The 72,089-nt window shown below is 34.7% G+C and overlaps 5 protein-coding genes across 10 annotated transcripts; 4 read left to right on the forward strand and 1 right to left on the reverse strand.

Moving 5' to 3' along the window:
- Window positions 1-11,612: 11,612 nt before the first annotated feature.
- Window positions 11,613-19,367, forward strand: LOC140891849 (protein PIGMENT DEFECTIVE 338, chloroplastic). 2 transcript variants are annotated; one of them, XR_012152623.1, is made up of 9 exons: window positions 11,613-12,612; window positions 16,008-16,082; window positions 16,222-16,293; window positions 16,681-16,761; window positions 17,122-17,219; window positions 18,174-18,299; window positions 18,638-18,686; window positions 18,795-19,146; window positions 19,221-19,367. XR_012152623.1 is itself a non-coding variant. In XM_073300516.1 (8 exons), exons 1-8 carry the CDS (start codon window positions 11,770-11,772, stop codon window positions 18,972-18,974), a joined length of 1,524 nt encoding a protein of 507 aa, XP_073156617.1. In that variant the 5' UTR covers window positions 11,613-11,769; the 3' UTR covers window positions 18,975-19,367. The 2 variants fall into 2 exon arrangements, 1 of the variants encoding a protein (XP_073156617.1); XM_073300516.1 differs by having other exon boundaries at window positions 18,795-19,367.
- Window positions 19,368-26,584: 7,217 nt separating this feature from the next.
- Window positions 26,585-30,694, forward strand: LOC140865156 (uncharacterized). Its single transcript, XM_073269694.1, has 4 exons — window positions 26,585-26,593; window positions 27,060-27,136; window positions 27,236-30,210; window positions 30,309-30,694. Exons 1-4 carry the CDS (start codon window positions 26,585-26,587, stop codon window positions 30,692-30,694), a joined length of 3,447 nt encoding a protein of 1,148 aa, XP_073125795.1.
- Window positions 30,695-32,560: 1,866 nt separating this feature from the next.
- LOC140875833 (probable F-box protein At3g61730) lies at window positions 32,561-35,607 on the forward strand. The gene is made up of 8 exons (XM_073279635.1): window positions 32,561-32,652; window positions 33,444-33,643; window positions 33,711-33,755; window positions 34,085-34,249; window positions 34,350-34,397; window positions 34,717-34,887; window positions 35,129-35,236; window positions 35,525-35,607. Exons 1-8 carry the CDS (start codon window positions 32,561-32,563, stop codon window positions 35,605-35,607), a joined length of 912 nt encoding a protein of 303 aa, XP_073135736.1.
- Window positions 35,608-43,713: 8,106 nt separating this feature from the next.
- Window positions 43,714-45,946, reverse strand: LOC140875319 (uncharacterized). Of its 2 annotated transcripts, XM_073278981.1 has the most exons (4): window positions 45,479-45,946; window positions 44,964-45,128; window positions 44,128-44,272; window positions 43,714-44,004 (listed from the first exon to the last, which is right to left on the reverse strand). In XM_073278981.1, exons 1-3 carry the CDS (start codon window positions 45,776-45,778, stop codon window positions 44,174-44,176), a joined length of 564 nt encoding a protein of 187 aa, XP_073135082.1. In that variant the 5' UTR covers window positions 45,779-45,946; the 3' UTR covers window positions 43,714-44,004; window positions 44,128-44,173. The 2 variants fall into 2 exon arrangements, with proteins under 2 accessions (XP_073135082.1, XP_073135081.1); XM_073278980.1 differs by having other exon boundaries at window positions 43,718-44,272.
- Window positions 45,947-58,705: 12,759 nt separating this feature from the next.
- Window positions 58,706-63,330, forward strand: LOC140889892 (uncharacterized protein At1g76660). Of its 4 annotated transcripts, none has more exons than XM_073297640.1 (4): window positions 58,706-58,931; window positions 59,893-60,080; window positions 61,081-62,257; window positions 62,851-63,330. In XM_073297640.1, the coding sequence occupies exons 2-4, from the start codon at window positions 60,027-60,029 to the stop codon at window positions 63,084-63,086; spliced, it is 1,467 nt and encodes a 488-aa protein (XP_073153741.1). In that variant the 5' UTR covers window positions 58,706-58,931; window positions 59,893-60,026; the 3' UTR covers window positions 63,087-63,330. The 4 variants fall into 4 exon arrangements, with proteins under 4 accessions (XP_073153741.1, XP_073153736.1, XP_073153752.1 ...); XM_073297635.1 differs by having other exon boundaries at window positions 59,955-60,080; XM_073297651.1 differs by having other exon boundaries at window positions 58,706-58,915.
- Window positions 63,331-72,089: the final 8,759 nt, after the last annotated feature.

Here is a 72,089-nt window from a genome sequence, read left to right on the forward strand (position 1 = left end):
ACCGTTGACACATCATACCCGCAAGGGTGTTGATTTCGATTGGTCCTCCGAGTGTGAGGAGAATTTTTGTGAGCTTCGACGGTGGTTGATTTCTGCTCCGATGTTGGCATTACTGTCAAGATCTGGAGGGTATGTGGTTTACACAGATGCTTCTCTTCAGGGGTTAGGTTGTGTCCTGACTCAGAATGGGCATGTGATCGCGTATGCTTCTAGACAGTTGAAGCTGCACGAAGACAATTATCTAGTTCATGATTTGGAGTTGGCAGCCATTGTGTTTGCTTTGAAGATCTGTCGTCATTATCTGTATGGCGAGAAATTTGAGATCTTCACCGACCACAAGAGTCTCAAGTATTTGTTCACTCAGGCGGAGTTGAACATGAGACAGAGACGTTGGATGGATTTGCTTAAGGACTATGATTGCGAGATTAAGTACCATCCGGGAGCTGCTAATCTCACTGCTGATGCTTTGAGTCGCAAGGTGCGACTATCCGCACTTCAAACTTGTTCGATGTCTAGTGCGTTCGGTGATTGTTGTTCTTCAGGGTATACCTTCAAGCACAAGAAAGGTATGCAGAGTATCCAGATGTTTGCGATACTATCTGAGCCAAATTTGTATTCGCGAATTCGGGATGCTCAAATGTCTGATCCAAAGACCCAGCGTTTGGCTCGTCTAGCTAACGAGGTAGTACGTCTGGATTTCACTATCAGTCAGATGACTTTTTGTGTTTGTCTGGTAGGCTTGTGATTCCGGAGGATGTAGAGTTGCGAGAGGATATTTTGTCTCAGGCACATCGCACTAAGTTGAGTATTCATCCAGGGAGTAACAAGATGTACAAGGATCTACGTACTCGGTTTTGGTGGAAGGGAATGAAACGCAGTGTTTATCAGTTTGTTTTGAGATGTTTGGTGTGTCAGCAGGTCAAGGCAGAGCACCGATGACCTGGAGGTTTGCTTCACAGTCTGCCTATTCCTGAGTGGAAATGAGAGTTTATCACGATGGATTTTGTGACCCATTTGCCGGTATCCTCGAGGAATTGTGATGCTATCTGGGTTGTGGTGGACTGACTCACCAAGTCAGCGCATTTCATTGCCTATAGTCGAGAGTACTCTGTAGATCATATGGCGCGGTTGTACATTCAGGAGATCGTTCGACTTCATGGAGTGCCTGTGAGCATTGTCAGCGATCGAGACCCCAAATTTACTTCTAGGTTCTGGGGGAGTGTTCAGCGTGCGATGGGCACTACTCTCAGTTTGAGTACTGCCTATCATCCGGAGACAGATGGTCAGTCAGAGCGCACTATCCGTACTTTGGAAGATATGCTTCGAGCGTGCGTTATGGACTTTGGTTCAGCCTGGCAGATCATTTGCCATTGATTGAGTTCGCGTACAACAACAACTATCATACTAGCATTGGGATGGCTCCTTTTGAGGCGTTGTACGGACATTGTTGTCGCACTCCACTCTTTTGGAAGGAAGTGGGGGAGAGACAGGCTGAGGGACCGGAGTTAATCTAGCAGACAGCGAATGTTGTTGATCAGATCAAGAAACAGATTAAGACTGCACATGATCGTCAGGCCAGTTATGCTAATACTAAGCGTAGGCCTTTGCAGTTTGATGTTGGGGATAAAGTATTTCTGAGAGTGTCACTTTTCCGCAGAATTCTCATATTTGGCCTTAAAGGCAAGTTGTCTCCCAGATTTATCGGTCCGTTTGAGATCTTGGAGAGTATTAGCGATTTGGCTTATCGGCTAGCCTTGCCATCGTATCTGTCCAGTATTCACAACGTGTTCTATGTATCTCTGTTGCGACGGTATGTGGCAGATCCTTCTCATATTCTGCAGCAGTCTGAAGTTCAGGTGGATAAGGATTTGACTTATATTGAAAGACCTATTCGTATCCTGGATCATAAGGATAAGGTCTTGCGGAATAAAGTCATTCCTCTGGTTTTAGTTCAGTGGCAGCGTCGAGGCATTGAAGAAGATACTTGGGAGCTTGAGAGCAGGATGCGTTTAGAACATCCTGAGTTGTTTTGATTTCAGTTTCGAGTTGTATTCGGTTATGAACTCTGTAAATTCTGTATTCGAATAAAGATGTTTCAGCATGTTATTTTACATTCAGTACTTAAGATCTGATTTCGAGGACGAAATATCTTAAGTGGGGGAGAATGTAGTAGCCCGTAACCAATTAAAGAGATTAAGGAACTAATCGCATTTGGTAAACTCGAGTTCGGACGATCCGAAGTGGAGGATCGGAGGCTCCGAACTGGATCGGATGATCCGAAGGCAAGTTCGGACGCTCCGATCGTTCTGCCGACAGACGTCATGGATGATGTCATTGTGCTGACGTAAGCAATGACGTATTATTGGGTTCGGACGACCCGAAGTCAAGATCGGACGGTCCGATCGTGTTCGGACGCTCCGAAGCATGGTTTGGACGGCCCGAACTCCGTCTATAAATAGGAGGGCCGAGATTCACTTTCAGTCGCACCATTCACCTCTTCTCTCTCGATTCCTTAGTTTTCTAGCTCAGATCTAGGGAATTCTAGGCGTCCCGTGGGGAATCCGAAAGTGGCGTAGCGATCCAGGCGTCGCAGCGGAGCTATGGTCTAGTTTTGAGGCAACAACAACAAAGGGCTAACGACGGACGAAGGTATAGTTTTTGCTTCCTAAAAATATTTAGGAGTATGCAATAACTTAGTTAAGGCTTTTAGAGCACTTTAATGATGTTAGTATCATTTGGCATTGCAGTGCGGATTATAGGCGTAGACCTAGAGCTGCTAGAGCGCGCCTGGCATTTGAGGTACGAAAGTATTGTTCGAGATATCCTGACTGAGTATGCATGTATTATGTGACTGCACGATTTATATGCCATGATTTTATGCTGCATACATTTGCATCTTGAGCTATCTCTTTTGAGATGTCTGTTAGTAGGGTTTACCCTATCCTGTTAGTGAATGGACTTCCATCGATTTGGGTCCCGCGTATCCACTGGTATTTCGGCATGTGAGCCACCTCCTGAAGCGACGGCACAACGTGCTACATACCAGGGCCCGGTCTGTCTTTGTTATCTGATCCTTGACCTCGAGTTTATAGGGAGTTCACTTTGCATGTATGTATACTCATACTCTCGTGCTGAGCGTTTTATGCTCACGTCTGGTACTCTATGTTTTTGGACACCCTATTTCCATGGGGCAGGTTTGCGATTGGACGAGGCGGGTGGATCCAAGAGGGGCTAGACAGTGGTTGGCCAGCTGGAGCTTCGTCTAGGTTTATTCTTTTGTTTTGGGTTGATTCAGCTGTTCGATTTGGTTGTATAACTATTTGGGTATTTACAGATTCCTTTTATTGGGATTGTATATTGTTTATGGTTTCCGCAGTTTAATTTTGATTACTGTTTTATTAAGTTAATTGCATGCCTAAGTTATGTTTAGTAGGTGATCTCGGTCAGGGTCACTATAGTATTTTTGCGATCGTGTAGACGGGACTGTGGACGAACGAGATAGAAGTTTCCATCCAAAATTTTGTCTAGGATTTTTACGAATCTTAAATTATTATTTTGAGATTTTATTTTCAGAAAATGAAAATTTTAATGTGTATATATGTATAGAAGCTCAGTTTTCACTAAAATAGGCCATTTTATGAGCTTTTAAAATACTTTCAAAAGCCAATAATTATATATTACGAAAATTTGAGTTTTAAATTTGAATATTTAGTGGGCTTAAAAGTTTTAAACTTGATTTAATTATTTTTAAAGCCTAGTCCAATACACTATACAAATAAATAAGTTAATTTGGCTTTCATTCTTCTCCACCCATCTTCACGTCAACCTAGCCCTCAAATCAGATTTGCATCCCCCTCCCTCACACTCTCACACTCTCACACACTTTTCAAGTGAACTTTGAATAAATATTGAAGATTCGATGCCTCGTTCGTCCCAAACTACGATCTACGCGACGGTAACGTAAATTCGAGCGTATATAATGCAAAGACACGTCTTGAATCCATTATTGGCCACCATTTAAATCATATACACTGATTTTACTATGAATGATCTGTTAATGCATGTGTTTTTCAGATTTGAATGATATTATTCATGGTCCATGCATGTTATCACGTTTTTTATGCACTAGTAAACAGCACGTGCGATGCACATGGTGACACTTTGTTTATATAATATATATTTATTATTTTTTATAATTATTGAGATTTTCACGGCCTAATAATAAATATCATATAAACTTTAATTATTAATTATGAAAATCAACTGACATAATGCAATGATTTTTTTTTTTTACTTTTAGTCATGTTAATGGTGAATTTATATTTTTAATCTTGTAACTTAAATGTTTTCATTTTTAGTCATATTACGATGCATTTTCACTTTTAATCATGTCACTTGTAAAATTGTTTTTATTTTGATCATTTACTCGCATATTTTTTTTGGTTCTATTGTGGTATATATATGTTCATTTATAGTCATGTAACTTGTATATTATTTTTATTTTTTGTCATTTAACTTGTATTATATCCCTATATATTTTTATATGACCTTACTTATAGTGTAAATAAAATAAAAAATTTGTTATTTCACAATGATAAAACTTTACCATTTTATTCACACTTTTAGATAGGTAATATATTTAATTTATACTCCTACATTAATTTCGTAATTAAATATATGTTTTTAACTCTTAAATTTTAATATTATTATTTTTTTTAGTTTTATTATTTTCAAGATTTATATTCTTATATATTTTTAAATTCTAACATTTTATATTAATAAAGTAAGTTTTAGTTTTTTCTTTTATTTTTTCAAGATTTATTTATCTATTTGATTAAATGCAACTCAATGAAGCCACAAATTAAAATTTAGTTTATTCTTATATATTTTTATATTTCATAACTTTAAAAAAAATTGTGAAAAATTTAAAAAAATGGTTCTTTTCAAAAAAATAATAATTAAAAAATAAATTGTGTAATGGTGTTAAGGGATACATTAGTTGCAATTCAATGCATATCATAAATGTATAATGTATTTATGAATATTATTACTTTTTCCATATAATAGATAACTTTTTATATTAATTTCGTAATTTTTATTTTTTTATTTTGTTCTTTTCAAGATTTATTTTTCTATTTGATTAACTACAATTCAGTTAATCCACAAACTAAAATTTAGCTTATTCCTATATATTTTTATATTGCCTAAAATTACATAGTGAAAAATAAATAAAAACAAATTGTGAAAAATAAAAAAATAGTTCTTTTCAAAAAATAATAATTAAAAATAAATTATGTAATGTTATTAAGGTATTCATTCGTTGCAATTTAATGAATGTCATAAATATATTATGTATTTATGAATATTACTATTTACTTATAATATAATAGAAATATTCATTTAATTTTATACCCTAACTAAAATGTTGTTTTTATTTTTATAGATCCCTATATGTTTTTATATGACCTTACTTATAGTGTAAATAAAATGACAAGGTTGTTATTTCACAATCGTAAAATTTTACCCTTTTATTCACATTTTTAGATAGATACTAGATAATAGATAACTTTTAATATTATGATACTAAATTTTTTGTTTTAGTTTTGTTTTTTTCATAATTTATATTATATTTTTAATTTTTTTAATTCTACCTTTTTATATTAATTTCGTAAGTTTTATTTTTTTTTTCTTTTGTTCTTTTCAAGATTTATTTATCTATCCGATTAACTTCAATTCAGTTAAGCCACAAACTGAAATTTAGCTTATTCCTATATATTTTTATATTGCCTAACATTACTTAGTGTAAAATAAATAAAAACAAATTGTGAAAAATGAAAAAAATAGTTCTTTTCAAAAAATAATAATTAAAAAATAAATTATGTAATGTTATTAAGGTATGCATTAGTTGCAATTTAATGAATGTCATAAATATATAATGTATTTATGAATATTACTATTTACCTATAATATAATAGGAATATTTATTTACTTTTATACCCTAACTAAAATGTTGTTTTTACTTTTATATCCCTATATGTTTTTATATGACTTTACTTATAGTGTAAATAAAAAGGCAAAGTTGTTATTTTACAATTGTAAAACTTTACCTTTTTATTCACAATTTTAGATAGGTAATAAATAAATATGGCTCAAGTTGATGAGTTTTCTGACCATGGATTGATCGGGACTGCTGCACCTTGGGTTGAGGGTTGAGATAGGGTTCCTAGGGTCGTGGTTACTGGTTTGATGGTGGTTCAGGCTGTTTGGTCGCTGGTTTAGGCTGGAGTCACTATAGAAGCAAGATGAAGCACAAATTCAGCAGTTTTTGTAAAATGGCTAGTTCTTGGTCCACAGGGCGAGTTAGGGTCTGGTTTTGGTGGGGGTTAGAACCGCAAGAAAGTGGGAAATATAGGTCAGTTGGTGCTCTGGCCGGTGGTGGCCGGAGCTGGGCGGCCGAATGGCCTGAAGTTGGGATCACGTTCTGCGCGCGCGAGCAGTAGAGGGGCTCTGTTGTTTTGGTTCGTTCTCCTTCTACAGGGCTTGGTTTAAGGTCAAATTTGTTGGGTTAGAACCGCCTAGATGTTGGCTAAGTATGGGCGGTGTTTTTACGGCTAAAGGCGGCCAGAGCATGCGGCATGAACAGATTTGCTGCAACTGCTCAGGGCTGCGCACGAGTTGGGCTTAGGGAGAGAAAGGCTAGGGTTTTGTCTTGTGTTCAAGCAGGCCGAGCTCGGGTTTTTGGGTTCGGGTCGGGTTTAAAATATAATGAGGCAAGTTAGTTGGATCCCGGTTCAAGTTATATTAGTTGGGCTCGGTATTTTTATTTTAAATTTAATAAGAGTTTAAGTTAATAATTAATGGGTTTGTGTTTGATTAATTAATTAATTAAGTGGACCCATTAATTTGTAATGGGCCGAGTGATCCATGAGAATTATTGGGCCAAGTTGTATCTGGTTTAGTAATTTAAATGAGCTAATGTTTAAGTAAATGGGTCGGTTTAAGCGTTAATGGGCTAGTTAAGAATTATTAGATTAATGATTTAATTAATTTACATGGGTTTAATTAATATTTCAAGTGAGCCCATTAGTTTTCATGAGCCTGGGGTCCATGAGAATTATTGTGTCAATCTAGAAATGTATGAGTTAAGTATAAACGTTCAGCAACTCGAACAAGTCTTTGAAAAAATAAAATATTCGTAAATATATATTTAATTCGTGCATGCATTTTTATTAGATATATAAGTATGATTTTTAAGAAAATGAATAAAATATATATTTACGGGCAAATTTTCATGAAATCAAGAAATAATGAGAATTTTTAAGTTTCTGCATCATGTAAGAATTTTTATGTGAAGTTTAAGGTCATGTTAAGAAAAATAAAGTTTTTAAGGAAGTTTGAAGTGAAGGCGGAAAGTGATGTGGTTGGAGGCCGGGATACCTGAGCTTGATGACCTTCCTGATAATGTTTATGTTATAATGAGCTTATGGATCCAACATCGAGTGTTGGTGAAGTGGCAGCACAGAGGTGGAAACCCAACCGCCACGTATGTTGGTTTTATGATTGATAAATCGTTAAGTATGATGCCACCGACATGGATACGACCTGTTGAGATTTGAGAATTTAAGACATGTCATTTTATGAAACGTATTAAGCATAATGTTTATGATAAAGTATGATGATATTGTTTATATTTAAGCGATACATGTTTATATGCATATGTTTTTAAGATCATGCACGTATAAGTATATTCACAATATTTTATATGATGTGTGCTTGTGTGTGGTTTCATGTTGTTATGTAAGGATATATGTAACTTCCCAAAAATTTATTATCGAATTAATTGGCAATTAAAATAATTATTAAGTGGATAAAATAATTATTACTGTCAAATGAGTTATAGAGTGTATTCATAAAATACACGTGTCAATTAGTCAATGAGTTTGACTATTTTTGGATATCTGAAATATTGGCATTTTAAAATAACTATTGAAATATTGAAATAAAAATAATTATTTATGCCAGATAATTTAATTTAGAATAGTATTTGACAAAGTTGATTGGTCATAGTCTAAGTTTGACTCAATAATTAATTAAAGAAATTATGAGTCCAACTGACTGGTCAAAGTCAATAATTTCAGAAATTTGAATTAATAAATGTTGGGTGTGTGTACCGGAAATATATCAGATTAGAGACTAATTTTACCAGTTGAATATCAAATAAATTGGTTCGGGTAAAGAAATTATCGAGTTGCTATAAATAGCAAAACACACATTGAAACACCATAAAGAAAACACAGATCAAAAAATTTTCTCCCAAACTTTCGAATTTACTGTAGCAGCCCACAGATTTGACATCGCCGGCCGTTCGTCGGAGCCCCGATGGGAAATCTAAACGGTCACTACGTAGATGAGATCAAGACGATTCCAACGATACCAAGAAATCAAAGTTTCAACGGTTGAATCGCCGGGAATCGTCAAAGTTTCAGACGGGAACTATTCACTCATCTTCTCCGACTAGATTTTTAGGTTTTGGGCTCGATTTTGATGGTTTTTGAGCTACTAGATGATATTAGTTGAGGTATATAACATTTCCTAAGCTTGTTACATCATTTTTTGGTTGGAAATCGTGAAGATCGGAGCTTGGAGTCTTCGCCGGATTCGGACTGTTTTTCTCCGATCTACGACACGTTGGAACTCCGTTCCGGCCGTGGCTTAGATGGTTGGAATCGTCTTGTCGAGCTCTACAAGCCTGCAAAATTTCAAAATTTTTGGAGTGGTTTTACGATTTTCCCGCGACCGCCGCCGCACAGCCGCCGTCGCGGCCATCTTCTCCAATTTTCCGGCGACCCTTGACATGCTAACCATTTTTTATCATCTCGACGTGATAGATCCAAATATCCAAGTTTCGAGTCGAGATTGAAAGCCGTGAAGCGGTGATAACGCAACAAAGTTTGCGAATTTTTGGTCAAAGTTTGACCAAACTTGACTAAGGTTGACTTTTGACCATTATGTGATTTTTCACAGATCGAAAGCTAGTTGAGGATATTAAGAGGCAAAAATCAACAGTTAGAGATTTGAGTTTTCCAGAATTGGAAGGTTATGAGATTTCCGAGTCACGATCTACGAAACCAGTTAAGTTTTCGTGCGTTAGAAACGCAAAGACATGTTTCTATCCATTCTTGCTCGTCATTTAAATCATATGTATAAGATTTTGTGCATTAAAGGTATGTAGGAGTGCATTGTATATGGTTTAGAACAAACTCTTGAAAGCATGCATATGACTCAAGTTATGATGTATTTCTGCCATGTACTCGTTCAAGCCTGCTGATCCATGGGTTGGAGTTTGAGTTAGGGTCCTTATGGTCGGGTTATTTTATTTTTGAGTTCGAGTAATTTAATTAGTTGTTTAAGTGGCTAATTATTAGATCATGTACTTGGTTAGTTTTAATGCATAATTGGGCTAAGTTATTATTCGGGCCATATGAAGAGTTTATGGGCTAGATTAAGTTATTAATAAGCTAGTTTAAGTTGATGAATCAATTTTTAAATTAATGAGTCAGTTTAAATTGATAACGAGCTATTCTAGCAATTTATGGGCTTAAGTTAAGGGGGTCAGCAGCTCGAATAAGTCTATGGAAATAAATGGTTCGTAAATATACATTTAATTCGTGCATGTATTATATATATATATATATATATATAAGTATGAATTTTATGAAAAATAATTAAATATATATTTACGGGCAAATTTTCATGAAATAAAGAAATAATGATAAATTTTAAGTACATGCATACATGAAATATTTTTATGATGCGTTTATAATTGAGAATTGAGCATGAAAAATATTTTTATGGAAATTGAAGTGATGTGACGGCACAAAGGTGGTTTACCATCGGCACAGAGGTAGTTCTACTACCGGCATAGAGGTGGTTTTACCACTGGCACAGAGGTAGTTTACTACCGGCTTAGAGGTGATTATTCACCGCCACGTACGTTGGTTCTTTTAGACTGATCAGTTGGCACATTTATTAGTCACATTCATGGATATGACCATACTCAGTTTTTATGATTATGACATGCTCAATTATGCTATGTATGATTAGTTATGATGTATGTATGACTTATGATGACATATTTTTTTTATGATACATTATTTTAAGATCATGCACGTATATGATATATTCACGATATTTTATACGATATGTGCTTGCATGTGGTTTCATATTTGTTATTACTGGATAGAGCATGCTGAGCCTCTAGGCTCACTAGATTTAGATGGTGCATGTGATTATGAGTATGATGATGATGATGAGGTCCCCACTCGCAATGAAGGCGTATGAGTATCCAGTGCAACTAGTACACCCGTGACCGATGCTCAGTTTATGTTCAGTGGTTTTTGAGATTTAAAGCAGTTATTTTCGCACATGTTTTAATATTTTCTCTTTCACATTTTATTGGTTTTGAAATATTTTGCGTATGCATGAGTTTTGCGTATGCATGGCTTTATGAGAGTATATTATTTAAGTTTTTATGTTACGGATCTTGCATGCAAGGATTTAAAAAAAATAGTAGTAGTATCGGGTCTTTTCAATATAAATGTTGAACCTCTAAGCTCACTAGATTTAATGGTGCAAGTGAGCCTGAGAATATTGAAGAAAATGTGGTCCCGACTGACGGCGAGGGCGTATGAGTATCCAGACAGCTAGCACATCCGTTTTCATAGCTCATTTATGATATTGATGTTTTGAGAGTTAAAACAATTATTTTCGCATATGTTTTAATATGTTGAAGTTTGAGGGTATGCGTGGATTTTAAATTTACGTATTTATTTTCAAGTTTGCATGGATTTGTTAAAAAAAATTTATTTAAATATTTAGTTGTTGGGATTTTTATGCATAAGAGTTTATCATGATTTAGTAATTAATTTAATGTTATTTAATTGCATGTAATATACTTATCTATTTATATAGTGTATATTAAATTATGTAAAATTATTTTAAGTATGATATAACCATGCACTCAAAAAAAAAAAAAAAGAGGTCGAGCAACCCCACTAGGTGCATGCTATCTCAAAGGTACATGCTCAACATGAAAATATATGCAATATAATAATCATGACATAATATAAAAACAAACCCGAAAGAAAAAAATCGAGGAAAGAATCAAATACAAGGTGCTCGGAGAAGCAAAATGGAGGGGTCGTTAATCAGTTTTTAAACGGGAAAATATAAAAGAAACAAAAAACAACAGAATTGTGTTAAACAGCTAAAACTATTATTAAAGATGCCTCAAAGATGCAAAAAACCAACCAAGAACGCTACAAAGAAAATGGGAGGACTCGTGAAACAAAATCTGCAACCAGAACTGAAAAAAAATAAACAACAGAGTAATATCCAATTTTATTTTATTTTTCGTGTGGAATTTTCGGTCCACAAAACAAAAAGGACAGTAACAAAAAAATGTTACTTGTTAGTAATTTTCCTATGATCCATGATATTGTTATGACAGAGATGTGGAAGCAAAACTAATACATGTATAGCGTGAGGGGCAAAAATGCAATTAAAGTTTTTATGTTATCTAATTCAGTTGCAGCTTTGCTCTGTGACTCGTTTGTTGGAAGTTGGAACAGAGCCCTCCGTCTCAACGGAGAAGATTGCGTGCGCTACGCCTACGGCGTACGCTAGAGGGTTTACGGGCAGAGTGAGAGCGTCGGCGAAGCTGCGAACCGATTCCATTTAGAGTACGCCAGGTGCGCATGATAAGCAGGAATGCCGATTATTCATCACCCCTGTTGTAGCACGCCATCTTTCTTAAATCCGTGTGCACCATTCACTGCTTACCGTATTAACTTCACTACTCTCACGCCGTTTGCTAATCATTCCGAGTACCGGTTAATATCTTTCAAAAGATTGTATTTTTCCTCCAAATTAGAGAAATTTAGGCGGGCCCATGTTCGATTGTGCGCTGAAAATGGAGTATTGGAAGAAGTGGGGGATACCATTTTGCGTCGGGAGCGTGAAAGTGAAGAGTCTGAAGAGCTTGAATTACTTAACAAGCCTTCTCCGAAGATAGTGAACAATGAGCCTGTCGAGGAAGTAGGAAAAAATGGAGAAAAAAAACCGGACAGGGATGAAGTGTTGGAGCCCTTTTACAAGTTCTTCAAACCATTTGAGGAAGAAATTGAGCCCGGAGACATTGGAAATGAGAGTTCAGTTGAGGAAAGTGAAAGAGTGAGTGTGGAGTATTATGAGCCGAAGCGTGGTGATTTAGTGGTGGGAGTGGTGGTTTCGGGCAACGAGAATAAGCTTGATGTGAGTGTGGGTGCAGATTTACTTGGGACAATGCTGACTAAAGAAGTGTTGCCGTTGTATGACAAGGAGATGGACCATCTGTTATGGGACGCGGATAGGGACGCCGAATTACTGGTGCGGGGGAAGGTGGGGATTGTGAAGAATGATGAGGCGCTGAGTGGGGAACCAATGCCGGGAAAGCCTGTTGTGGAGCTGGGCACTGTTCTTTTTGCTGAGGTTCTTGGGAGAACTCTTGGCGGCAGGCCTTTGCTGTCAACTAGAAGGCTCTTCAAGCGCATTGCGTGGCACCGAGTGAGGCAGGTTTTTTTCTTTCTTTTTTCTGTTCGCACCTTATAATCTATTGTCATGATTGTCATACAGTTGTGTTGGATTCTGATTCAATAAGTATTTCCTTTAAAAAATAAAGTTTTTAAGGGTTAGCACGAGCAGAAAACTTATGCTCAATAACCAATGAAGTAACATAACAAAGACATCCAAAAACTTTGAGGTGGTCAAAAGAGGGTGGTTTATGAAATAGGATTTCAAAAAGTGTTTTATTGTGGAGAAGTGGAGTTGGAGTTCGATTGATTAGATACACTGCGGTTAATACACAATCACCCCAAAACTTGAGTGGAAGAGAGGATTGAAATCTCAATGATCTAGCTATCTCAAGAATGTGTCTATGTTTTCTTTCAACCACCCCATTTTGTTGGGGTGCATATGGACAGGAACTTTGATGAACAATTCCAAGGGAAGAGAGCAAAGTTCTGCACTCAGTTTTGAAAAAATCTGATGCATTATAAGTTCTAATTGTTTGAATATTGGCTTTAAACTTTGTTCGAGCCATGACAAAAAAATTCTTGAGAATTTGAAGTGTGGCTAACTTAGATTGCATGAGATAAACCCATGTGCCCCTAGAAAAGTCATCAACAGTTGTTAAGAAATATCGTTCCCCATTATAGGTAGGAACTCTAAAAGGCCCCCAAATATCCATATGTAATAAAGCAAAAGAGTGCAAAGCTCGAGACAGAGCTGCCTTAGGAAACACTAATCTGGTTTGTTTTGATAATGGGCAAACAGCACAGTGATGTAAAGAATCTGTTTTGACAATAAAAGGTAACATACTCATTCTAGAAAGGGTCATATGTCCTAAACGTTGATGCCACACATCAATACTAGTGGAATTACAAGAAATATTAGCATGAGGCATGAATGAAGAAGTTTGGCTAACAGAAAACCAAGAAGCTTTGGAGAGGAAACTCTTGAGATAGTATAGACCATTGCACTCCTAACCAATCCCCATTATCTTCCCACTCTTATGGTCCTGAAATAGACAGATATGAGGGAAAAAAAATGACAACACAGCTATGAGATTGAGATAGTTTGGAGACAGACAAAAGATTAAATTGGAAGTTAGGAATGTAAAGAACATTATGGAGAATGAGGTTGTCAGAAAAATTGACAGATCCTACACTATTGATTTTGACACGAGCACCATTAGGCAACCTCACTGTACTAGATGGTTCAGGCAAAGATCTGGCACTTTGAAGTAGTGAAATATTACCAGTCATGTGTTCATTTGCCCCTGTATCAAGAATCCAATTTGTGCTTCCATGAACAGAAAGACTACCTGCCATATTAGCAATGTGATCATCTTGAGGCTTCAAGAAATTTTGTCACAACATCTTCAGTATTTCAGCATATTGAGCAGGGGTAAATATAGGATTGGAATTCTCCACTTTAGATGCCTCATCAGTACTTCCTTCAACCACATTCACATCTGTTTGGCCCTTCCTCACCTTGTTAAAATCCCTGTATGGTTTCCTTGGAGCATTTTTAAAAGACTGTGGTTTGTAGAGTCGATGTCCCGGAGGATAACCAACAAGCTTATAACAATAAGCCTTAGTATGGCCGGGACCATTACGATGATCACATCGAAGCTCATCCTTCTTAGATTCAGCAGCTCTATTTGGCGCAGAATAAAAACCAGATGGAGGTGCCTCAACAGCAACTCTATGTGTGCAGAATAAAAAACAGTCGTTAGAACTGCAAGAGCTTCAGTTGTTGATCATGTTCAATATACTTCCTTGCGGTAACACATTCACAAGAAGGTGATGGAACCAAGGACCCAAACTCATCCCAAAGCTGTTTGAGACGACAATAATATGTTGAGATAGTGTTGGTACCTTGATGCAATCGGCCGATCTCTCGATGAAGCGCAAAAATCCGAGATCCATTAACCTTATCAAATCGTTTCTTCAAATCAGACCATATGGTAGAAGCCTCACTAGAGTAAACGATCCCGCCAAAAATTTCTTTAGAAACTGTGTTCATAATCCAAGACAACACAAGTGCGTTACAGCGCTCCCATTGAGTGAGTGAAAGAGTTCCCAAAGCTGGACGTGGACAAGTTCCATCGATAAAGGAGATCTTATTTTTTGCGCACAAAGCAATTAGCATAGCACGACTCCAGATACTGTAATTATCAACACCTATCAACTGCTCATTGATGATATTTATACCTGGTGTATCGGAGGCATGAATGAACAAAGGATCATTCGAATTGGTGTAACCTGCCATTGCAATTTGAAAGCCAAAATTGGGATCGAGCTGCGATTCACACAAAAAACTTGATGTTGATTCAAAACAAAACAGCGATCAAGCTCCAATCTGACAGTTGACAATAGATCTGAGCTGCAACAGATCAAACTCGAAGCCGAAGAAGCGGTGAGAGAAAAAAAAAATTGAAGCATCGCCCAAGACCTAAGCTCTATGATACCATGTTAAGAGTATAACAGAGTGAAAGAGAAAGTCTGTAATTGTATTATTCCAATATGATGTACAAAGGAATTGAATTTATACAAGAGTGCCTAACCGCGTAAACGAGCTAAAGAAAACGTAAAACAAAGAAATGCGACTTCTGACTTATTATAACCAACACAGGTCTGGCCAAAATGATAATTGGATCCTTGTTTTGAAGATTTTTCTACAGTTGCATAAGTTAGGATATTCAGAAATAGTGGCAAGATAATGTAGGTTGGGCCAATGAATGCTATTTATTTTAGTGCTACTCTGAACCAACCAATGCATGTTATTCCTTCCTGAATGATTTCCATGACTAATAAAGCTTTTGTTAAGATTCCTGCTCTTGCCATTTTTCATATGATTCTCTCCCAAAATCATTAGGGATTGCAAACAGAGATTTTTTCTATTAATTTGTAAATTTGAATGTTAGAAATTTGGGTCAGGGTAATACAGGTTGAGCCAACCAATGTTCTTGATGGTATAACCTCTTGTGGTGGATACTCTTGTTTGTACCATAAACTACTATTGCCCTAGCACAGTCTGAACCGATCAATCTAGACTTGACCCGATCAATCTAGACCCAACCCGATCAATCTAGACCCTTTCTTCTTGGATCACTTTCATGGCACATGAGAAGCAAAGGGAGGGGTGCTGTCTAAATAAACCTGCTCACTGCTAGACTTTTAGGCTAAGTTGCCTCTACTTATCTGATTTTAATGGAGGAATTGATTTTTAGTAATTGTTCAAACATCAGTATGGATCAGCCTGAAGCCGGGTAATTTCAGCGCAATTTTCGTGTTAAGATATGCTGGTCTCTAAACTTTATATCTCCATATTCTCAAATCTTATCCTCCAACTTTTTGCTTTTGTGGGTACTATATATCGAGACATAGTTATTTGATCTTGTGCAGATTAAACAACTTAACGAGCCGCTAGAGATTAAAATAACTGAGTGGAATACTGGTGGCCTCCTTACAAGAATAGAAGTAAACAAACTCTCTCTCTCTCTCTCTCTCACACACACACACACACACACACACACACACAAAACACGTCTATGTGATGAAATATTTCATAAGCAAATTATCTGTTTCATTGAATGATTTGATGCGATTTATTTTTCAGGGGCTGAGGGCTTTCATTCCAAAAACTGAATTGATCAATAGAGTGAACAACTACACTGAACTGAAAGAGAACGTATGCAAAATTCTGTTTCATATGTCTACTGTCCTTTTCCTGATATTTTTGCATTTCAGACTTTGTGTGTTATGCATTACTGATGGTATATCATAAACATGAATTTGTTGTTGAGCCAATCTATTATCTTTTATCAACGTATCAAAGGCATAAACCCGCTGCAATTAAGGAAAAAAACTATAATAACCTTGCTTGTGTGAACTGCAAATGTTTTGAAACGATAACTATCAATTCTATACTTGAAATGTATTCAAGTCCTGGTGCTCACTTGTCTAAGCCATTGCATGACCGATGTTCATGATCTTTACCTTTATGTTTAGTTGCCAACACATTGCTATAGTTGTTTTTATGCTATTGGTTACTTTATCTCTTTTTTTTATTTTCCAGGTTGGACGGAGAATATATGTGCAAATCACTAGAATAAACGAAGAAACTAATGATTTGATACTCAGTGAGAAGGAAGCTTGGGTTGGTATTTTCTCCTAAAACAATCTCCATCTAGGTCTTTGAATCTTGGATTCCGTTTCAGAAAAAATAAAGGTCTGGAATCTGGATGGTAGAAACATGAAAAAAAAATGCTTTTATGAAGATTTTTATAGGATACTTTTGTTGATTAAACTTTCATTTTTGTAAAAATAATTATTTCATTATTTTCAACTATATTAAATATTCGTAAAGTTGAGATTCATTCCACTTGAACTTTTTTTGGCTACATTTTTTCTGCTACTTTCCTCTACAAATTCCTGGATTAGGATACACATAGCATTTATGTCATTTTTCACTTGTTTTTTGTGATTATCGCATCTAATTTGGCTATACAATGTTTAGGCGATGATGCATCTTCAAGAGGGAACACTTCTTGAAGGGACAGTCAAGAAAATTTTTCCATATGGTGCACAGATACGGATAGGTGATACTAACAGGAGGTGAATTATGTTTATTTAGTTAGATTTGCAGTTGTAGTTTGCTCACTGAACTCGATATTTTGTTATCTCCTTGCTCATTTATGTGTTGATAAGGTATTCTTGGCGGCTATGTAGCACGGATACTTCAAAAAAAAAAATTCAGAAGTATCGGACACGGATACGACACGGATACGGATACGGCACGCCGATACGCGTGTCGGATACGGCAAAATCCGTGTCGTTGACTTTTTTCATGTTTGACCAGTCGGATACGTTTTGGACACGGCAAGGATACGTTTTTGGCAAAATTGAAAATTATTAAAAGTTTTTGGGGTTAAAATGGAAAATATTAAATTTCTAAGGACTAAATTATAAATAAATTAAAATAAATTGGGCTCAGAAGCCCTAAATTAAGTAATTAATAGTCAGTTTCTATTCTTTCCTGGTCGACTTCTTGCATCGTCAATCATCACAATTCACAACACCACATTTTGAAGTTCGCTGCCCCATCAGCCGCCTCTTGCCGGTTTCTGGAAAGATTATAAAAAATGGTTTTCAATCTCTACAATTTTATTTTTAATACTAAATTTATATATAATATTTATATATATTTTAATAATTGTAGTATCCTAGCCGTATCGAGTCTTATATTTTCAAAATTTGTCGTATCGCCGTATCCGTGTCGTATCCGATACGATACCCGTACTCGTATCCGTGCAACACAGCTTGGCGGAGATACCAACTTTTAAGGATATAATACAAATTGAAAGATATGTTGGCTTCTATGAGCTTTCTTTTCTCAAACTCGGGATATTATTTCTCATCAGTTATTACTGAAGTCTTTGGTAAAACCTAGTACTTGTTAAACAAAGACCTTTCTATGTATCCCTATGCTTACAACTTTGGTCCTTTTTGTACTTTTTGTAGAAGAGTACAGACTATGAATTATTATCTTACATTCCTGGTCTTTTGTAGTGGATTGCTGCATATTTCAAACATAACTCGGGGGAGGGTTAATTCCGTTAATGACCTGCTAGCGGTTGATGAGCAGGTTAAAGTACTGGTGGTTAAGTCAACGTTTCCGGACAAGATTTCTTTGAGGTATATTATGACATTAACATGCTGTTCTTCAGTATCTTATAGCATGATCTATCACTATTGGAGTCTGACAATTGGTTCCACTGGTAAAAAAATGTTTATCTTGATAAGTTCTTCATTATAATTGAAGCCGCGTCCTGTCGAGGCAGGCATTTTGTTGCCACAATGTTGCTTTTGACTTAAAGCGTGTGAAGTTAATTAGTCAATGGAAGAGTTTTTACGTTTTTCCAGTTTCTTATTAGAACATTAAGATTAAAGAACAATGCTGTTAATATAAGTAAAAACTGATTGCTGGAGAATAGTTGAAGGATTAAAGGTAGTAATTACATTTTGTCATGCAGCATTGCTGACCTCGAAAGTGAGCCGGGACTATTTTTGTCTAATAAGGAGGTAAACAGTTTAAACCATGCGTTTTAGTTCCTTGTTTCGAAATCTTAATGGTCGCCCTTGTACATATCTTCTAGCAATTACCTAAAGCATAGTTTCCCCTTTGTTCAGAAAGTATTTTCTGAAGCTAAAGAAATGGCAAAGAAGTACAAGCAGAAAATTTCAGTCTTTTCTGCTACCCGAAAATTAGAGACTCTTCCAACAGACAGCATACCTTTCGAAGATGAAGAAAGATTGTGTGCTAATTGGAAATGGTTTAAATTCGAGAGAGGCGATGAGAAGGATTTGTGACATGCAAACTATGGAAAGAACGAGAATTATCAAATCTGGGTGTCCTTTTTGAGCGCTAATGATGCTCCAAGAAATCTTGGTGCATGTTAGGTCCCTTGTGCAGTTTTTCAGAACGACCCAAGTTAGTTTGTGAAGCACAGAACAAACCGTTCTTCGTGAAAGTACTTCAATGGTAGGTTACACCTCACAGGCGATTGTTAGTAATTTGTTGTATGCTATATTTGTATAATGTAACTCAAAATGCAGAAAGAGTTACTTCAAACGTTATTGCCATGGCATTTCAACTGTTGGTGTCCCCCGGGTCAACTTGCAGTGTGTGAATATGGGCAGTATCTCCCAGACTGAAAATAACATTAATCTTTGTGTGATTATTTCGAAATGTAACTCCAGCCAGATATGCGTGGGTATATTTTCATTTTACTTTGGTACATTATTACACACAAAACATGTTCGGTTCGCGCGGGTCGAAATTCTTGGTAATTTTCTTGGGCGTGTTTATGTTCTGCTGAAATGAGAGTTGAATATGTGAGTGGATAGGCTTGCATCTTCTGTTGACTTTCAAGAATTCTGAAATTAAGTATTTTGTTTTTGTTCTTTGAATTTTTGTGTTCACTCCTATTAAGCTGTCGTTTGATATTCTTATTTTAATCGACTATGAATTTGTTTGATTTCCACGTTTATGCTGGCAGGATGACTTGTAATTTACACCTAAAAGTTGTTTAAACTTAGATTTAAAGGCATCATCATCTGGATAATATGCTGGACAATAGAATACCTTGAATCAAATCATGATCCAAGAAAAAAAATATGCTCTCGAGTCTTGAGCCATAATGAAACATCCATTAAGCATTCCATGTCCAAAATATAGATTTTAAGTTCATAATTTAAAATCTCATATTTGAAATGAAGAATCGACTTTGATATCCAATTGTAGCAAATCTTTACTCTAACTCTAAAAATATGTACATGTGTGGATTTTAATCTGAAAAGATGATATTTATTATAGACTTGGGTTGAACCCGAATCCAGGTGATTGGCCCCGACCAAACAGAACAGAAAAAAAATTTATATGTGGTAATAGATAAGTTTGTTAATTATAAATTATTATGGAAATGTATATCTTCATATTCGTATTCTGTAATTTTACCATATAAATAAAGGCTTTCGGATATAAATAAAATTCTTCCGACTTTTTTTTTTTTTTTTCCTGTGAAATATTTCTTCTCTCTTTTCTTATGTACTTATTTCACTACTAAATTTATAAAGACACGTGTTTTTTTTAATAATTATTGATTTATTTCTCTGAAATATAGGCGTGGCGCATTCTCTCCCCATTTGGGATGGAAGTATTTACATTAGCCATGGCCTATCGTTGATAGGTTGGGGGCTCTATGGAACCCCCAAAAAATAAATAATTAAAATGCCAAAAAATATTATATGAAATCTCAGTCCAAGTGATGCCAAATATTACGCAGCAATATATGCCTAATTTTAGTTTGTACTCTAGCTACCTGTCTTACTTTGTTTATATAATATATGCCTACTTAATGCCTTTATTAAGTAGCATGCATACGTACATTTTTTTTTCAGGAATGCTTTTATTGTAGCCTTGTAAGCTACTTAACATAAGCCATTAAGCCCAAACTATTTTACGTCCCATTGAAACTATTAAATTTATTATAATTTTTTTTTTTTGACTTTTTTTTTTTTGTAAAAATGTTTGCAAATTATATAATTTTTTTTAAAAAATTAGAAGTGTTTTTTATAACAAATTTCAAATTTTAAAACTTTTTAAAAATATTTTTTAAAAAATCAAAAAATTTTGTTAAAAAATGTGCGTGGTATCAAAACTTTATATAAATATATATACATAAATATTCCAAGTAGTAAAATAAGTTAAAATATGATTTCTTTAAAATTGTATTTATTTTTTTTACCATTAAATTTCTTGTGCATCATCTTACTATATTATTGGTTGAGTTCAACCTACTCATTAGCATTATTATTATATTATTATAGTAGAGATACTCTAATTAACTAATATTTAATTAATAATTGGTGAAATTTGATCTGAAATTACCATTATATCTTAACTTAATTTCAATAAAACCAAAATTATTAGGCAAATTATTCATTTTATATGGCTTCTTCTTTTTTATCCATTATATTTTATTATTTACCAAAATGACACTCATTTTGTGACATTTGATATTTTTAATTTACGAAAATGTCTCTCTCTTTAAAAAATCGATATATCTATTGTGTTTTTGTGACTATTTATTTAGCAAAATGCTATATTTTTTTTGTACTTATTAAATTTTTAAATTTATTTTATTTTTTTGTTTTCGTTAAAAAAATGGACTGTATGAACACGCAACGCGTGCAGTAGAATACTAGTATATATGAAACACTAGCGTGTCTATACATGCTTAGGTGCGTGTGTGTATATATATACACACACAAAATTTGTGTGTTTTTAAAAATTTTATGAATACACATGAGCATGATGATTGTTTGGATTATTTGATCTGTATTAGATAATAGAAAAAGTTGGTACAAAGAGGGTATAGATTGTGAGAGATAATATCGGATAATGTAAACCAAAATTTGAGTTAAATGTTGGGTAAAATAAATGGTGGAAGTTACAGGATATTTATGGAATATTGGAAAGAAACTTCACCACCATACCAATCGGTAACTGATTGATATTTTCTAAAATTTTATTGTTAAATTCGGAAAAAAGATTAAATTTAATTAGGTTTCACACTCTTACAACACAAATTTTTATGAGAGGATCTCACATGTCAATTTCGTGAGACGAATGGTCACCCAATGAAAAAATATTATTTTTTATGTTAACGCAGTGTTTGGTACAAAGGATTAGGTAGGTTTGTGCGTGATTTTTTATTTAATCCATTGTTTGGTAGGGTTTTTATTAAAACAAGCTAATCTAACCTAAAAAAGATAAAATTGTTTTATAGTAGGTTAACTAAACCCTCCTCTCACCCTAGTATTATTTATCCTTGTTTTTATCTTACTCATAAATTTCATAATTACCCTTTCCCTTCAATCTAAAAATCACCCATCCAATAAAATATAAATGGTATTTTAGGCAAAAAAAATTTAAACCATTATTTAATCTTATTTCTAAAAATCAAACCAAATACAATACTATTTTTAACACAAATTATCAATCTTTATTTATCATTTCTTTTATCATTCATTTAATATTCATTCAATAATCCTATCAATTGAACCAAACACTGCGTAAAAGTATTATTGTTTATTGTAAATATAGGAAGAGTTGCTCTGTCTAGCTCACGAATAAATATCCGTGAAACCATCCCACAAAAATCTACTTGACAATAAATTAAATCAATTTTATCAAGTGAATTTATGAATATATTGTGCTCTAATTAGATTCGTCCTGAATTTTTAAACTCGTGATCACATATCATCCACCATAATTTACTCGAAGCATCTCGATTGGAGTAAACATTAGGAACCCCAAAGTACTACAAATAATGATTTAATTTGGCATTAAAAAAAATTTAACCCAAATTAATTAAAAGAAAGTGATACTGAAACCCTAATCGTTAGTTGTGCCCTAGTTTATATATTTCCAAAACACCTCTTTCCATGGCTATATATCTCAGTCACGTGACTGTAAATATAATTTTACTACTCCCAAAACAAGCCCACTAATCCTTTCCTCGATAACCAAAGAAGAATCACTATCCTATTCATTTTTACCCTATCAAAACCCTTGTGAGCGAAAAAAAATTTCTACATAAAATATTATATTTTTTCATCTTGAATTATCGATTATAATTTGGAATGGAAGTTGTTTTGATCTCTTTCACTTACGAGATATCTCTAATATTCATGAGTTCATGGATATTTTTGATGCATCGAAAAGAAGAGATCATTTCAACTTATCTATACAGGCATTATCCCATTATAGATCTAAGGATGACAATTTATCAATATATGCGGGGTCCACTAAAAAATCATGGACCCCACATTTATTGATAAATATCAACCGTTAGATGCATATGAAGCAATGCCTTGTATAGGTAGAGTCTCACTTACCAAAAAAAAAAAGATATACCAAATTAATGGTTTTGACCGCAAACAATAGGGGTGAAAGATGTAAACATTTATGGTTAATGTTTTAATGGTTCTTTACTCTTAAGTGTAGTATGTATGAGATGTTTTTATACGAGTCTCGAACTCAATATCATGTTTTAAATTGGAGCAATTGATGTTACTGAATCAAGAAATCCGAGACACTCTAACGATAAAATCCTCTTTTATATAATCATGCTCGCGATGAAATCTAATTTTTCCATCAAAATTATAATGTTATATAACATTAGCTAAATGCGAGTGTACTAAACATTTTTTGGATTTGTGTAAATTATAATAGCTACAATCTCTTAAAAAATCCTTATTTTTTAAATTATTATAAGTTGATTCTATATATTAGAGTATTATTTTAAAAAAAGAAAATACAAAAAGAAAAAGACATCGATTGGTGTTGTCTAATCAAATTGCTTCTTTAAATTATGGCTTTCACAAGCCCCTAAGCCGCCTCACTTGCTCGCTTCTATTATCGTCATCAAATTCTGCTCTTCCCAACGCGTTTAGTATAAAATTTTTAATCCCCAATTACTTTGTTTGTACAATACAAGTCATGAAATTTTTTGAATTACCCGGGCCTAGCTAAGCTAATTCACCACATACTAATGGCAAGAATGAACACAATTTACTAGGGGTGTTCGAGTTCGTGGAACATGTAATCATTTGGCCACTGGTTAGATGTTCGATTTCATCTACCAACATTTTTTTGACTAGTCTATTGGACAGAGCTTGTCCAGTGTAATTTACCTAATCAGCGTGCTTTGTAGTTATTGCGTTAATCCGTAGTTTACTTGGTGTGCATCGAAAAATAACGGCTGCGGATTCTCAAGTCATTGGAAAAAAAAAATGAACACAATTTCAAACCCGATTGCTCCGGTTCTAGAATCGACGGGTTGGATTTCAACAAAAGACGCAAGTATGTAACAGACTCGGACATGTATTTTCCGATTTCTAGTCATTTTGGTCATGGTTTGGTTACGACTTTTTAAGTTTAATTAATCGGAAGTGAATAAAGGTACAACTCGTAGGAGTATCAAATTAATTAAGATTTTAATTCTTTGATAACTACACTGCAAAATATTATGATGTTTATATTTTTATTACAAAATTAAATAAAAATATGTTTAAATTAAATATTTATACAAATTCTGAGTTTCTATGCATGTATACTACATATATATTAGTCTTAAAATTTAAAATTAATTTAAGGTTTTAAGTATATAAATTATCTTTCAAAAAGAAAAATAGTATATAAATTCTGATCCCTTATCATTCTTTATATGTTCAACAATACTGTTCTTGCAACAGTTTTTTTTTTTTTTTTTGGTAAACTTTTTTGCCATATTGACTAATGACTAATAACAAGTTTTGATGTAATTTCTTATATCTGTACAAGAACGCTGACAAGTAAATTCTTTGATTCTAAATTTTTAGAGTTCTTGAGAGTTATTAATATTTCTGGAGTTTGTCTTTAAATTGGAGTAAAATGTATTTTGATACACGAACTATTGGTAAAATGTCATATTGGTACACGAACTATTGAAAATGACTTAATTGGTACATGATCCAATTAAAAGGTCAATTTTACCCTTAATAGGAATTAATATTATATTTATTAATTTTAAAATATAATAATTATTTAAAAATTAATTGAGTAAAATTTATTTTGATACACGAACTATATGTAAAATGTCAATTTGGTACACGAACTATAAAAGAATGATTTAATTGGTACATGATTTAACTAAAAAGTTTAATTTATCCTTTAGTAATTGATTTTAAGTTCAATTATTTTTAATAATAAATTCAACTAAGTGTACATTTTATTTTTAAATCAATTTTTATTTATTGTAAATTAAAATTTATATTAATTTAAAAATAATAAAAAATAAGTATCTTAATATATTTATATTTTACTCATTAATAAATTATTTATATTTTTAAAATATTAATAATATAAAATAAAATGGTATTTTTTTGCTATATATGTAAATAATTACCCATTTAAAAAAATTGATATAAATTATATAATAATAAAATCACAAACTCAATAAATAAATCATATGCAAGACTAAAATATATTTAATAACGATAAAATATAATTTAATAAATATTTATTAATTTATATTTAATTTAAGTGCGAGTAAAAAAAATAAAATTACGAATTATTAAATCGAGTAAAAAAATTTTAGGTTATTAGAACTACGTAAATTGAGATAATGAGTGAGATTTTTTTCTGTGATATTTATTTTTTCATGATCTAATCTTTAATGTTGAAAATTTTTATACTAAATTTTGAAAAACTAAAATGGTGATTATGCTTGTTTCAATCATTTAAACACAAGATCAACAGATTTCGGTGATATATATTTTTATCATATCATATATTATAATATTTGTTGTATAATTTGACTTAACAATTGTTTATCATTATATATATAATTAATTTTTAAATAAATACGATATTAAAATTAATCAATATAATATTAATTCCTATTAAGAGTAAAATTGAACTTTTAATTGGATCATATAACAATTAAGCCATTTTTAATAGTTTGTGTACCAATATGACATTTTACCAATAGTTCGTATACCAAAATACATTTTATTCTTTTAAAATTAATAAATATAATATTAATTCCTATTAAGGGTAAAATTGATATTTTAATTGGATCATGTACCAATTAAGTCATTTTCAATAGTTTGTGTACCAATATGATATTTTACCAATAGTTTGTGTACCAAAATACATTTTAATCCTTTAAATTGTATGCACTTATATATGAAATCATCTCAAAATTAGGCAAGTAAAAAATATAATATTAGATTGGTTAAAAAAAAATTATATATATATTAAAAAAACAACCATGTTTCTTTTCCATATAAAATTGAACAGTGTCAATTGGCAAAAGTGTTTAAAAAACATCAAATAAAATATAATATGGAGTATCAAGTTTTGCAATATTTATAACTGTGATTGTGAAGGATTTTATATAGACTCAAGAATAGTCTGGAAACCCTTCCTCTAATTAAAATTCTCAAGTCGGATCAAATTCATCGATATAAATGCAACTTTAATGTGATATAAAATGAGAAAAAAAATAATTATAAGGGTGTAAATAAATAGAATCGAACAAATATATCGAAAATCTTTAACCATCGAATTCATTTCGAAACTCGAAAAATCAACTTTTTTTTTTGAATTCGCTTAAAATCGAAGCTCAAGTTCAAGTTGATTTCAAAAGATTCAAACATGTTCACGATTTATTCGAATTATTGTTAGAGGAAAAAAAAACTCCAGTGGCTCAAAATATTCATCTAATATATAATTATATAATATTAATAAAATGTTAAAGCTAGCGATCAGCATTGAACCATCAAACAAAATAATTCAAGCTGATTAAGCTCGACTAGTAAAAAATTTCGAGCATGTTCAAATTTAGCTATCGAGTTTGATAGTTTCAAATATGAATCAAGTATTTTTCTCGATTCGTTCACGTCCCAGTTTCATATATGCATTTTTTTTAATTTTAAATTTCATATATTGAATTATGTGTTTTTAGTATTTAAAAAAAATCATAATAGCATTTTATAACTTTGCTACAACAAATTAGTATTTTGTGAATATATGGTTCGAATTTGTATTACTTGCTGCAAAATTATTTAGTATTTATAATTCATAAGTACAATTACCAAGGATTTGAAAAGCTTATTAAATAGTTATAACAATGTGTCTAGAAAGGAGAGAAATAATTAATATCCTTGCATTAAAATAAAATAAATCAAGGCAGCATCATTAGCTTTAGACTTCGCTAAGCTCGAAAAATTGTTGTACGACGACAAAGGAACTTCATCATAACTCCAAACAATTCAACATGCAGAAATTAATGGGAGAAAAATATGGTCGCACTAATGGATTACAAGTCTGAGCTAGCTCCATAGGTTGGCTGTCATCGTCCGCCGCCACCTCCCACCGCCGCATACGGCGGAGTTGAGAGCAGCAAGGATAGTAATCTCAGGTGAGAAGCAGAAAAGCTTATGCCGGTGTATGAAGGAAGATATATACAAATGTATGCGCTGTGTTGTTCTTGATTCCACCAAATTGTGTGAATTTGAAGGCGTCTTTCACATGCAATTTGGCTCCCGAAGAGTGAGTTTTCACCACCTTCTTCTTCCGCCGCCGCCGCAGCTGGTTTTAACCATCCGTTATCAAGAAGTTTGCTTACTTTCTTGAATGTAATGGAGAACAAAACATGCCCAGTTTTCTTATTTCTTTTCCTCTGGTTTCTCTTGAGTACCACGAAAACTCTGAAAGTTCATTCTTTGTCTTCCGATGGAGAAGCCCTTCTCTCCCTGATCTCGGAATCCGACTCTTTTTACAGAAGTTCGTCGCCTATTCTCTCTTCTTGGAACCCTTCAAGCCCAACCCCATGTTCGTGGCAGGGGATAACTTGTTCCCCTCAAGAAAGGGTTATTTCCGTTTCCATTCCCAATACATTTCTCAATCTATCTTCAATCCCGCCGCAACTCTCTTCACTTTCCTCTCTTCAACTCCTCAATCTTTCTTCCACTAATATTTCCGGCCCAATCCCTGCTTCCTTTGGTTCATTGTCTCAGCTTCGCCTTTTGGACTTATCTTCAAACTCTGTTTCTGGTCCTATTCCGCCAGAAATAGGCAAACTCACTGACATTCAGTTCATTTTCTTGAATTCGAATAAAATAACTGGTTCCATCCCACAACAACTTGCCAATCTTTCTTCGCTTCAAGTCCTTTGTCTCCAAGATAATCTCATCAACGGGTCGATTCCTTCGGAGTTTGGCTCTTTGGTTTCCCTGCAGCAGCTTAGAATCGGTGGCAATCCATATCTGAGTGGTGAAATCCCACTCCAGCTTGGTTTCTTGGCCAATCTTACGATATTGGGTGCTGCTGCGACTGGACTCTCTGGTGTTATTCCTCACACATTTGGCAACCTGATCAATCTTGAAACATTGGCTCTTTATGATACTGAGGTGTCTGGTTCAATCCCTCCGGAATTAGGGTCTTGTTTGGAGTTGAGAAACCTGTTTCTTCACATGAATAAGCTCACTGGTCCAATCCCACCTCAGATAGGCCAGCTCCAAAAACTAACTAGCATGCTTTTGTGGGGCAACTCACTGTCTGGTTCTATCCCGGATGAGCTTTCCAATTGCTCCTCACTTGTTGTTCTTGATGTTTCCGCCAATAATTTGTCTGGTGAAATTCCGGGTTATTTTGGGAAGCTTACTGTCCTTGAACAGCTACATTTGTCCGAAAATGCGCTAACCGGTACAATCCCAGTTCAGCTGAGCAACTGCACGAGTTTAACCAATCTTCAGCTTGATAAGAACCAACTATCTGGTACTATTCCAGCTGAAATTGGTAGATTGAAGTACTTGCAGAGTTTCTTCTTGTGGGGGAATTCGGTGTCAGGAACGATCCCCCCGGAGTTTGGTAACTGTACGGAGCTTTATTCCCTTGATCTCTCGCATAACAACCTAACTGGATTGATCCCGGAAGAGATATTCAACTTAAAGAAGCTGAGCAAGCTTTTGCTGCTAGGAAATTCCTTATCCGGGGGGTTCCCGCGCAGCGTAGCCAAATGCCAATCTCTTGTGAGATTAAGGCTTGGTGAGAACCAACTTTCAGGTGAGATTCCTAAAGAGATTGGACAGTTGCAAAATCTTGTGTTTCTTGATTTGTACTCAAACCATTTTTCGGGTAGCTTGCCCGCCGAAATATCCAATATTACGGTTCTTGAGCTTCTGGATGTGCACGATAACAACATAACTGGAAATGTATCACCTCAGTTAGGAGCCCTTGTTAACTTAGAGCAGCTTGATCTCAGTAGAAATAGTTTCACCGGTGAGATTCCTTGGAGTTTTGGCAACTTTAGCTACTTGAATAAACTTATCCTAAACAATAACCTTTTCGCCGGAGTAATTCCAAAGTCCATCAAAAACTTGAGAAAAATAACCCTTCTTGATTTGAGTTTTAATAATTTTTCTGGTCCTGTCCCCGCTGAGATTGGTTATTTGACAAGCTTGACAATAAGTTTGAACTTGGGATCGAACCGTTTCACTGGTGAAATTCCGGAAACCATGTCTGGTTTAACACAGTTGCAATCTCTAGACCTCTCTAGTAATATGTTATACGGGAGGATCACAGTTCTTAGTTTTTTAACCAGTCTCACATTCTTGAATGTTTCATTTAACAACTTCTCTGGCCCTATCCCTGTCACACCCTTCTTCCGAACTCTAACCCCTAATTCTTTCCTCGAAAATCGGCTTTGTGAATCTCTTGATGGCTTGAGTTGTTCGTCACATCAAACAAGAAGAGATGGATTAAAGTCTGCCAAAACCATAACAGTGGTAGCTGTGATTCTGGCTTCTCTAATAATGGCAGCTGTAGGAATATGGATTCTAGTCACACGGAATAACAAATTCATGATCGAGAAATCTGGCATGATGCCATGTTCTTCTAGAGAAGAGGATTTCTCATATCCATGGACCTTTATTCCATTTCAGAAGCTCAACTTCACTATTGAGAACATCTTGAGTTCCCTGAGAGATGAAAATATTATTGGAAAAGGTTGTTCGGGGGCCGTCTACAAGGCTGAGATGCCAAATGGCGAGTTGTTCGCTGTCAAAAAGCTGTGGAAAACAAAGAAAGATGAAGAAACAATAGACTCCTTTGCTGCTGAGATTCAAATTCTTGGTCACATAAGGCACCGGAATATAGTAAAACTATTGGGCTATTGCTCGAATAGAAGTGTGAAACTTCTACTCTACAACTATTTCCCGAATGGTAATCTCCAACAGCTTCTTCAAAATAATCGGAATTTGGACTGGGAAATTCGATACAAGATTGCCCTTGGATCAGCTCAAGGTCTTGCTTATCTTCATCATGATTGCCTGCCTGCAATTCTTCATAGAGATGTGAAATGCAACAACATACTCCTAGATTCCAAGTATGAGGCTTATTTGGCTGATTTTGGACTTGCAAAACTAATGAACTCTTCGAATTATCAACATGCTGTGTCCCGAGTGGCGGGATCATATGGATACATCGCGCCAGGCAAGTGATGCTTTTTAGTACAGAACCACTCATTTTTCTTTGAACGCTTAGTCCCATGCTAGTTTTCATTAAAAAAAATTCTCTCTCTTTTCTTACAGAATACGGATACGCAATAAACATAACCGAAAAGAGCGATGTCTACAGCTATGGCGTGGTTTTGCTAGAGATCTTAAGTGGGCGTAGTGCGGTGGAGCCTCATGTTGGTGATGGAATGCACATTGTGGAGTGGGTGAAGAAGAAGATGGGAAGCTTTGAACCGGCTGTCACAGTACTCGATTCCAAGCTCCAGGCGTTGCCTGACCAAATGGTGCAAGAAATGCTACAGACGCTTGGAATCGCGATGTTTTGCGTGAATTCATCGCCTTCCGAGAGACCGACAATGAAGGAAGTGGTGGCACTTCTGATGGAAGTCAAGAGCCCACTTGAAGAATGTGGCAAAAGTACTTCTCAGCCTTTGATGAAACAGTCTTCAAATGGAAGATGATTGATTCCTTTTCTGGATGTTGTTTCTAGGTTGTTGCAATAGGTTTTGCTTGGTCATTGGTGATTGATTTTTCTTGCAATTGTTATGCAAAAGAAAAGGATGGAAACTTTGTTCCTTGAATGGGACAATGTCTTTGGGAGTTTACTTGTATAGTTTTGGTTGGCTTCATTCTTGAATCTTAATTTAATGGAGAAATTTAAACATTAGAGAATTAGTGAAACTTGCGGTTTCTGAAATATTATGTGTAGTTTATTTCATGAAATTTGATCATTAACAGCTAGATAAACTTTATTTTGGTTCTTGATGGATATTCCGAACATTGGTAGCTAGACTTGTTCTTGCAAATTTTTTTAAATATTTTGGTCTTGACGTTGGCATATTATATACCCTTTACTTGGTCTTTCTTTTCCCAAAAAAACACTATATTTACTCCAAGTCTTGATAAAAATGATCTTGTTGCCATTTTTTTTTTGGGAGGGGTTTTCCCCAATTCGAATTTCTCTAATTTTGAGAAAATTATAGATTTTCTTGATGAATCTGAGCCAAATGGCACAAAATTTTTTTTGACTTCCTCTATCAGTGAACCACGCCTGATATCTTATCAATGAAAGAAGGCAATTGGTCCTTAATTTGACTCAAATGAACATTTCCAAGATTTGGTTTGTCTTTTGTGTTTTTATGAGCCATAAATAATTGAAAGCTTAACGATTTCCTAAAAATATCACTGCATGGTCTTTTTTTTTTTTTTTTTTTTTTTTTAAAAAAACATGGTGTTTAGAAACCGGGACTAGTGAAAATTAAAATTCAAACATCTTGGGAACAATTGGTTTCCTTTTGAGTCGTATAAATAGTTTGTTTATTAAAACAATTATGCATAGAAAATACACATTATGAGACGATCTCATGGACAATTTTGTAAGACGGATCTTCTATTCGACCGATCTCGTGAAAAAATATTATTTTTTATGTCAAAAATATTATTTTTCATTTAAGTATGAGTCAAATCGACCTACCGTGAGACAATCTCATAACAAACCTAATCTAAAATATGTCTCGTGAAGAATGTCAAGATGATTCATTTGGCTTATCCCAATTGACTAACAGGAGATCTTGGCTTGATAGACGATTTGGTCTTCCAACCAAATGTATTTACCACAAATAGATGACATTAAGCAAAAATTCGACAGGAAATATGTCATCTTCGTGAAACCGCACCATAACAATATATAAACTGCCAGAATTCCTGAAAGTGTTTCACTTGCAGCTTAAAATGTCGGGCAAGATAGATTTACCGAATTACAAAATTTTGGAGATTTCTTTAAATTTGGTTGTTATTTTTAAAATATTTTATGGGTTATGTAATACTTGAAAATACATCTAATTTATTTTTGTAATATGCACGACAAGCTTTTTATTATTGTACTCATGAATCCAAATAAATCAATACTTACTTTCCAAAACTAAATAGATCACGTTTATTATTGCGTTATGTTGTTCAATAATTCAGATGTATAACATCGATAAAATCGTGGCGTATTATCTTTTGTCGATGATATATATACTACCGCGACGCGACTATCGACTAATTAGTGTACTTTTGTTTAATCATGAGAATTATTGGGTATTAATACTCTGATTATACTCACTAATCACATATATATAAGACTCCGTACAGTTCCACACGGGTCCCGCGAAACATTGGATCAACGCCCGCAACAAACATATAATTTGAATCCGCTGGCTTCCCGGGGATATAAATAGCTCCAAATTCAATTATTCTCTTCACAGTTCACACGCACATTTCACGTACTGATAATCGCTAGAAAAATATTTTCACACATTTCGAACTGAACGAAGAGCAAAAACATGGGGAAGCGATTGCGGAGAGCGAGATCGATTTGCTGCTGCGCCTCTCCTAGATTATCTGTCTACGTTTCTCGTCGATCGGACGTCAACTGGTTAATATGCCTTTTCGTTTACGTATTTCGAGTTCAGATATGGATTAACGAGTGTTGATTTTAGATACGCCAGTTTTCTGCTCGAAGTTTGTTTTTGATCGCCGGTAGCTCTGTTCTGTTTTAGTGAATTGGAGAATTCGTGGATTTGGATTTGTGTGCTTATGCTTGATGCGTTGTGAAATGATTCTGGGAGTAATAATTAGATGATTTAGCTGAATTGAAGGATTTGAGCTCTGAAACATCATAGCTAATTTGAAGTCTGTTTTGGATTGTGTATTTTTGAGCTTATGCGCTAATGAATGCGGAATGAGCTAGGAGAACGAATAGGTTGTGTCAGCTCAGCTGAACCATGCATTTCACTTCGACTTGAAATTTGCGTGTTCTGTGATTCGATGTTCGTGAATCTGCTTGACATTTTGTATTCAACGCCTGGTTCGTGTGTTTTTTACGAAATTGTTCAGTTTATGGATTAGATTTGTATTAGGTGATATGCGAGTATGATTTTTACCTGAAATTGTTTGAGTTTGAAATCCTGTCATCTGCGTATCCTGATCCTATGGTGATCAGCTTATTATCATTTTGTTTTAGATTAGATTTTAATCACATGTTTTAGAATTAATTGGCTCCGTTGCTTCGAAATTTGACTCAAAGCGCTGCCATGATGCTGAGTTTGAGATCTGCTTTTACTTGGTCACGTTTACGATCAGCGATGAAGACAACTTTTTAATTTTCATTTTTCTTTAAATTTAATGCAATTTCCGTCTGTTCGCATTTTGACTTGATGCAAAAAGGTATGATGAGGATATATGGACTGAAATTGCCAAGTTTATGGATGGGAGATCTCTGATAATGCTAGCAGCGACCTGCAAGTGGTTCAATCGTACCGTGATGGAGGATAGCATCTGGAAATACGCATGTTTGCGTGATCTTCAGGTGCCTGATCCTGGAAATGTCAACTTCAAATGGATCAAACTTTACACTACAGCTTTCGGTAAATTTCAGCCAGCACTCTCCCATAAAATATTTCAACAATATGAATTCATGAGTTATTTCTGCAGACGGAAGCCACTCATACATGTTCTGCCAAAAGGAGAAGCATATTGGTAAGTGCTATTTCTGGTTGTAGTTTCAACTTCTTTATTTTCTTAAACGCATGCAACTAAATATTGATCCCCCTTACTGCATTAGATTGCTGATTTGCAAACTGGGTGGAAAGCTCTGTTTAGTTTATGGCTTATCGTACACAAAAATCACATGAACCTATTCATCCTTTTGTATGCTACGCAAGGAGTATATCTCCAAATATAGAATCGAACAAACCTGGAAAATACTTCAAGTGCTTGGGCATGACATTTTGGTTTGAATTCAACACCAATAATACGCGTTGAAACTAATGTTTTTTTTTTTTAAATTTGTTTGGTGGAATGGATAGATTGGATGCGAATTGGAGCATTCTCATTTGATTCACAGGCTGCATTCTTGACTGAGAGCTTGGCAGGACCAATAAGAATTCCAAAAGAAGTAACGGCAAAACAAATGCTGCAGATGACTGGTTGTTGCGTACTAAACTCAATAAAAACCGGAATCTGGATTGCTGGTAACCAGTTGCCGTTTCCCGTATACCATATTATTATGCCATGTTTCATATTATTTCAAGACTTGACCACCTTCATTTCAAATTGTAATCATGTTTGAAGACTTGCAGCTTGTTCGATGCCCCATCTGCGACCTTGACGCGTGTGATGGTAAGCAGCAAACTAAACCAGTATTGTCTTTATAACTAGTGTATCATCAGATTTTCCTTCAACTTTCTGGAACCTACAAAATTATACAAAGACAACCAGGTCCTACCAAAGCACTCTAGATTTTATATTGGTAAATTCCGTTGAATCAATATATAGATGAATGAAATATGTCAATAGAACTCTTTTAGTTTCTTTTGATACATTATAATTTATATACGAAGCGGAAGCTTACAATTAATGCATCTTGTGATTAAAGAAGGTTGAAAATGACGGATGGATCAACACATGGACAATAAGAAATGGTGATGCTTTTATGCAGGAACAATGCAAGTCTTGGATGCAAGGCATATTGAGCTGTTCCTGGATGAGGAATTTCTAGAAGGTAATTGGGACTATGAATTAGCAGGATCCCATGACATAAACAAGCAAGTTGATGCAGCCTCTGGAGGGATCTTTGACATTGAGCACATCAAGGACGAATCAACCTCTGGTATGTCTACGATATTCCTTTGGAACTGATCATGATTTATGACGCCCTTGATTCAAACCCCACGAGTGAAATGATCGATCGAATCAGTTATTCACCAGAAGTTCTATTGAATTTGAAAACCAGTATTTTGAAACACACATCAATTTGAGGTCGTCTTTTTTTTTTTTTCCATTTGAAATAACAAGCATTCTTAACTGCAGGCAGATATGACAATTCTGAACTAACATTAAAATAATTTCAGATATTCTTAACAGTAAGTTATGGGTGGGAAAACGCACGGACTGGCAGCCAAAATCTATGGTAACCCTTCATGCAGTGGCAGTGAACACCAACTTACAACAGAATGATGGTAAGCTTGAAATCTAATTAACTTCTATGAAATCTTCAAATGCTGAAAAGTCCCTTTAAATTACCCCTTGAATACTGAAGTTCTAACTGAAATAAACTGCGTTTCTTTTAAGTAATTTTTTTTTTTATTTAAGTATATGGACATGGTAATGAAAAAGAGGTTTTCCTAAAAAAAACATATTAAAGAGAAGCAAGACTTAAATATGTACATGGTTCAGCCAGTTCAAGTTTAAGTGTATTACTTCTTTAGTTTCACTTACTGATTATCATTAATTATGATTCAAAGCAGGACTTCAGATCAAATACCATGTTATGAAGGCTGGTAAAAATGGGGAAATTGTTTCAATTCGTATATCTCAGCAGCTGCTCTAAATCCTGACTGAAATAGAGTAAGAATATTTCATCCATTTTTGACATGTTTACCTGGTTTGATCCGTAGCAGAGGAATAAAAATGTCTATTATTAAACGCGAAACATACACTCAAATGTTAAAAGTAATTCAGCAATATTTTCTTAGTTATATATGCCACTCTAACTCAGAATGAACTCACATATACCGTGTAGCAAGGAGAGGAGAGGTTTAGATTAAAATTTGTCCAGACATTACATTAGTGCAGAATATCTGGATTTGCCCCATTTGTTTGTTTTGGGTGTCTGTTTCTTGTTTTACGAAATGTCATTCCATCTATCTAATGATAATATAAAAACCAGTATATTTTAATTTCTTTATATGGTATTATTTTCTAAAACATCTTTATTTCATATTGATGTAATAAGTGTAAATTAGTATTTCATTATTATAATAATGACATAGATTGAAATTTGAAATTTGAAATTTAAAACTATCAATATGTGTGTCGTATGGTATAAAAGTAACTCGGCATTGTCTCCGTTCGGTGTATGACCAAATCCAAATGATTTTGTTGAACAAATAATTCCTTGGTTACATTTCTAAGACAAAATATAAATCTCTACAACAATTGCAATGATCTTATGAATTATTTATTACTGTCATGAAATAAAATCAAGTTCAATTGTAAAATAGAAGTAATAAAAATTATTTTTGAATTAAAATGATTTCATGTCAAGTGTCATAGATAATTTATTTTTTTAAAAAAAACATATCATATTACAAATTATAGTTTATTATACGTAAATGATACATAAATTGATTCATAATAATTTATTAAAAAAGAAAAATTGTATTTTTGATAAAGGGGTTACATTTTGGTCATGTGTCTATCAAAATTTCAAATTTATTCCATATATATATGCTCGATTCGATAAAATTGATCATACCTACTCAAAAATTACTTATTATGGATGTGTGGGGTCTTCCAAAGTTTAATAAACCAAATAATAGACTTTAATTTATATTTTTATTTCTCAAAATCACTACACTAAATTGAATTCATTTCATGCATTATTTTCATTGAAACATATCAACCGATATATATTTTCACTTACGCCAAGATATAAAAATTTTCTTATTGTTGTGAAAAAGTAAAAATTTATGGTAAAAAGTAAAAACTCCAAAACTCAAAATATATCAAACTCTACACTTTATAATATTTTTCTCTCAACTCAATTGTGTTTTTCATCACAAATGAAGACCTATTTATAGATTCACATTTGAGATTAGTCCAAAAATTAAAACATCTCTACATCATCACATACTAATTTTCCACATTTTACAACTCAATATTCAATATTCAATATTCAACAATAATAAAATAATATATTTTCAACACTCCCCCTTGTGATGATGATCGTCATATGATGATTGTCTTTATTACGTGTTTTATGTTGTCTCGTTAAAAACCTTACTAGGAAAAACCCAGTGGGATAAAAACCATAGTAAGGAAAAAAGAGTGCAGCCACGTAAACTCTCCCTCATGTTAACATGGGTGATTCTTCACATATTTCGTAGATTGCGCATCTCAATGTTGTATATATGCTTTCTGAATATCGTCGTGGGAAGTGCCTTTGTGAAGAGATCTGATGAGTTCTCACTTGATTGAATGTAACAGATATCAATATCTTTATTCTTCTCCAGCTCTTGAGTGTATGCAAAGAATTTAGGAGGAATATGTTTAGTTCTGTCACTTTTGATGTATCCTTCTTTCATTTGGGCAACACATGCGGCATTATCTTCATACAGTGTGATTGGATTCTTGTCCACTGATAATCCGCAAGAAGTTTGGATATGCCGAGTCATTGATTTAAGCCAGACACATTCACGGCTTGCTTCATGTAGTGCAATAATCTCGGCATGATTTGATGAAGTTGTAACAAGTGTTTGTTTCTGTGATCGCCAAGAGATTGCAGTGCCTCCACGAGTAAATACATATCCGGTTTGGGAACGTACCTTATGTGGATCAGATAAGTATCCAGCATCAGCATAACCAATTATTCTCTGATTTGTATCTTTTGGATACAAAAGTCCCAAATCCGTCGTTCTTCGTAAATAACGGAATATATGTTTAATTCCGTTCCAGTGCCTCTTTGTTGGACATGAACTGAATCTTGCCAATAAATTTACTGCAAAAGATATGTCTGGTCTAGTGCAATTTGCAAGATACATAAGGGCACCAATGACACTTAGATATGGTACTTCAGGACCAAGAACAACTTCATCATCTTCACATGGACGAAATGGATCCTTTTCTATATTCAATGATCTGACAACCATTGGAGTACTTAAAGGATTTAATTGATCCATATTGAAACGTTTAAGGACCTTCTCTGTATAATTAGATTGGTGAACAAAAATTCCACATTCTTTTTGTTCAATTTGTAAACCAAGACAATACTTGGTTTTTCCAAGGTCTTTCATTTCAAATTCTTCCTTCAAGTATAACATCACTTCTTGAATTTCTTTATTCGTTCCAATGATGTTTAAATCATCAACATATACAGCAATAATCACGCATCCCGATGTTGTTTTCTTGATGAAAACACAAGGGCATATTGGATCATTTACATATCCCTTTTTCATCAAGTGTTCACTTAGCCGATTATACCACATTCGGCCGGATTGCTTTAACCCATACAATGATTTGTAATTTCACAGAATAAAATTCTCTGGGTTCTGAACTTTGTGCTTCTAGCATCTTAAATCCTTCAGGGATTTTCATGTATATATCACTATCAAGTGATCCGTATAAATAAGATGTAACAACATCCATTAGACGCATGTCCAAGTTTTCAGACACTACTAAACTGATCAAATACCGAAACGTAATTGCATCCATAACAGGAGAATATGTTTCTTCATAATCAATTCCAGGTCTTTGAGAAAAACCTTGTGCAACAAGTCGAGCTTTATATCTCACTATTTCATTTTTCTCATTTCTCTTTCGAATAAAAACCCATTTGTACCCAACAGGTTTAACACCTTTAGGTGTAAGGACTATAGGTCCAAAAACACTACGTTTATTTAGCGAATTTAATTCAACCTGGATGGCATCTTTCCATTTGACCAATCCTTTCGAGTTTGCATTCACCAAAAGATTTTGGTTCATTATCTTCATTTACGATGTCACATGCCACATTGTACGAAAATATCTCATCAATATCTTGTACATTCTTTCGGTTCCATATTTTTCCAGTATTAATATAATTGATAGAGATTTCATGATTCTCGTCAGTTTGTGGTTCTGACAAAATATTTTCATCATCGTGTGTTTCTTCTGGAACACCATTTTCTATTTTCTGATCATCATTTTTCTCTATGTATTTTCTTTTCCGAGGATTTTTATCCTTTGAACCGATTGGCCTTCCACGCTTCAGGCGTTTTATGACATCATGAATGTCTTCATTTTGTTTCTTTGGAATTTCAACTCGAGCAGGGGCATTTACAGCAGGTATATATGATTTTGTTACCCCTTTTGTGTCTGCAAATGCATCTGGCATTTGATTTGCTATTCTTTGCAAATGCACAATTTGCTGTACATCTTTATCACATTGTTTAGTTCTAGGATCCAAATGTAATAATGATGGTACATACCATGTGATTTCTTTTTCGATGTGTTTCTTTTCTCCCCTAACATTGGGAAGTTATTTTCATCAAAATGACAATCAGCAAACCGTGCTGTAAACACATCGCCTGTCTGAGCCTCAAGATATCTAATGATTGATGGACTATCATAGCCGATATAAATACCATTCTTTCTTTGAGGTCCCATTTTTGTTCTTTGAGGTGGTGCAATAGGCACATATACCATACATCCAAAAATTCTCAAATGAGAAATATCTGGTTCTTTGCCAAATACAAGCTGCAATGGGGAGTGTTTATGATATGCACTTGGCCTGATGCGAATCAATGCAGCAGCATGTAAAATTGCATGTCCCCATATAGAAATAGGGAGTTTCGTTCTCATAATCATTGGTCTAGCAATCAACTGCAGACGTTTAATCAATGATTCAGCTAATCCATTTTGTGTATGAACATGAGCTACAGGATGTTCAACAGTAATTCCCATCGACATACAATAGTCGTTAAAAGTCTGGGAAGTAAATTCTCCAGCATTATCAAGTTTATTTCTTGATCGTATATTCGGGAATTGATTCCGCAATTTTATTATTTGAGCCATCAATTTTGCAAATGCCACATTCCGAGTGGACAATAAACATACATGTGACCATCTGCTAGAGGCATCGATCAATACCATAAAGTATCGAAATGGTCCACATGGTGGATGAATTGGCCCACAAATATCACCTTGAATACGTTCAAGAAATATGGGTGATTCCTTTTGGATTTTAGCTGGTGATGGTCTTATAATAAGTTTCCCCAGAGAACATGCCTTACACTGAAACTTATTATTCTGAAAGATCTTCTGGTCTTTCAGTGGATGACCACTTGTATTTTCTATAATCCTTCGCATCATTATTGAACCAGGATGTCCCAATCGATCATGCCAATTTGTTAGTATTGAAGAATTTCCAATAACCATATTTGATTCGATTGGACTTATATGTGTATAATGCAATCCAGTAGGGAGCATTGATAATTTCTCAACTACATATTTCTTTCCTGATTTATATGTAGTAAGACACATATATTTCTCATTTCCTTCGGTTATTGTTTCCGTATCATAACCATGAGAATATATATCATTAAAACTCAACAAATTTCTTTGTGATCGTGGTGAATATAAAGCACTATTTATCAAAAAATTTGTATCATTAGGTAACAAAAATTGTGCTTTGCCACATCCTTCAATCAAGTCTACAGGACCTGATATTGTATTCACCATTGTTTTTGTTGGTTTTAATTCCAAGAAATATTTTTCATTTCTGAGGATAGTGTGCGTTGTACCACTATCTGGTATGCAAACTTCCAGTGCATTATTTCCATCTTTGATCATAGCATTTTCCATAATGATCTTCAAAAACAATATGCAATAAAATGAATTAAGAAAGATACATGCAAATTATAATATGTTACAATTTAATTGCAGAATAAAACAATATATGCAAAATATAATATGTTTTATAATATAAAAATTACATTGTTACATTCTTTTCCCACCAGTACATTTAATCAATATCTTCGAAATCATTCAAAAAGTAGGCAGCATCTAAATTCATTGAACCACTTGTATGGTCAATGTTTTCAGTAAAATTGGTCTCTTTTTCTTTCCCCTTTATTGAATCTTTATAGAGCTTACACAGATGCTCAGGGGCTCGACAAGTTCTTGACCAATGTCCTGGAGTGCCACATCTATAACAAACACTCTCAGTTCTTTTTGGATGATTTTCATTTTCACCCGTATTATCATGCTGCCTCTTTTGTGGGTGGTTCGTGACGTTCCTTTGAGATGAGTTATTGAAATAACTATCTCTTTTATTTTCAAATCCACGGCCTCGACCGCGATCATTTCTACGCCCACGTCCACGCCCACGTCCTCGTCCACGACCTCGACCAAAATCTTGTCTATATCTTTGATTTTGGTTTTCATTTTTACTTACGACATTTGCTTCAGGAAATGCCGTTGAACCAGTAGGTCTGGACTGATGATTTCTCATGAGCAATTCATTATTCTTTTCCGCCACGAGTAAACATGCGATGAGTTCTGAGTATCTTGAAAATCCACGCACTCTATATTGCTGTTGTAGAGTTATATTTGATGCGTGGAATGTGGAAAATGTCTTTTCAAGCATTTCCATCTCAGTAATATTATGCCCACAAAATTTCAGCTGTGAGACAATTCGATACATCGCAGAATTATAATCACTCACCTTTTTAAAATCTTGGAATCTTAAAGTATTCCATTCATCTCGTGCGGTCGGAAGTATAACTTCCCGTATATGCTCAAAACGTTCTTTTAACCCTTTCCACAAAATCATTGGGTCTTTTTCGATCAAATATTCACATTTCAACCCCTCATCAAGATGTCTGCGTAAAAATATCATCGCTTTTGCTTTATCTTGTGAGGATGATATGTTATTTTCTTTGATAGTTTCGTTAAGACCCAATGACTCGAGATGCATTTCTACATCGAGGGTCCATGGCATATAATTCTTTCCGGTTATATCAAGTGCAATGAATTCGAGTTTCGCCAAGTTCGACATGGTGGTACTAAAAAATAACAATGCATTTTATTAGTTAATTTCCATAAATATGACAATACAAAATAATGGAAGAACGTAAATTACAAGTGCGTATACAAATAGAGAAAAAATATGTGTTGGAAAATCGCTGGTGAGTAAAAGACTCGTGAGCATGATGATCATAGTCGTTATGAAAAATATCCTTATAAATGTCATCATCTCCATCTTCGAAAAAACCGAGGATAAAATATTTTGAGAGAAAGAATGAATTTGGTGTGATTGAAAATGAATTTGAGTGAACATATTTATAGGGCAAAAACTAGCCGTTTTGTTACCGTTTGTGACCGTTGGGGGTAAAGAAAAAATTGAGTATGTGTTGAATAAAAATTCGTGATAATCATGTAATGCATATAATGATAATCATAATTAAATAATTATGTATATCATATCACATTATTATAAGGTCAGTGTCGTAGACAACCTTTTATATAATGTTGTGAAATTATACCAATATAGTTAGTATAAAGTCAGGTATAGTATATCATATCACATTATTATAAGATCGGTGTCGTAGACAACCTTTTATATAATAACATGAAATTATATATTGATACAGTTAATATATATATACATAATAAATATATATCACGTTATTGTTTAAAAACCTTAGAGGCTTTTATACTTGTCGTATCCCTTACCGGGAGTGTGGGATGTCGTCTTAACATCCTCCCAGGATTTATAACAAGTTTTGAAAAAAACTTATTTTCATAACATGATATTATATATTAATATATACACAATAAAAATATATAAACAGTAAAATAAAAATTCTTACTTGTTGAATATTTTTGACTTCTTCTTGTATTTTGGAGCGTCGAAAAATATAGAGAACCTTCGAGCGATCGTGCTGATAACGTGTTGTGAAAAAGTAAAAATTTATGGTAAAAAGTAAAAACTCCAAAACTCAAAATATATCAAACTCTACACTTTATAATATTTTTCTCTCAACTCAATTGTGTTTTTCATCACAAATGAAGACCTATTTATAGATTCACATTTGAGATTAGTCCAAAAATTAAAACATCATCATCTACATCATCACATACTAATTTTCCACATTTTACAACTCAATATTCAACATTCAATATTCAACAATAATAAAATAATATATTTTCAACACTTATATTAATTAATTGATTTCAAAATTTTACTATCGAAGTGTACACGAATTACGCGATTTTTATTTTTCAGACATAAAACATGATTATGAAAAAAATATTTGTAAATTTCAATATAAATATGTGACTGAAAATTGAGATAATTAAAATGGAAAAGTTTCAACGTAACTGTGACAGTTGACACACACGATATCATGCCCACAAAATATATATAAAAGATCAATAGAATTTTATAAAACTAAAACAATATAATCAAATATGATTTTAGTTCAAAGTTCCTGTTTTAACTGTTGTTATTGACAAAAACTTTGTGATCGTTATGGGAAAAAATTTGGAAAAGAGTTTGCACAAAAAAAAAAAAAATCAAATGTAGATAATGAAGCAGAATAAAGGCAATTTCAGAACATTGAAAAAAAGACAAAAAAAAATAAATTAAAATTTAGAATAGAGAAGACAATTTAGCTTAGGAGTAAAACTGATTTTTTTAGTTGGATAGTGTACTGATTAAGATATTTGCAATAGGCCATTTATCAATTTCTCGATAATTGATGTACTAATATCCTATTTACTAATTTAAAATATAAAATAAATACACGTGGTTTATGCATGAGTATGACAAATATTAAGATTATCTTTTTTTACTTGTTTTTACCAAATACTCCAAGCATTATTTAGTTTTTTTTCCTCAAAAAAAATAAGGATAAAATATTTGGTGATTAACATTTGGGAAATAAAAATAGTTAATATGGATGATATATACGGTGTTCCGGAGGAATTAAAACAATATTTAACCAAAAGTCGCACATAAACAAATACTGAAATACATGTGAATACCCCCAAACAAGAACTTTACAACGATCCACAAACCAATCATTCACTCAGTAGCCAAAGAAAGTAGATTGTGTATTTCCTTTTAAAAGAAATCTTCTTACCTGATGCCAGAATATCGATAGTCGGTTATGGAATGCTCCCGACTTGAGACGGGACCAACAAATTTACTCGAGAGAGAGTATGTAATCTAGTTGGAGTGGAACTGTACTCCTTCGAAGAATCGTATATGAAGTTAAGAATATTTTTCATTCACGGTGTGCCTTGCGGCCCTTGCCCTAGATAATTAGTGCGTCGACAATGCTTTTGTGATGATTTCCAGCCATACCTGTAATGAAGCAATTTGCTGTCGTGTGTGCTTTGCAATCGGCAAGTTACTCGTAAATTTCAGGCTTCAAGACACCAACATATGGCAAGTTCCGGTACTGCTCATCAAAGTCGAATCCATAGCCCACCACAAAATAATCAGGGCACTGCCATCACATATTCACATATCAAAAGCTTATTCACACGCTAGGCAAAATTCAAATTTCGTGAGATCAAACACCAAATTAACTTTGACAATGTTGTCCACAATGTCTAACACATTTTGACATAGAAAGAAACTCAGAAAATTCAAGAAACTCAAAAACAAGTCGGATCAATCGTCAAAAGTGCAACCAAGATTTTCAACAATATTTGATTTTCTTCCTTGCCTTGTTTCATCTTTCAGCAAAAAAGTGCATCTTTAATAAAATCTTCAAATTGGTTCAATGCAAAATTAATTAAAATTCCAAAAACACGAGTGTAGAGTTTGACTGTCAACATCAATCGTCAACAGAAGTAAATAAAAGCTAAGAATCATCCTCATATTCGAAAGAATTGAACAAATCAAATCATTTGTCGTCAGAGATACCATAGTATCTTAGTTGAGAAGGAATTTAACGTTAACTTAGAAGGACAAAACCATCAATTTCATGCCATGCTCTATCAAAACAACGAAATATTCTGAAAGCACAAAAGGGAAAGCAGGATGCAACAGCAAGCGAATCAGTGCACTGATGTTCTTTGTTACAACATATTATATTCTTCGAGAAAAGAAGTTGATCCATCAAGCAGCATTAAATTCTCAAACTCTAAAATGAGCTGTGAATTAATCTGTGGAAAATGGTTCAGAGAGAGAACCTCGAAGCCGCAGTAAAACTTTCCTTCTCCAACTAGTTCAAAATGAACCTTTCGTCTCGCGGGTTTATCAAGTAGAGTGCACACGGATATGGACGATGCACCTTTAGATTTCAAGTAATCAATTAGGCAGGACAAAGTGTTCCCAGTATCTACAATATCCTCAACCTAACAGAGCAAAAGAAATAGTCAATTTGCGAATGAACACCGATGATATTTTCTCAAGACTGTAATACGCATTTTTCAGAAACAGCATCCTACTCCAAGTTTCCAACCACCTGAATGCCCACTGACTCCTGATCTTAGCAACATGAGATTAAAGTTAAAATTTTTACAAACACAAAAACTAAAAATTTGAACATTTTTCTCCTGGAATTGCAAATCAGAAAGGTTATTCAACATTCCAAAATTACAATTACTTGAGCAAGAAATTTCCAAGAAGGAAAAAAAAAACATCAGAATCAATCTAATGAAGCAAACGACGACGATGATTAAAATTTCACCCACAAAAAAGGTACCAGAATGACGTGCTTTCCTCGAACATCGACTTTCAAGTCGCAGGATATCTTCGGTTTGCCGTTTGAGACAGTGCCCGACCCGTAAGACTCGACCCGGATAAAGTCCACGGTCATGGGCAGCTGGATTTTCCTCACGAGGTCCGCCAGGAACATAAATGCGCCGGTGGCAACTCCCACCACCACTGGAGCAATAGCCCGGGACTGGAAATCCCGGGTCAACTGAGAACCCAATTCGGAGACCCGTTGCAAGATTTGTTCTTCTGTCCATAGAATTCTCTCTATATCGTTGCTCAGATCCATGGATATTCTGAACTAGGGTTTTGGAGCGGCGGGATTTAGGGTTTTAGGGATTTAAGCATAGTTTAATGTACGATCATGCAATTAATTGCTGCTGCCATTGTCTTTGGGAGATAAATTGGGAAAATAGAGTTTCACAGGAAGAATGGAGGATACAATACAAGTCATGTTGTTAACTTCATGTGTGAAAAATAGACATCAATTTTAGAAAAACTATATTACACTTATTAAAAAATGACATGGAATAAAAAATATTAGAGATATATAATTTTGATTCTTCTATGAGTCCCTCTAAATACGTATTTTAAAATTCATCTTCTTAATTGGGTTTTCTAAACTTTTCATCTCTTCTTTTCAACTTGTTGCATATTTTTCTCTTATCCAACTTCCATTATTCTTTTGGAGTTTCATTTTTTGTCCTGAATTCTCCCATTCCGGAGTTCTTCAATTTAAATTGCAAGATAATAAAGGAAAATAAAAAGTGTTGGTGATAAACTATTTTTAAAAAAAATACATATCCAAGTGTATTTTACCGTAATAGCCTTTAAATCAAGAATCAAACTACATAGTTAAATTATAGTGGACAAACTCTAGTGAACCAAGCTAGTCATGTACATCACACTTGATAAACTCTTTGCGATAGACTCCCCTGGAGTCTGGAAAAGTATCGAAGGATAAAATTTAGAGGGATTTTTAAAAATGGCCTCCTACAAATATGCATAATGAAATTTGGCCTTAATTTACATTAATTTTTGAAACTAACCTTTAATTATGTTAATTTTCAAATTTATCCTTTAGACCATTTTACATTAACATACAAATATATTACTATAACTATATATGGAAATACTACATATTTTATTAGGATTTTTTTCCACTTATTATACATTAAATTTTTGATTTGTTTTTATATTCGAATTTATTATTTTGTTATTTAATTTATATTAATAATAAAACTTTTATAAAATTATAACATCTTATTGAATTAGTTAAATTTTTAGTACTAAAAATTTATTCTTTAATATTTTTACGATCAATAACATTAATATTAACTCATTTCCTATCATTTATTGTCATTATTCTTGTATACGACATTATTTTATTAATTATTTAATTATATGCCTAAAGAAATTAATCGAAATTATTTGAAATCATGACAATTTTTTTTAAACCAACAATTCCATATTACTATCGAAATTTATACTTCTTTTTATTATTACTAACTTTATAGTTTGTACTATTATTAATAATATTATCATCTTAATTTCTTCTTATTTCTCAGATTATGGATTTAATTATTATTATTATATTATTATTTTAAAAAAAAACAAAGTTATGTACGATAAAGATAAGTTTCTATAATTATTTTGGAAAATGATTCTAATTTTATTAAATTATTATAGTAATTTATTGAGATGAGTTAATAGAAAGAGAGGGTATTTTAGGATTATTAAATGCTATATTATAAAATGTTTAATAGATGATTTTTAAAAATAGCCAATTAAGATGGGCTAGATTAAGTAAATTCTCTAAAATGTAACTCCTAATCATTGATTAAACGCTTACATACTCTATAAATTCGTACACAATCTAGTATCATAATTGAGATCTTCTTTTTGCTTTTTTTTTTTTAATCTAAAAATAAAATATATTACCGAACCAAACAAGTACAAATACACAAATACAATCATAGAAAACCAAAGTAGATTTCGCTTGAATATTGCAGTTTCAAATGATTTTATAATGAATAATGGAATGGGTACAACATATATCGTGTACAACGATATTTACAACAAATATATCGTAAAATTTTTCTATTATATCGCGATATTTTACATTTAATTTATCATGAGATTTTGATTAATGAAATTTTTGTATTGAATTTTTTGTGTTGTATAAATTGATATATAAATTTGGTTGTACATATAGCATTGCTCTTTTATAATTCATTGTCTTGAAAGATTTTTTTTAAAAGATTCTATAATGTAAGGCCAGACTTAACCTCAACATAATTAATGTTTCTAAACTAAAATTTTTAGAATCTGTAATATTATAAATGCCATTATAGTAACATTTATGTATGAGATATCCTACCATAATGTTTTCCAATTTGACCGCAACATCATATTTGAATTTTCTTTCTCAATTTCTGATCAGTTATGATTTCAGTATTAGGTCAGTAAATAAAAATTAAAAAAAAAAAAAGAATTGTACATTTACATTCTTAAAAAAAACCAACATGCACTTCTAGTACAGATATATGTTAATATTGTCCTCGGGTCAACTAACCTCAAATTTTGTGAGAAATTTGCTAACATGATGTAAGACCAGTACAAGATGAGTATGATTGGAGAATAAACATTTTTCCTAGGGCTCTAAGTTAAACAAGTAGAAATTGAGATACTCATAAACCAAATGAAGTATATCAAATAGGAATGTAAACGAACCAAACAATTCGAGAAATATTCGAAACTCGGCTCGGTAAAAAGCTCGTTTGAGCTTGTTTGTTAAGCTTATAATCGAGCCGAGTAGAAATTTGCTTGACAATTTTCACAAGTCGAGCTTGAGCTTAAGGATGTTCGACTCGTGAGATTGCGAATATGTTCGTTAATAGGCTCGGAAACTCGAGCTCGGGCTCGGCTCATTTAGGAGACTCAAGCTCAAGCTCGGCTCGTTTAGGTGGCTCACGAATATATTCATTTAATTTATATGCTTGCAAGCTCAAATTTGGTTCATTTATCTAATTTGAGTTTGATCTTATAATATATATTCGTGAATGTGATATATGACTTGTGAGCAAGCTCAAACTCGGATAAATATGTTGAGTAGACGATTAAAAATATTAATACTAATGCAATGACATAACATGACTAGAACACAATAATTTGTTGAAAAAAAGATAAATTTACAACACATAGGACGTAACTATGTGCATAATTTGCAATTTTGATTTTAACTTAAAAATAATTGTATTAAAATACTCTTAAAAACATAATAAATAAAATATTTTTATGTGCAGTATTACTAATGAATGACAATTCAATCAAAATATTTCTAACAAACCGAAATAAAATTTTTATTTAAAATGTCTTACAAGAATTAGAAATATATGTGATAAATAAATGATATTCAAAACTTTTAGTTAAAAGAAGTTATGAAATTATCTAAATTAAATTTTATGTATATGCACAATATTTTAATTAAGTTGTAAAATATTATTAAATAAAATATTTCATATACTGATAGATTGTAACACCCCAAATTTATCTTAATTGAGTTTATACGAGATAATCGGAGATTACAGAGTTCAAGAGCCGACTTGATTTTGATCAGGGTCTATTTTGCAAATTTTTGATTTTTCAGGGACTAAAACGCAAATTTGGACTTTATTAGATATTTATACAAGGGTTGACAATTCTTTTCTCCTCCACCACCTCCCTTAGCCGTCTCCCACCATTGAAGCGCCCCATTTGAGATTCAAGCTTTCAAATTTTGGTTTCCGGTCGATCCGTCCGTTAGAATTTATTTCTGCTCCGTTATATAGTAAGTTTTTCTTCGATCAGTTTGACTTCTATTTTCAGATGTTGTTAGAATCGATTGAGTTTCGAGTATGTTGTCCTTGAACGCGTTATTATCGTTTATTCTCAGTCGGTTTTGAATTAGAACGTCGTCCGGAATTGTTATGATTTTTGGAAGCCTATTTCGAAATTGGAGTTTTGAGATGTGTTGGATTTGAGTTGTTATTTTTATGTTAGCATTGATTTGAGTTGTTTGAAATGTCGTACTACTGTATGCGTTTCCGGTTTTATCAGTTTATAGCCATTATGTCGCCGGTTTGAGTTTTGAGATTTTGAACCGCTTGAATCGTAGAACTTTGGAAATTGGTTTTGTTCGTCGTTGTTGATCATCTTTTGCCTATGTACAGATTCGTTTGAATTTGTCGAGCCCAGAGTTAGCAGCAGTCGATTGTCGAAGAGTTGGACGAAGAACGGTAAAGAGATTACCTTGAACAGTTGTTGTTGTTAGGTTGTATAGTTTCTTATATAACCTTTTATTGTAGTTTATCCAGAGTTGGAGCTATTCGCATCGAAAGGTACATGCAGACATCGTTTTAGCGGGATAGCACACTCGAGACAGTTGGTTCTTGAGTTTTCCCTTTAAATCACATACTTGCATCAATACTTGTTCTAGAATGTGAAACATGTATTTTGTGTTTGAGCTTTGTTATATGGCTTAATGTTTATGTTTTCTTATGCATTCATCTTGAGCCAACCTTTGATTTGTCGGGCATAACGGTCCTTTTTGTTTAGACGTTTTGGGGGCTATACTGCGAGTGGCCTGAGTTGTAGAAGTTCATCTAATGTCAGCATACTCCTTATAGTCGCACCAAAGTCTAGGGGTATGAGATACGTGGCACCACCTCGATTGGGAGAGTCGGTGAGTTGTTACGTGGTCTCATCCTCGGGATCCAAAAAGCATAGCAGCAATCCCTTGTTTATCAGAGTTGATATCCCGATTTTAAAGACATGCATTTCATTTGTATTAACATTGAATATGTTGTTGTCTTGAAAGAATGTTGTTATTATATTACTTGTTTGCATGTTATGTTGCTTTTACTGGAAATATCATTCTCACCGGAGTTATCCGGCTTTTGCTTTGTTTTGTATGTGTACTTGGTAACAGGTGGGACATGATCGAGTCAACGAAGACCTGGTTAGCATCAAGAGTGAGAGATAGCAGTGTGACTTGGTTTAGAAGTCGTATCAGCATGTCTAGCTAGTTTTTAGTGGAACATGTTAGATTTCGAACTTCGTTGTTTATGTTGTATCTACTTTGCGAGTATTGTATTTGTATGTCGTCATTGCATGTAATATGAACCTCGTTTTGCATTGAATGTATTAGGCTTGAGCGTTGGCATGAATTCTGCTGTGTTTTCTTGCTCTATACTGTCACCGCTCGATCGGTAGATTTGGACCGATCGAGCGATGGAAATTGTACCATGTTTCTGTTTTGCAGAAAAGTTGCCCGCTCGATCGGTTGAATGTTACCGATCGAGTGGTGCTGTTGTTTCCTTCCGGGCAGTGAATTTCAAATCTTTGCTCTCTTGATCGGTGAAGTTTTACCGATCGAGCAAGGCCCTTTTCAAAAAAATATATTTCTTTATTACTTTTAGTCTTGAATCTTGTATGCCTAATTGTTGTTTAATCCGAGATTAGATGTTTAGAACCGATGTCTCACATTAAGTGATATCAAAGCGATAAGTTCTTGGTCGAACTAGAGTGAGCGGGGTAGTTCGAGTCCGCGTGTTTTGGCTCCTCGCATGTGTTTGAGTTATTTAATTGTGTATTTAAATTACATGCGAACATGCTTTATTATTTGAGAATTAATTGAATTATATGATTATGTGATTTAATTTATAAAGCATGGACTAATTGAAATATAACTGTTTTTGTTATCGACTTGTATCCGATGTTCTGAGAGGTTGAAATGACACCGATTTGTAGCAATTGAGATATCTCGTGTCCTAACCTTTGATTATCAGATGGGTCCTTGTCGAGTAATTAACAGAAAACCACCGCCAATTACTCCTTTGAATGAGCAAGCTAGTACTGAAATTGATCAGATGGATGTCACAGCGACGCCTATGGAAACCTTGCTGAAGAGGTTTCAGTCGTTTAATCCGCCTTTGTTGCTAGGTACAGAGAATCCTGTTGATTGTGAGAGCTGGTTGGACGACATTGATCATTTGTTCGATTCCCTTGATTACTCTGACGACCGCCGAACTAGGTTAGTCATTCATCAGCTTTGAGGTGTTGCTAAAAACTGGTGGATCATGACGAAGAGAGCCATGGAGAATCGAGGTACAGTTATTAATTGGACTATTTTCAAATCTGAGTTTTATAAGCGGTTTTTCCCTATTTCGTACCGAAAGGACAAGGGAGCCGAGTTTGCCAATCTGAGATAAGGAAATTTGAACATCGAGGATTATGTAGCCAAGTTTGATAGTTTGCTGAGATTTGCACCACACATTGCTGACAATGAAGAAGCAAAAGCCGATCAGATCATCAACGGCTTAAACCCCGACATCTTCACGTTGGTAAACACATCTAGGCCTGATAACTTTGCGGATGCCATGAATCATGCAAAGGGAGCTGAAGCAGGTTTGTGAAGACAGAGAGGAAATCAGATGGTACCTCAGCAACAGAGACAGTCTCAGAACCAACCGTCTCAGTATCATAATCATCAACCACAGTATCAGAACCAACCACAGAGGTATGAAGCAGGAAGCAGTGGGGGTAGTAGAAAGGATCACTTCAGAGCCAAAGGGAAACAGTTCAAGAAGCAGGGGAACAATTCTTCTAGTTCCAGTGGTTCCAAGTAGTTCGGTTCAGGACAGAGTTCTGGATCTTTATCTTTGTTCTGCAACAATTGTGGGGGTAGACACTCCCCGGATCAGTGTGTAGGAGTCTTTGGAAACTGAAATATCTGTCAGCAGCCAGGACACTTTACTAAGGTGTGTCCTCAGCGAGGTAAAGACCGAGATCAGAGTGGGAGTTCTTCTAGACCTGCAGCTCAGTCTGAGAGGCATACTTCTGCGGTTCACTCCTTCCAGCCTCAGCAGCAGGACAGACAGAGAGGTAACCGGAGTGCGAACCAGCCTCCGAGACAGCATGCACGAGTCTTTGCTTTGATAGAGGATCAGGCTCAGGCAGCACCTGACGATGTTATAGCAGGTAACTGTTCAATTCTACTCATGTATTGATAGATACAGGCGCTTCTCATTCCTTTATCTCTAAAAAATTTGTGTTGATGCATGTTTTGCCTACTGAGCTTTTGCCTACTGTAGTAGGTGTTACTTCACCTTTAGGTGGAGGAATTATTTCTGTCAGATTAGTCAGGAATTGTGAAATTCAGCTTGAGGAAAATTTGTTAGAATTTGACTGTATTGTACTTGGGCTGTCAGATTTTGACTGTATTGTTGGTATAGATGCTTTAACCAAGTACAGGGCAACCTTTGATTGTTTTCAGAAGGTTGTTAGATTCAGACCTTAAATGGCAGACGAGTGGAAATTATTTGGTAAGAGTTCTCGATCTAGAATTCCTTTGATTTTTGTGTTATCGATGAATCGTTTGTTACATAGAGGTGTAGAAGGATTTTTGGTTTATGCAGTTGACGTACTGAAATCTAGCCCAGAATTGGTTGATATACCAGTGGTTAGAGAATTTGCTGATGTTTTTCCAGATGAGATTCCTGGATTGCTGCCTATTTGAGAGATCGAATTCAGCATTGAATTAGTGTCAGGTACTCAACCTATTTCCAAAGCTCCTTATCGTATGGCACCAGTTGAATTGAGAGAATTGAAAGAACAGTTTGAGGATTTGATTGCCAAGGGATACATCAGACTTAATGTGTCGCTTTGGGGTGCTCCTGTTATGTTTGTTCGGAATAAGGATGGTTCTATGCGGCTCTGTATTGATTACCTTCAGCTAAATCAAGCTACGGTAAATAACAGGTATCCTTTACCAAGAATAGATGACCTTTTTTATCAGCTGCAGGGTTCTTCTGTCTATTCGAAGATTGATCTGAGGTCAGGATATCATCAACTGAGAGTGCGAGAGGAATATGTTCCTAAGACCGCATTCAAAACGAGGTATGGTCATTTCGAGTTTATAGTCATGTCGTTCGGTTTGACTAATGCTCCAGCGGTTTTTATGAGTTTGATGAACCGTATCTTTCAGCATTATTTGGATGAGTTTGTTATTATCTTCATCGATGATATTCTTATATATTCGAAGAATCGTACTGACCATGCAGAGCATTTGAGGACCGTTTTGCAGATTTTGCGGGTTGAACAGTTGTTTGCCAAGCTATCTAAGTGTGAATTTTGGTTGGATCGAGTTGTCTTTCTCGGTCATATTATTTTCGGAGATGGGATTTTTGTCGATCCCAGCAAGATTGAAGCGGTTATGAATTGACCTAGACCGACATCAGTGCCTGAGATCCGAAGCTTTATGGGTTTAGTTGGTTACTATCGCCGATTCATCGAGGGATTCTTAGCTATTGCCAAGCCGATTACTCAGCTGAATCAGAAGAATGCGCCTTTTATCTGGACTGCAGATTGTGAGGCTAGCTTTGTTGATCTGAAGAGAAGACTGACCAGTGCTCCGATTCTTTTTATTCCATCAGGTACTGGAGGTTTTACCATGTATTGCGATGCTTCTAACCAAGGCTTGGGATGTGTTCTTATGCAGCATAAGCTTGTGATAGCGTATGCATTGAGGCAGCTGAAGCCGCACAAGACTCGTTATGCAGTTCATGATCTTGAACTTGCTGCGATCGTATTTGCTTTGAAGATCTGGCGTCACTATCTTTATAGTGAGTCTTTCGAGATCTTTTCTGATCATAAGAGCCTTAATTATTTGTTTTCACATGCAAAGCTGAATATGAGACAGAGAAGATAGTTAGATCTGTTGAAGGATTTCGATTGTGAAATCAAGTATTACCCGGGAAAGTCGAATGCAGTTGCAGATGCTTTGAGCCAAAAGCTTTGTTCTTTATCTCTTTCTACTATCGGTGTGCTACAAAATACATGGGTATCCCCTGGATACAAACATCGACAACCTCATCAGAACAGAGATATACACAATACTGTCAACTAAGTATCGAATAAGCCACCTCACACTTCTTCTTCATCCAATATATTTCACAAGTTTGATAAACCACAAATGGACCAGCTTATGACTATGTTTATGCAATATCTGGAAACGTTTGATACCAAGAATATCTCTCCTACAGGAAATCAAACAAGTCCCACATCAGGTACCTATTTCTCTGTTTCAGTCCCTCATATTTTGAATTCATCAACTTGTTGGATAGTTGATTCTGGTGCTTCTCGTCACATTTGTTCCAATGCTGATGTTTTTACATCACTTAAGGCAGTAGAAAATTCAAGAGTTACTCTGCCAAATCATGATCATATCGATGTCCAATTTTGTGGGGATATTCATTTGGGATAGTCTTTGGTGTTATCAGATGTATTATACATACCAGAGTTCAAATTCAATTTATTATCTATGAGTGCTCTCATCACAAAGATGATGGTTCGATTCTTTGATAAGTACTCTTTCATTATTCAGGACATGGAAACCGAGAGGATGATTGGCAAGGGTAAACAAATTGAAGGACTCTATATTCTGGATACAAATGAGCCATATTCAGTGGTTTCCATCAATCAAGTTGACAACTTTGTATGGCATTCTCGTCTTGGGCATCCATACACAAGTATTTTGAGTTAAATTAAGGGTTGTATTCCAATCACCAAGGCTGATTCACAGCATCACAGTCCATGTCACATTTGCCCATTGTCCAAACAAAGATGTTTACCATTTCCATCTAATCAACATATGTCTTCTAATGCGTTTGATCTTGTACACTGTGATATTTGAGGTCCTTATCATGTTCCTACATACAATGATCAGAGATATTTTTTGACATTGATTGATGATGGTACACGTTTTACATGGGTTTTCCTTATGCAACATAAATCTGAAGCATTGAGTTTGATTTTTAGATTCTGTGCTTTGATTGAAAACCAGTTTAACATGAAAGTCAAAGCATTTCGTACAGATAATGCCAAAGAGCTTGCGTTTACTGAGTTCTTCCAAACCAAAGGCATACTCCATCAGTTCTCTTGTGTGCAAACCCCGCAGCAAAACTCTGTGGTGGAGAGAAAACATCAACATTTATTGAATGTAGCTCGCTCATTGTTCTTTCAATATCATGTTCTAGCTCATTTTTGGGGTGATTGTGTTTTAACAGCTACATATCTGGTGAATAGGATTCCATCCTCGTTTACATCACATCAATCTCCATATGAGCTACTTTATCACAAATCAGTCACATATTCTCATCTTCGGGTTTTTGGATGTCTTGAATTTGCCTCCACCATTGCAGCCAACCAAACCAAATTTCTTCCAAGAGCACGTATATGTGTTTTTTTTCAGGATATCCTCCACGGATGAAAGGATACAAGCTATTTGACATCACCACTAAAGCCACATTTATATCACGAGATGCTGTCTTTCATGAGTCAATTTTTCCATTTCTCAAGATTCCTTCTTCTGAAGTATATGTTGATCCATTCCCAACAGTGGTTCTTCCCCAACCAGCCACGACATCTGACTTAGGTTCCCTTCAAACATCTAACCATTCTCACCAATGGTAGATAATTCAAGGGTACCATATGCTTCAAATGAACCTTCACTTTCATCCCAAGTACAGCCAGCTCGAATATCCTCCAGGCCTACTCGACAGCCTACATACCTTAGGGATTACCATTTTCATCTCTTGAAACACAACAAAATTCTTGATTCCACCATTCGGTATCCTCTCAGCAATTATGTCTCATATACTGCACTATCACCATCTCACAAGAACTTTGTTCTAACTGTTTCATCACAATTGGAACCTCAATTTTATCATCAAGCTGTCAGATATCCTATTTGGAGAGATGCAATGAGTGAGAAAATTAAAGTCATGAAATCCAACAACACTTGGTCAGTGGTGCCACTGCCTTTGGGCAAGCAATCCATTGGATGTAGATGGCTTTATAAAGTAAAATATGCATCGGATGGCTCAGTTGATCGTCATAAGGCTCATTTAGTTGCCAAAAGATACACACAATAAGAAGGAATTGATTTCTTTGAAACATTTTCTCCCGTTGCTAAGCTGGCTACTGTCAAAGTCTTGCTAGCATTAACAGCCAGTAAGCAATGAATCTTGCTCAGTTAGATGTTAACAATGCTTTACTCAATGGCAATCTCTTTGAAGAAGTCTATATGGATCTTCCACTTGGCTACTCTGTTGAACATCAGAAACCATCATCATCTCAGAAGCTTGTTTTCAAATTACATAAATCCATCTATGGTCTCTGACAAGCCTCTAGACAGTGGTATACCAAGTTTTCCACAGCTTTACTTGAGCTCAAATTTTTACAATCGCAATCAAATTACACACTTTTTACATGAGGATCAGGTTCTTCCTTCATTACTCTACTTGTCTACGTTGATGACATTATTATTGCTGGGCCATCTTATGATCTCATTTAGGTTTTAAAATCTGATCTTCAAAGTAGATTCAAGCTCAAGGATCTTGGTAACCTTAAATATTTTCTTGGGCTTGAGATCACACGATCCTCTGAAGGGATTTCTTATCCCAGCGCAACTATACTCTCAATCTCTTAAATGACACTGGTTTTTTGGGAAGTAAACCAGCAACAGTTCCTATGGAATCTCGCCTTCGACTGACACTATCTGAGGGTGATTTGCTCGCAGACATAACACAATATCGCAAGGTTATTGAAAAACTCTTATAATATCTAACACTTTCCAAGACGGACATCATGTTTTCTGTGCATAAATTGAGTCAATATGTGGCTAAGCCTCGCACGTCTCATCTAAATTATGTGCATCAATTACTCCGATATCTCAAGTCCATTCCTGGACAAGGCATATTTTTTCCAACTAATTCATCTGCTCATTTAAGTTCTTTTTTAGATGCATATTGGGCAGCATGCACAGATACCAGGCGATCTATTACAGGTTTTTGTGTGTTTCTTGGCAATGCTCTCATATCCTGGAAGACCAAGATACAAGTAACAATTTCCAGATCCTCTACTGAAGCTGAATACCACGCATTGGCTAGCACCACCAGTGAAGTTTTATGGCTTCTCCAGTTGCTTAAGGATTTCCAGATTGCACATCCAACACATGTTACCATTTTTTGCGACAATCAATCTGCTATGCATCTTGCCACCAATCCCGTGTTTTATGAACGCACCAAATACATAGAGATTGATTGTCATTTTATTCGAAGCAAACTTAATGATGGGATCATCAAACTCATGCCCATTCGTTCGCACCTTCAACTTGCGGACATGTTCACAAGCCACTCCCACATTCCACATTGTCTTCATTGATGTACAAGATGTCTCTCAAGGACATATATCGTCCATCTTGAGGGGATATTATAATATAAAATCATATTGATGATTGTAATCAAGCTTAGAGTTAGTTAAGTGGTTAGTTAGGTTGTTAAATAGCAGTTATAATCTCTTGTATAAAACTAATCACAACTTCTTGATTCAATACGATTTTCACTTTCACATTTACAATACCGAGTTAAAATTTTGGTTACATCGGCTTATATCTTTTAATTCATTTTTCAGTTTCAACCTTAAAGTCGGATAATGAATACTGCTCCGTATACGATACAAATTCTCAAATTGCAGTATGCCCCATCATTAATAATTTTTACAATTAATACGATATTATTCATATTTTGAGATAAATCAGTTAATTGCCAAAAATACCATCGGAAGACCAATAATAATAATCACAAAAACTCCTATGAATTACAAAATTAGTCTCATGAGCTAATTTTTTGAAACATTTTTCTGACCCAATTAGACAAATGGATAATATATTTTTTTATGTTAAATATATTACTTTTAATTATAGATATAATCTGAGTCGATCACTCTCACGAATATAAATTCATGAGATCATTTAATAAGATACTTACTCAATAGCATTAAGAGATAAGTAATCTCCTTCACCAATGTAAAATGAAAATCGATGTACCAATAATTTTCCACCACTATTGTTATTTGTTTACAATCGATACTATAATAATCAAAATTAATAAATTAATTATTATAACTGACTCCACGATTAAAAAATTGATAAAGTATTCTATTTATAATAATTAACCCAGCTTATCATGTTCGTATTTATTTATCATGTTTTAATTTAATATAATTTGCTGGACAACAAATGAAATCAGTACAATAAACGATGATTATTATATTATTATATTATTTTCACCACTAAAAAAAAAAAAGCAAAAAAAAAAGGGGGAAAAAAAATCAGCAAACACAGCAAAGAAAGACCAGATTGCAGATTAGATCTGGCCATTGCTTTCCCTTTCCCTTTCACAAAGCATAAAAGCGAACACAGTCTTTTTCCTACTCTACGCCTACCTGATTTCCACTCGATTTCTGCAGATCTCTCCTCTTCTCCGAGCCCATTTGTTCTTCCCATTCGCGGGATTCATGGAAATGTAGTTCTTGCTCGTTTCTGGTGCCTCATTTTTACAGTATGTTACTTTATGTGTGTTGTTTTAGCTCGCTTGTCATTATGGTGATTTCTCGGCGTGGATACTTTATCTTGGTGTGATTTGTGCTTTCTCTAGTGGGTTTTTGAGCTTCTCAGTTCTAGTTTACAACTGCTATATTTGTGGGTTTTTTTGTTGTTGTTATTTTGTTTCTTCCTTCGGATTTAATGGTATTGTGACCCAATAGTTTTGTTTAGTTGGGGGATGGGTCAAGGGAGACATTAGATTTATTTAGATTTAGAGAATGATGTTTACAGATTTGCTTGTAAAACTCATAGATATGTTCATTTGAGAGACCATCACTCCCCTCGCTGGTCCACGAAAGAATTAGGTGGTCGTTGTTGAGAATCTTCTTAAATATTTCTTTATTTTTGTATATTTTTTAGTGGGGCCATTTTTTGTGCTCATTCGTGACAAAAATGATAAATCTTTTGAGTAACAGGCGAAACTGGTGTATTTTAATTGGTTCCGAGAACTGACAAAAACATAGGACAGTTTCCAAGAATGGTGATGGAAGGGGATGGGAGAAATCTGAGTTTCTTAATGAAACTATCAATTGTAATATAGTATATATAAAATAATTTTATTATAATATTATATATGAACTAAAAAATACCAGGTTGGTATTGCATGCCACTTGTATTTGACCCCGTACGTTTGCAAAACGTAGAAGAGGTTGAAAAAGAATTATTGAAATGGACCCGGTTAGTACTTGGTTGAAAGAAAGATTTTTTCTGACTTTCTTTTAGCTTATTTACATGGATGGACTACGTTTGCAGCTACCCCAATTTCTATTTGCTAGCTTATGTATGCAAGTGATTAGTGAGGCAGTCTTCTGTGTTAGGTGCCTATAAATTGCTTCTTTTTCATCCATTTCCCAAGCAAAACGTTTGCACAAGTAAGATTCTTCTGAGGTGTACTGATTGATCCACATGTTATTTAGTTTTGATTCTTGCACAGAAGGAAGATAAAGAGTTGACAAATTGCTCTTTGTTAAATCATCAGGCGGTGCCAATAAACTTTGTTGATTACAAGTCTGGAGGTTTAGCGTGTGGGACTCTACTCACCAGATTCTCTATGGCGTCAGAGCAGAATCGATTTCTGCTGCAGCAGCAACCATCAACACCTCGGGTATGTTGCTTCCAGCTTCATGAATCTAGAAGATTTTAGTTGCATTATAATCACTTGCATTCCTTTGAGGAAAGATGTATGCTGCATTCATTTTTTCTCCCCTTCTGCGAGGTCATTGGTAATTTCTTTTCAGTGCAGGCTTACAGTTAATCTTATCGGTTTAGTAGCATGGTTGTGATTTTATGTCCTTACTAGAGTTTTTATATTTCTTTCACTACTTGATCATTGAAATAAATTATGGATATGAATAATGCCACTGCCCAATGCCCATGCTCTCAACACTTCTCGTCCATTGAGGTAGAGAAGAGATTGGTGGAAAACCGGGAGTCGCCTAACCTTTTTTTTATCTCGCTGTTTTGCTCGGAATCAGTTGGGATTGGGGCCCTTTGACCACAATGAAAAAGACTAATGATTGAGTGGTTTTTGTTTTAGTCAATGAATTTCCCCTCTTTCCCTTGAGAAACTATCCATATGGAGCTACTTCCTATCTGATGTTGGAATGTGACCTTTGGCTGCACAGCCTGCACCTCCTCTACCAGGGGTGGGATACTGTGGGAATGCTGTTGTGGACTATATTAAAGTTGAGAAGGAGTCATTATGATCACAGATTCTTATAATCGCAGTAACAACTAACAATGGTGATGGTGATGACACAGGATTATCAGTCTATCAGTTCTAGCAACTTAAGAATAAAATTTCATTATGGCTTCGTGTAGGTGCTACATTTCTAGTAAGGTGTAACTTATAACATCATTGTAAATCGGGGAAAAAAGGAAAACCATAATTCTATTGATAATGGCAAGCTTAGTTCAGTAAAACGAGTTATATTCTCACACTCTTAAAGATATTCTTGCTTTTAAGAACATTTATGTTTTGGTGGCTTCTTCCAATGTATATTCATGTTTTTAGCTCCTATTTTGCATCAATTAATTATTACTAAATTTGTTCTGCTTAAGAATCTTTTTGTAGGACACGGGCTGACAATTTATTTTGTTTACAGCTAAAGAGGTGGGGCGGTTGTTTGGGTGGACTATCTTGTTTTCGCAAACAACAAGGTGGAAAGCGCATTGTACCCGCTTCTCGAATTCCTGAAGCCAATGTTTTGGCAAATCAGCCAAATGGACATCAACCTGGTGGATTGCCTAGTCAGACTACTGGAATTGCTCTATCACTTTTAGCTCCACCTTCTTCACCTGCTTCTTTCTCAAATTCTGCACTCCCGTCTACCGTTCAGTCGCCGAACTGTTTCTTGTCTGCCAATTCACCCAGAGGCCCTTCTTCTACCATGTTTGTTACAGGTCCATATGCGCACGAGACACAACTGGTATCTCCTCCTGTATTTTCAACTTTCACGACTGAGCCATCTACAGCTCCTTTAACACCCCCACCAGAGTTGGCACATTTAACTACTCCATCTTCTCCTGACGTGCCCTATGCTCATTTCCTTTCATCCTCTTCCAAAATAAAAAGCAACAATAAGACCAATTATTCTACTGCAAATGATATGCAATCAACTTATTCACTCTATCCCGGAAGTCCTGCAAGTGCTCTCAGATCACCTGTTTCGAGGACTTCTGGTGATCGTTTATCATCATCTTTTAACGAGAGGGAGTTTCCCCCTCAATGGGATCCTTCAATTCCTTCGCAGGAAACTTCCTATGCCAAGTCAGAGTCGGGCAGGTTTATTGGGCTTCAGGCATCTGGTGTCTCTAAGCCACGTCAAGACTCCAATTTCTTCTGTCCAGAAACATTTGCCCAGTTCTACTTGGACCAGTCATCATTTTCTCATTCTGGTGGTAGGTTAAGCATCTCAAGAGATACAGATGCTTACGCAAATGGTGTGAATGGACATCAAAGTAGGCAGAACAAAACTTGCAAACCAACTGACACTGAAGAACTAGAAGCTTACAGGGCGTCCTTTGGGTTCAGTGCTGATGAAATCATCACCACAACTAATTATGTCGAGATTTCTGACGTATCAGAGGAACCCTTTAGCATGACACTTTTTAACTCGAGCAAGCCTGTGGAAGAGGAACATATTTTAACTGTAATGGCAAAAGGTGCACAAATAGGTGAAAGACCAGTTGACTTTCCTAGTCCACAGATCAATAAAGCTGGACTGAATCGCGCAGATGGAGTGCGTTCTGGGGCGCCAGGTTCATATAATAGTATCGAAGGTGAACTATCATTACCCAGATTTCATATATGCTGTTCCTTCTAAAGTTTGAAGCATATAAAAGTGTTGAAAGTCTTTCTTATGGTTCACTGACCATTAACTTGCGATACAATTTTTGGTCTTGCCAAAGATACTCGGAAATGTTTGGTTTGATATCGGGTTTCTGGAAATCACTTTCTAGAAAAAGGAGACATTTTCTATTACACGGGCACGACATGGAGGATTTTGATCGTTATTTGTTCTTTTAAAAATGTGTGGGGCATTCTTAAATTTGAAAGATAGTTAATTGGGTTAGAAAATAAAGTAATATCTTGAATGTCATGTCGTGGTGAAAAGTTGAATAGAAATTAATGATTTTATAAGAGAATGTGAAGATTGAAATGGAATGTAATGTGTTTGGGGAAAAGAACTAATGAAAATGGTTGTTTTTACTTTTTATTTCTGTGAAAATGGAACCAAATATGGTTATATTTTTAACTGGTTGAATGCTCCTAGTTTGGTAAGAAAATTTGGATGCGTTGAAAACTGTATGCTGGATTCTTGGATTCATCCTTTTTCATGATTGAGTGACTTTAGTTTTTGTTACTTACCCAGAGCCAGTACAAAAAAAGAAACGATTTGGAGATGGGTCTGGACGGAGATTTCCCGGTAGCCAAATACTCAGTGACGATGAAGATATATTTGCTAATACTGGCACATCGAGAATTGGCTGGAAACACCATTTTGGCTCTTCAAATTCTGATGCAGAAATCGAGTACCGGAGAGGGCGAAGCCTGAGAGAAGGTCGTAGTCGCAGGGAAAACTTAGACTACTTGCATGGCTTGGCATGAATATTATGATCGGGATGTGTAGGAACTATTGGCTTTGTATGTATTTGGAGCTGTCGAGTCTAGTCCTGTTGTGGGTTTCTTTTACAAAAGATGCAACTTTTGAATGAGCCCTGGCTCAGCCAAACTCTTGTCTTGTGTCTTTGAAGGCTCTGTGCATGTAATATATATAACCTGGAATAGAGTATGGAACTTGTGCTTGTAAATTTTTAAGAAAATGCTACTTGAAATTGCTCCCCTCGTCTTATATTGGTTCTTAGATGTGCTTTTGTAATTTGTCTTTATATATATATATATATATATATATATATATATATATATATATATAATGTATTTTAATTTGGTTTTTTATAATCTTTTTGCGAAATTAGATTTTAAGATACCGGATTTATTAGTTATGGTTTTCTGCACTTTAAAAAATAGATAATAGATAAATAAATAAAAAGATGACTTATCCCAAGATTAGGAGTTGAGCAAAATGGAAAACAATGAAAAATGGACGATGAAACCAAAATTGTGGCTTCTAAGAATTATCAGTTTGAAGTTGCGGTTTCTGCTAAAAGTTCTCAGTTTGCAAGAAATTGCGTAAATATAGGAAACTCGTCTTCTCCTAGCGATGATTATGAGCAAGAACCACCTCAAGAAGCGGCGTTGAAGTTGATTCCTGCTGCATGTTTTGGAAAACTAACTTATTTTGGCAACAATTCCATACATATATATTTGTTTTGTGGCGGCTGGGTGCTGCTTTTCATGAGTTGCTTGTGCACTTTTGTCATCTGTGGTGAGAATGCTCAATTGCTAAAAAAGACAGGGCTTGTCTAGAATTTAAAAGAAAATAGTTCGTTTAAAATCTAAAATTATTTGTAGTCAATATTTGTTCCAGTTCTGAGTTTTTTAGGCAATGATGTTGGAGACTTTGTGGCAGGAAATCTGCACTAAGGTGATAGTTGTCTGAGTTTACGAGTTCTTGCAGGTTGCTTTTGGTCCTCGTAAGAATATTTTTGGGGATAATTCTAAAGATAACACCATGGATAAGGGTAAAATTATTCACAAAAAAATTATTAATAATGATGTGTCGTCGGTAGAAAATTTGTGGTATGATCTAATTAGCACAAGTCAATTATGTGACAATGGATATACAATAGCTTTTCACAAACACACGCATACTATCAAAGACCCTCATATATTACTCTACTGCAAGGAATCAGAAATAGTAGCACCTACAAAGTGGATTGGAATGCCAATCAACCTGATAATCCTACTTGTTTTGTTGCATCTCGATCATAGTAATAAGCATTTGGTTGACGGTTTTCTAAACATTAATTTTGTCAAAAATTATGTTTGTTCTGCATGTCAACTAGACAAACTGATCAAATACAATTTCAAGAACAAAGGAAGCAAGTTGACTTCAAATGTGATCGAAAGGGATATTTTATTCCCTCAATATTTTTTAAGTTTAAAAGATGTTATTTAAAGTTTTTTATCTTTCTTGAACATGAAGTATCTTGAAGATAGAGTTTATAATTATTTATTTCCTTATTTAAGTAGATTGAGATATTATTCAGTTTATCATAATATTTATTATCATATCTAAATGATTTATTTCTCAATGTTTGCAGATTTGATATGATCAAATCTAAGGAATCCTAAGGCCCCGTTTGGATTTGGTAAACATTTTTTAAAAAAAGCATTTTTTTAAGCTATAATTTTTTGTTTTTGAAAAAACTCTAATTTTGACTTAAAAAAGTGCTTATTTAAGCACTTTTATGGTCAAGCAAACACTTTATTAAATGAAAAGCACTTAAAAAAGTGCTTTTTTGGCCTGGCTTTTGAAACCAAACGGGGCCTAAGTGAAAAAAGGAAACCAAGATGACAAGGATTCTGGGCCTATATTTATGATGTAGGCATGTACATTTGATAAGTGAAATTTATGCACTTAATTTATATATGATTTGACTTGGCTTTTGTGATGTATCGAGTGGATATTATGAATATTTGTTGTTGTTTTTGTGAGTTGCAAGAATTGGCGCGAAAGTAGCAAGAAGAAACGGAAAGATGCATTATGAAGTATCAACTTCAGAAAATTACTGGGAATTATTGATGCATCAAAATTCAATCTCCACCGTTCATATTAAATTTTAGGATGTTTTGAAGTTTCTGTCAAAATTTCAGCTCAATCCGACGGTTAATTTGGGAGATATGATTTTTTAAAAATTGTCGAGCGCTGCAGAACAGCACATGGGAGAGTAGGGCGCGCCCGCGCCTCCTGGACGTGAAAAATGGAAGCCAAAAACGAGGCTCAGGCGCGCCCTCGCCACTCTACTGCGCGCCCGCGTCGTCCGAAAGTCAAATTTTGTAATTTTTCGGGAAGGAAATTTTGAAACTTTTTCGGGCTTTATTCGGCGGGCTTCGAGGACATATAAAAGGGACTTCAAGGACACAATCAAAAGGGGAGAGCCGCCACAATACATCAAAGAATTATTAGAGCTTAAACTTGAGATTTGTGAGAAAATATTGGAGGAGAAATATGCACTACATCAAAGGAAGAACACGAAGATCGATCAACCGGACACGGAAGAGCGACTACGGATTTGTTCTTCTATTTTTATCTTTCTTAATTGTTGAATTGATGTCTAGATTTCTGAACATAATTTGTTTTATTCAGAATTTGATTATGAACTAAACTTTTCATAGTCTAGAGGTTGATGTAGCCTGGTTGAGACACTTTTACGAATTCTTAATTTTATTGGATTGAATTTCCCTAAATTAATTGTTTTTCTAGTTTTGATAGTCTTTTCAATTAATTGATCAATAATTGGACTGTTATATTTATTCAAAATTGATGCTCGGGAGAGGAAATTTTGGATAGGACTAATAGAAAATACAACGTTAATTTTTTATATAACTCGGGAGAGTATATAGTGTTAATGGAGTTTTATGTAGAACATAGATTTACATATATCACTACAATTAGATTCTTAATACTGATATTGGAATTGAACTGTAGTAGATACAAATTATTCGTTGCTCGGGAGAGGAGAATAATACACTTAAGTGTTCTTGGCTATTAATTGAATGGAATTCATGAAAATGAGTTAATTAAGAGTAGATGTTGTTGAAACCAGGTGAAATCATAACCTCTAGACTGTTTTCTCTCATTGAATTAATCTTTGAATTTGTGTGCGTGCTTGCTAAAAACTCATTGATTATTTTATTATTCTGCAAAATTCTCAAATTTTGAATTTCTAGATAAAGTTTAGATTATTTTAATTACAAGCACTGAATATTTTCATTTTACTCTCTGTGGAAACGATACTTGATTCAATCACTATATTAAAACTTGACACTCGTACGCTTGCAAGTATTTTTCACAACAAGTTTTTGGTGCCGTTGCCGGGGAGTAATTTTTGATTTTGTTTAGTCTTGTTACCAATTAGTCTAGATTTTAATTTAGATTTTTTTTTTGTTGTATTTTAAGTTACTAATTGATTTCTTCTTATTTTTGATTGCAGTCTATGCGACGATATCAAAGTGCGAATTCATTACTTTTTGATCCGGAGATCGAGCACACTGCATGTGCTTTAAGAAGAGCTAGAAGAGAAGAAATTGAAAGAATGGCTGAAGAAAAAGCACAACAACCTCTCCTGGTGCCAATTAGAGATCACTTCCGGCCGACGATCCAGACTCACTATTCTGGAATTGCTCGAGGGACCATTAACGCCAATAATTTTGAACTGAAGCTGGCTTTGATCAACATAGTTCAACAGAACCAATTTAATGGGAGCACCACTGCTGATCCTCACCTACACCTACGCATTTTCTTGGAGATAACCGATACGGTAAAAATTAATGGTGTGTCTGAGGATATAATACGCTTAGGCTTGTTTCCTTTTTCTCTCAGGGATCAAGCAAGGAGTTGGTTGCAATCACTGCCGCTTGGAAGCATCACTACTTGGGAGGGGATGTCAGAAAAATTTCTTGCAAAATATTTTCCACCTGCTAAATCCACCCAACTAAAGATAGAAATCAGCACTTTCCGGCATATGGACACTGAACAGCTATACGAGGCGTGGGTAAGGTACAAAAAATTACTTAGATATTTTCCTAACCACAATTTTGCAGACTGGGAACAGATTGAGTGGTTTTACAACGGACTGAATGCACCTACGAGGATGAATGTGTATTCTGCGGCTGGAGGTACTATATTTGCAAAGGACCATGTACAGGCCTACGATATGCTGGAACAGATGACAATCAATAGTTTTCAATGGCCATCTGAGCATATGGGAGTCAAGAAGCCAGCTTGAGTGTATGCAGTGGATCCTCTCACATCCATCACTGCTCAATTATCTGCACTGACTACATAGGTAACTTCTTTGAATAAGATTAATGTTGCAGATTCAACTGGAGTTGAAGGATCACATACCCCAGAGCAAGTTAATTATATCAATCCTAATGGCTACCGAGGTTATGGAGCTTATAGAGGTAATTCTGTTCTCAATACTTATCACCCTAGTTTGCGGAATAATGAAAATTTTTCATATGCTAACAATACTAATAAGGGTGATGGTAAGTTGTCTTTGGAGGAGGTGGTTAGTACCTTTGTGCAAGAATCAGGTAAGAGGATGGCAAGAACTGAGTCTCGCCTTGATAGCTTGGAGACGCACATGGCCAACATGGGTGCTGTACTTCAATCCATGGAGACTAGCATTGGGCAGTTGGCAAACGCACTGAAAGATAATAATCGCGGTCAATTCCCAAGCAATACTGAGATGAATTCCATATAACAGTGTAAGGCCATAGAGTTGAGGAGTGGAAAAGAAGTTGGAGTCCATGAACATGCAGCTGATGTAGAGAAAGAGAAGGAAGTCGAAGAGAAGAAGCCTAGACTTGAAGAAAATTGATGTACAAGCCGCCACTTCCATACCCGCAGAGATTCAAGAAGAAGGTGTTGGACGAACAGTTTGCCAAGTTTCTTGACATCTTCAAGAAACTTCAAATCAATATTCCATTCGTTGATGCTTTGCTGCAAATGCCAAATTATGCTAAATTCTTGAAGGAGGTGATGTCTAAGAAGTGGAAGTTGGAGGAGTTCGAGACTGTTAACCTGACTTAAGAGTGCAGTGCTATCTTACAAAAGAAGCTACCACAGAAATTAAACGATCCAGGGAGTTTTACGATTCCTTGCATTATTGGTTCCTCTCATTTTAATAATGCACTTTGCGATTTAGGAGCTAGCATTAATTTGATGACTTTGTCTGTTTTCAGAAACTTAGGACTTGGCGAGGTGAAGCCCACGACGATCGCATTACAGCTAGCCGATAAATCTATCAAATATCCGCGTGGAATCATTGAGGATGTTCTGGTAAAAGTAGATAATTTTATTTTTCCGACGGATTTTGTTGTGTTGGATATAGAGGAGGACGGAAATATGCCTTTAATTTTGGGGAGACCGTTCTTGGCTACTGCTGAAGCCAAGATTGATGTTAAGAAAGGTGCATTGACGATGGATGTAGAAGGTGAGAAAGTTACTTTTAATGTGTTCAAGGAGGCTGAAAAACCATCCACGGAGAAGGTTTTCCTGGTTGAACAATCATAGAAGATGGAATGTCGCTGCGAAGTTGTTAGTGCTGTAAAATTGCCAAGAGAAATTAATCCGAAGTTGGTGAAAATGAAGAAAAAGAAAAAGCGACCTAAGTTCAAGAGGGTTGTCGAGTTTGTTTGGAGGGTAAAGGAGAATGGAAAAACCTCCAACAAATCGAGGGAACCAGGCTGAAAGCGGCATCGAGTCGGGCTATGGACTATAAACTAAGCGCTTCTTGGGAGGCAACCCAAGTTATTTTTATTTATTTTCTTTATTTTTATTTGTTTAATTTTAGTTATTTTTGTTTCATTTTTTTTTCATGTATAAACTAGACGTTAATAATAATTTTGAGTTGTGTAGGTGAAAAAGTTGAAGCGGTGAAAGTTTAGATGCCACCCCTGCATGAAGATCTTTGAGTGATTAAGATGGTTCCGAGTACTGACGCTCGGTTCCCAAGGTATGTGTTCTTGGTTTTATTTTAATTTTTTTTGTACATTGAGGACAATGCACAATTTAAGTTTGGGGGAGTGTTTAAAAAATTCTAAAAATTTTGAAAATTTTTCATGAGTTAGTTTGAGTTGAATAAATGATGTGTACTTTTGTTGGCCTATAATGAAAATAATTTTTGGTGTTAAAAATGTTAATGTTAGTTATATTTAATCTTGAGTTCTCACCCATATGCACTATGCCTTGATTGTCTAGACTTGAGTGATTAAAGAAGCTTTGTGATTTTGTAAGTGAATTGGATGATTTGATTCTTAACTTTGGTGATTTATGCTTGAAACTGAGGTAGAATTCTACGAGCTTAGAAATGAATTAGACATTAAAATATGAAAAGATTAATAATAACTCCATCCGGGTCATTGATAAGGAATTGAAATCCTAATTCTCTTGTCCTTGGCTAAGTATGCGGAATAAATGAGGTTGCAAAAGTGAAAGAATTAATTTTTGAAAAAAAATTAACAACTCAATCTGGGCTTGAAAAGTGTTTGAAATTCTATTCACTGTTCCATGCTAAGTTTGCGGAAAAAAATAATGGGGTTGATGTTCCATCCGGGCTATAGACGAGGGGATTGAAATTCGAATCCTATCTTTAGTTATAGCTAACTATGCGGGTAATTATTGGGGCTAAATAAAATAAAACCGAATGCAAAATCCGGTGATTTTATGAAAAAAAAATGATATGTCGTGAACTTAGCGAGTAGAAGTTGAACTTGGTGGAGAGTGTTTTGAAACTAGAGAGCGGAATTGATGATTCTGTGAAACAAACTTGTTGCATTAGTGTATCGAAAGCGAGGAGGATAGACAAGATTGGCAAATCACACACACACGAGAACTCTTGAGAAAATTAGCTTACATGTGTATTTAATCTTGGAATGTAAAAATTCGGAGGCCGACTATATTACTCATTATTGTTTTGCTCGGGACTTGCAAAAGTCTAAGTTTGGGGGAATTTGATAAGTGAAATTTATGCACTTAATTTATATATGATTTGACTTGACTTTTGTGATGTATCGAGTGGGTATTATGAATATTGGCGCGAAAGTAGCAAGAAGAAGCGGAAGGATGCATTATGGAGTATCAACGTCAGAAAATTACTGGGAATAATTGAGGCATCAAAATCCAATCTTCACCGTTCATATTAAAGTTTAGGATGTTTTGAAGTTTCTGTCAAAATTTCAGCTCAATCCGACGGTTAGTTTGGGAGATATGATTTTTTGAAAATTTTCACGCGCTGCAGAACAACACATGGGAGAGTAGGGCGCTCCCGCGCCTCCTGGACGTGAAAAATGGAAGCCAAAGATGAGGCTCAGGCGCGCCCTCTCCACTCTACTGCGCGCCCTTGCCGTCCAAAAGTCAGATTTTGTAATTTTTCGGGAAGGAAATTTTGAGACTTTTTCGGGCTTTATTCGGCGGGCTTCGAGGACATATAAAAGGGACTTCAAGGACACAATCAAAAGGGGAGAGCCGCCACAATACATCAAAGAATTCTTAGAGCTTAAACTTGAGATTTGTGAGAAAAGATTGGAGGAGAAATCTGCACTACATCAAAGGAAGAACACGAAGATCGATCAACCAGACACGGAAGAGCGACTACGGATTTGTTCTTCTATTTTTATCTTTCTTAATTGTTGAATTAATGTCTAGATTTCTGAACATGATTTGTTTTATTCAGAATTTGATTATGAACTAAACTTTTCATAGTCTAGAGGTTGATGTAGCCTGGTTGAGACACTTTTACGAATTCTTAATTTTATTGGATTGAATTTCCCTAAATTAATTGTTTTTCTAGTTTTGATAGTCTTTTCAATTAATTGATCAATAATTGGACTGCTATATTTATTCAAAATTGATGCTCGGGAGAGGGAATTTTGGATAGGGCCAATAGAAAATACACCGTTAATTGTTTATATAACTCAGGAGAGTATATAGCGTTAATGGAGTCTTATGCAGAACATTGATTTACATATATCACTACAATTAGATTCTTAATAGGGATATTGGAATTGAACTGTAGTAGATACAAATTATTCGTTGCTTGGGAAAGGAGAATAATTTACTTAAGTGTTCTTGGCTATTAATTGAATGAAATTCATGAAAATGAGTTAATTAAGAGTAGATGTTGTTGAAACCATGTGAAATCATAACCTCTATACTGTTTTCTCTCATCGAATTAATCTTTGAATTTGTGTGCGTGCTTGCTAAAAACTCATTGATTATTTTATTATTTTGCAAAATTATCAAATTTTGAATTTCTAGATAAAGTTTAGACTATTTTTAATTACAAGCACTGAATATTTTTATTTTACTCTCTGTGGAAACGATACTTGATTCAATCACTATATTAAAACTTGACACTCGTACTCTTGCGAGTATTTTTCACAACAACATTGAAGAGCGAGACCGTGTGAAATTCTTGAAGAGAGCTTTGTGAGGTTTGTGCATACAACTCAAGAAAAATTCAGGAGATTTTCTAAAGCTCGTATTGGTCTCACTCTTGCTTGACCGACTTAAAGAAGCATTGAAGATTCAAGCCCGTGTTGCTCTCGTGTTTTAGTCATCAAGATTTCAACTCCTTATTCTGTTTTGATTATTCTATCTTGCATAGAATTTTTAGGAGTTACTTTTATTTTTTATTTTCTCACTTGTTTGAGAAAATTGATTTTGCCAATAATTCACTAGTTTTAGGGTTTTGTAAACTCTTTGAATTACTTTCTAGTGAAAGTTTTGCCCTGAGGCGTTGCAAGAGTATACTCTTGCTTAAATATCTGAGTTTATTTATTTGGTTGCAACCTATTTTCCGTTACAAGTGGCATCAGAGACATATTCTTGATACACTAAGAACTGATCCTGGTTTTTTTGTTTTATTTTAGGGAATAATATGGACTCATCTACTACTGCAAACTCGTTTTTGAAACCTT

Source organism: Henckelia pumila, chromosome 1 (assembly GCF_033568475.1).
Source record: "Henckelia pumila isolate YLH828 chromosome 1, ASM3356847v2, whole genome shotgun sequence".
NCBI lineage: Eukaryota > Viridiplantae > Streptophyta > Magnoliopsida > Lamiales > Gesneriaceae > Henckelia > Henckelia pumila.

Coding starts and splice junctions, on each gene's coding strand:
- LOC140891849 (XM_073300516.1), top strand. CDS start 11,770: ATGCCGATTATTCATCACCCCTGTTGTAGCACGCCATCTTTCTTAAAT. Junction 16,294..16,680: donor ACACTGAACTGAAAGAGAAC/GTATGCAAAATT, acceptor TTTATTTTCCAG/GTTGGACGGAGAATATATGT. Junction 18,300..18,637: donor CCGGACAAGATTTCTTTGAG/GTATATTATGAC, acceptor TTTGTCATGCAG/CATTGCTGACCTCGAAAGTG.
- LOC140865156 (XM_073269694.1), top strand. Junction 27,137..27,235: donor AGCAAGGATAGTAATCTCAG/GTGAGAAGCAGA, acceptor GTGAATTTGAAG/GCGTCTTTCACATGCAATTT. Junction 30,211..30,308: donor ATATGGATACATCGCGCCAG/GCAAGTGATGCT, acceptor CTTTTCTTACAG/AATACGGATACGCAATAAAC.
- LOC140875833 (XM_073279635.1), top strand. CDS start 32,561: ATGGGGAAGCGATTGCGGAGAGCGAGATCGATTTGCTGCTGCGCCTCT. Junction 34,398..34,716: donor CGACCTTGACGCGTGTGATG/GTAAGCAGCAAA, acceptor GCTTTTATGCAG/GAACAATGCAAGTCTTGGAT. Junction 34,888..35,128: donor CAAGGACGAATCAACCTCTG/GTATGTCTACGA, acceptor AAATAATTTCAG/ATATTCTTAACAGTAAGTTA.
- LOC140875319 (XM_073278981.1), bottom strand. CDS start 45,778: ATGGATCTGAGCAACGATATAGAGAGAATTCTATGGACAGAAGAACAA. Junction 45,129..45,478: donor GAGGAAAGCACGTCATTCTG/GTACCTTTTTTG, acceptor TTGCTCTGTTAG/GTTGAGGATATTGTAGATAC. Junction 44,273..44,963: donor AGTTTTACTGCGGCTTCGAG/GTTCTCTCTCTG, acceptor ATGTGATGGCAG/TGCCCTGATTATTTTGTGGT.
- LOC140889892 (XM_073297640.1), top strand. CDS start 60,027: ATGGCGTCAGAGCAGAATCGATTTCTGCTGCAGCAGCAACCATCAACA. Junction 60,081..61,080: donor AGCAACCATCAACACCTCGG/GTATGTTGCTTC, acceptor TTTTGTTTACAG/CTAAAGAGGTGGGGCGGTTG. Junction 62,258..62,850: donor TTCATATAATAGTATCGAAG/GTGAACTATCAT, acceptor TTACTTACCCAG/AGCCAGTACAAAAAAAGAAA.